General features: G+C 43.8%; 1 pseudogene and 2 gene segments (V, D, J or C); all 3 read left to right on the forward strand.

Moving 5' to 3' along the window:
• The first annotated feature begins 5,047 nt into the window (after nucleotides 1–5,047).
• On the forward strand, nucleotides 5,048–12,587 carry LOC129339965 (Ig heavy chain Mem5-like; annotated as a pseudogene).
• Nucleotides 12,588–32,918: 20,331 nt separating this feature from the next.
• LOC129339966 (Ig heavy chain V region-like) lies at nucleotides 32,919–34,607 on the forward strand. The segment is given in 3 exon segments: nucleotides 32,919–33,005; nucleotides 33,106–33,413; nucleotides 34,575–34,607. Coding segments are annotated over 3 exon segments (387 nt in total).
• A 1,256-nt stretch (nucleotides 34,608–35,863) lies between these two features.
• Nucleotides 35,864–36,442, forward strand: LOC129339967 (immunoglobulin heavy variable 3-11-like). The segment is given in 2 exon segments: nucleotides 35,864–35,953; nucleotides 36,054–36,442. Coding segments are annotated over 2 exon segments (435 nt in total).
• The last annotated feature ends 35,647 nt before the right edge of the window (nucleotides 36,443–72,089 follow it).

Here is a 72,089-nt window from a genome sequence, read left to right on the forward strand (position 1 = left end):
AAAAAAATCCTACCTGGCCCTGGTAACCAGCAACCAGCTAATCCTGTACTGCCATAGGGTGCGATGGGTGGGCCGAGCTTTCAAAGCTGACTGAGCCCTACAGAGGCGGAGCCGCCCTTTACAGGGCCAGGCCCCACCTCCCAAAGCCTGGGTGCCCAGGAATGTAAGGCTGTCTCTCCCTCCGTGCAGTGAGGCAAAAAGTGGCACGCCATCTTATTTTATTTCCCTCCCTTTCCTTCTTTCTTTCCATGTCTTTCCCTCCCTCCCTTTCCTTCTTTCTTTCCATCTTTCCCTCCCTTTTCTTTTTTTCCTTCCTTCCTTCTTTCTTTCCATGTCTTTCATGTTTTCAATAAAAATGTTAGGGTTGCTAGGTCTCACCCAGAAAATACCTGGGGACTTTGGGGGTGAAGCCTAGCAAGGATGTGACATCACTTTTGTGTTGTCACTTCCAAGTCAAAGGTCAGGTGATGGTTCTTCCCAAGCTCCACCCCTTCCAATGATGTCACTTCCCGCATACTGCAGCAAACCCCCACCCCTTCTTGTGATGTCATCTTTAGGACACTGTCACAAACCTGCCTCTTCGTCTGAAGTCACTTCAATACATCATGTCTTGCGGCTCTCATACATCTGACGTTTATTCTATGTGGCTCTTACATTAAGCAAGTTTGGCCACCCCTGGTCTGCGGAAACAACTACCTTACACAGTATAGTTCCATTTATGAATAATGAGGGCACTAAAATGAATTAACTGAGAAACATATCTATCAAGGATGTCTTGCACAAAATATAACCCACTAATGTGAATATTGTTCACCAGTTTCATCCTCTGGTCTTCCAGGAGTTCTTTGTCAAGTCCTGGGTGGGTGCCACACATGGTTATGGTGGCTTGCCAGATGGTAACCTATGGAGAATAAACTCTACAGCAATGAGCCAGAATGACGCATAGAAGGACGAGCACCAATAAGAAAGGGTTCATCCATCAATCGCTGCATTTTTCCATCCTCATTCACAATTTCTATCTGTTGTGGCAGAAGCAAACTACAAGGAAGCCAAGAGCAAAGCTCCTACTCACATCACCTTCCAAAAGCATCTTTATATTTCATAGGTCACAGGAGGAAAGACACTCATGCAAATCCCATGTGAAGTCAGTGGGAGCCAATGGGTTAAAAAAGAATCCAGGCATTCACTTCTTTTCCTAGTTCAGAGCTTCATCCTTCCTGCCAACTTAAGCCATTATTTTTCCAATTACATCATGAAACTAATTATATATTTCTTATTTTTCTCGGTGACCACTCCGAGATGTAAGCGGAGACTCTACGTGAATTTTTGAAATATTGATTGAGTTACAGCTGTGATTATGTGATGTGCTGAATTCACTGCAATGTTCTCTCTTTCCAAGGGGCTTCTCGGATATTCTGCTCATATCCTCTGATCAGGAACCATGTGAGACCTGGGGAGAATCTCAGTCTGGCCTGTAAAGTGACAGGCTACATCATCTTTTCTGAGGGCGGATCCGTCAGCCCCCTGGAAAAAATCTAGAATGTGTTGCAAGAATATATCCATACAGTGGGAGCAAGGGGTACAACCCTTCTCTCCAAAGCCGTGCAACTATTTCTTCAGACAACTCCAGGAACCAGTTCTCCCTCCAGCTGAATGCCGTGACAGCTGCTGACTCTGCTGTGTATTATTGTGCCCAAGAAGCACAATGAGGCAAGATTTATTGGTGGTACATCAAAAAAGAGGAACACAGATTTCTGGTTTTATTTAGTGTTTAGAATTATTAAGTGAAATGTTGAAGAGCAAAGACACTTAAAATGAAGCAGGCGTTCACTTTACAAACTTTTACCCATGCTCCCTTTAATGTTCATGCACAGAACCACCACATGGATCTTAATGAGTCTTCTTCCACAGTTGAAATTAGGGGAAGACAGAGTTGTAAGTAGGGTTGCAAACAAATACATAAATATATATGCTCCTGCTCAGGTGACTTTAGCAGCAATTTGGTTGCAGGTGATAGTGGGGTGGACGTTGCCCTCATTGCACCACTCCACTGAACAAAGTCTATTCCTTAAAATGTTCACCCCCCACCTTTTCTTTGGCATAAATTCGAGGTCTTCTTCCTCCAGTCTAAGGAGTCTTCCTCCACCTTAAGCCACTCTTTGTTTGGAGAAAAAAAATGCTTATGTTGGAGAAAGACTAACGGAGGATGGCTGGATGTGGTATGTCATCAACACGCATCGTTTGCTGATTTCTGCAGACCAAAGACACAAATGTTACTTCCCTGGTAATTTGGGAACAGGAGGAGCTGTTTGAACTTGTAGCTCTCCAATTGAGGCAAGGATATTCCACACCACAATCTGAGAACATTTTACAGGATCCAAGATTACCATTAGAATGGAAACCACACAAACCCAGAATAATAGATGATGTAACAGCAATATAACTGCATTGGAGGCATATCACAATTGCAAGTCTGCATCACTTTTTGTAGCACTTTGTCATATCCCTGTTCCCCGGTGCTGAGATTCATGTGACAAGGTTGTAAGAATTCTTTAACAATAACAGACACACACACACACACCCCAACACATCTGCCAGCCAGAAGTACAATTTCAAGGGTTCCCCATAGAGAAATTATGGCCATTCAAGCCATTTACATACATGATATAAATATGCCCTGGGTGCTTTATGCTGGGAACTAGTCTATCTATGGTCTTGCCTTCAAGTCTTTTGACTTCCTGATGATAGGATCAGTCAAATTCTAGGATTTGGGGGGTAGGGAGTCCATTTCTTGTTTTTTATGATTCCTTTTTAACAAGACGGGTTTGGGTAAAACAACGGAATCTGAGCGCCCGAACATATGCCTGAAGGAACTGCAAACACTTTCTTTAAAACAAAAATAATGGAGAGTGGCTGCAGCATTGGCACCATCTTACAATTAAAAATCAGATCACCGAAACTCTCCCATGTCCTCTTGGCTGCAGCCAAGAAACCCAGTCTCCCGCCAGAGGCCAATGGTTGTCCTTCCCTCTTCATAAATGAGACCGTCTCTGATTCTTAAATGTTGTGCTCTGTCCCCTCCTTTTATGTCTGTGATTTATGCAAAGATGAGCTCACTTTTGCTTCCTCTCTAAGCCCTCATATAAACTTCCTGGCTTAGGACACAGAAGGCATTTGAAATCTAGTCCAGTTTTCCGCTATGTCATCCTTTTTGCCAACACTCATTTTATTGGCTGTCTCCCCATGTATGTTGACCTTTAGATTTTAATTCTTTCCTTCATTATATTTGGCTTCCGCACAATACCTGTAAGCTACTGCGATTCCTACCACAACCATCTCTCCTTTTCTCTTTTCCTACTAGGTGTCTTTTCGCAAGTGGTTCTGACCCAATCAGATTCTGTGGTGAAAAAACCAGGAGAATCCCCTAAATTGTCCTGTGCTGGCACTGGATTTGATATTAACAACTACTATATGCAGTGGCTCCGGCAGAAGCCTGGCAAAGGAGTGGAATGGCTTATTCAGTACCTTCGTCCTGGTGACAGCTACAACTGGTATTCCTCTGCAATCCAAGGGCGATTCACAGCCTCCATGGACAGCTCTAATTTCTATCTGCAAATGAACAACCTGAAAGTGGAGGACACGGCCGTGTATTACTGTGCAAGAGGCACAGTGAAAAGCATCCCATTAAAGCCCAGGCAAAAACTCTTTCCTGTGTTAACTCTGGGGTGAAGCTACCAGAGGGGGTGCTAGAAAGTCACAAATAAGAAGCTCTGTTTAAATGTTAAATTAGAGCAAGTGAAAATCTACTAGGCATTTCCTGGATGATTCTCATGAGGGCATGACGCTCCTGAAATTTTACTACACACAATTCTGGCTAAAGTATCAGATCTCCATTTTCAGCCCTGAAACCTTGCTGCAAAACCTTACTGTGCAATGCAGTTCAGAACAACCTCACAGAGGATTGTGCAAAATGTTGCCATACATCTACTGGCAAACCCCAGAGTCTTTGGGAGTAGGCTATGATGAGCATCATGTTGCCCAATTAATGGACATCATTTCCAGGCAAAGACCCAGAAGGGACATCACTGCATCGTCTCAATGCTCTAGCAAATTCATGAATGTCCAAGGGAAACAGAGACATTTGCAGGATTCCTAGTCCGCCCTCATGAGATCCGGTCTCATGCCACAGGCCAGTGGTTGCCCCTCCCTCTTCTTAAATGACACCATTTCTGATTCTGAAGGGTTGTTGTGATCTCACATAAATACTATCCCCTCCTTTTACGTCTGTGATTTATGCAAAGACAAGCTCACTTTGGCTTCCTATTTAAACCCTCAAAATTTATTCATCTCATAGACACCTCCTGGCTCAGGACAAAGAAGGCATTTGAAATCTAGTCCAGCTTTCCGCTATGCCATCCCTATTGCCAACACTTGTTTTGTTGGCTATCTCCCCAAGTACGTTGGGCATTTATATTTTAATTCCTTCATTATATTTGGCTTCCACACAAAAGCTGTGAGCTCCTGATGTTACTACCTCAAACATTTCCCCTTTTCTCTTTTTCTACCAGGTGTCATTTCGCAGGTGGTTCTGACCCAATCAGATGCTGTTGTGAAGAAACCAGGAGAATCTCATAAACTGTCTTGTGGTGTCACTGGATTTGATATTAACAGCTACTATATGCAGTGGATCCGGCAGAAGCCCGGCAAAGGATTGGAATGGCTTGTTCAGTATGGTAATCCTAGTTCCAGCTCCAACGCTTATTCCCCTGCAATCCAAGGGCGATTCACAGCCTCCAAGGACAGCTCCAAATTCTATCTGCAAATGAACAGCCTGAAAGTGGAGGACACGGCCGTGTATTACTGTGCTAGAGAGACACAGTGAGCGGGATCTCATTGAAGCCCAGGCAAAAACCCTTCCCTGCATTAACTCTGGTGAGAAGTTGCCAGAGGGGGTGCTGGAGAATCACAAATCAGAAACTCTGTCCAAATGTCAAATTAGAACAAGTGAAAATCTACTAAGCATTTTCTGGATGATTCTCAGGAGCACATGAACTTCCTGAAATTTTACTACACAGAATTCTGGCTAAAGTATCAGATCTCCATTTTCAGCCCTGAAGCCTCACTGGCAACCTTATTGCACAATGCAGTTCAGAATAATCACACAGCGGCTTGTGAGAAATGTCTCCATACCTCTGCTGGCAACCTCCAGAGCCTTTGGGAGTAGAGCATGATGAATATCATGTTGCCCAATGCATGAACATCATTTCCAGGTAAATACCCAGAATGGACACCATTGCATTGTGTCAAAGCTCTAGCAAATTCATAAATGCCCAAGGGAAACAGAGAAATTTGTGGGGTTCCTAGACCTCCCTCAACATGGTGACTTCACTTTTTGGTCTTTGCACAGAAGGGACATCAATGCATTAGTCAACATTTTTTTCTTTCCATTTGTACCCTGTTGATCCATTGAAGGGCCGCAGAGGGGAGAGGAGCAGTGGCAAGAGACCCCTACCCATCATTAGAACTTTATCATTAGAACTCAGTAATCATAATGAAACTCTTTTTTTGCTCTAAGTTCACATGGCAAAGAATAATTTGGTTAATAAATCAGTAATCTTCTTTTGGTTTAATCTTGTGCACTGTTATTCTGTTCTAGAGTGCTTTTGGACTGTGGTCCCTTATTCACAGTTAGAGATGGGCACGATCTGGGTTATGATAAAAAAAAACCCATGATAATGGCAATCTCCCAATCGTGACCTGGTGGGTCGTTGTCTTCTATGGCAAACGATCCAGCAGTCGGGACTCTGGGGAGATCGTGATAGGACTGGGAAGCTAGACATTCAGGCGCCAACAATCTGTTCCCCTGGCAACGGAGGCAGGGGAATGCCTGAGCTCTGTTTGAAACTTGATAATATTTCCCCTAGCGAGGAAAAGCTCTTCTCAGTGTTAATTCTTTCAAACCCCCCCAAAACAGCTATCAAGTTGTTTTGCACTCCTCTCCTGAGTCCGTTCAGTGCTGAAAGAGTTAACTGAAAAGAGATATCTCTCTCCTCCTGGCTTCTCAGACCAGTGCCTGCTTTTTGCAAGAAGTTGGTATGTGATTTGATGATTCATTTGTGTTTTTCCTATTTAAAAAACCATAGGATCCACGAGGATCTGTGTGGATCCTGGTTTTGCTTTCTTCCTGTTTAAAATATGCTTTTGGAAGACTGGCTGCTTGCTTTTAAAATTGGGTGGGATGGAGGATTCTATCCCTGCTTTTTTTTTTAAAGCTGGCTGAAACTTGTTGACGGGGTGTGTGTGTGTGTCTCTCTCTATTTGGAGAGGCAGGGATGGGTTAAAAACTTTACCCCCTCTGCTCTAAGTGTGTGCGTGTGTGTGTGAGAAAGAAAACATCGCTCCCTGAGGGGAGGCGGCTAGTTGCAGGGTTAAAAACTCCCCCCCCTCTGCTCTAAGTGCATGCACGTGTGTGAGAGAGAAAACATCCCCTCACCGAGGGGAGGTGGCTCGTCGCCAGATTAAAAACTTTCCCCCCCTCTGCTCTAAGTGTGTGGGGGGGAGGGGCGCCCCTCCGATCCCAGATCCCAGATCGGAAACGGGACTTGATCGGAGTGAATCAGTGATCTGGACTCATCACCAGCATGGATCCATGAACAGCTTGATCGGTATTTTTTTTGGATCATGCCCATGTCTATTCACAGCCTATTTAATTAGCAAGGCCACCCTCCTGCATGCCATTTCTCCCTGCCGGTTCTTACACCCAGCTCCATCTCTAGTTTTTCATCTGCATTGAATACCGCCCCTCCTTCTGCCCTCGCCTCACTGAGATCTTTTCAAAAGTATGCTCCTCTCTTCCTTAACCATTGCACTCCATAATCTCAGCAATCATACCAATAGCAGTCGATCCATACTGATCTCCTGCTCCACAATTCCCCCACTGGAGAAACACTGAAGTACGTTTGTGGTCAGCAACTGACATGTTCGTTATTCAGATCCAGTCTCATGAGGGTGGGTGAGTGGCCACCAGCTGCAAAGAGGCAACGACTCCCAAAGTCCCCTCTTACCCCTCTTGAAACAGCTGCCATACTCATATCTTAGGAAACAGAAGAACTGCTGATAGGATCAGTCCTTTCAGAAGGAGGGAGATGTACTCCAGATATACTTGGTTAATCCCAGTGCTAACACCGGAATTGGACCCAATTTGTCAGGGCATGTAGCCACAACCCAGTGCCCCAGGGCTTCCCCGGCCAGCCCCCAGTGACCAATGCACCCCTTGCCTCCACCATGATTGCTGGGTCTGCTTTCTAGAGATTGAGCAACAACCCCCACTCCGACATCCAGTTTAAGCCAGAGGTCCTTGGGGAGAGCAGGGGCCTGGTGGAAATGAAACAGTAGATCATATAACTCCAGGCGGCTGCAGCCAAGAGACCCAGTCTCGTGAGAGAGGCCAATGGTTGTCCCTCCCTCTTCATAAATCACATTATCTCTGATTCTGAAGGGTTGTGATCTCACATGAAGAGCTGGCCCTTCAATGGGCGAGTAGTGCTGCCAATGTACCAAAGATCACATTCACAAATTATTAAATATACCAACCCAGCAGTTTGACAAGTGGAGAAACTATGTAAAGTAATAGAGTGTCCATTCTTTAGGGTATTGCTCTTCCCTGATAAAGATAAGGGACATATTTTACATTGTCCAAAGGGGTAGTGTCTGGTAGTTTTCTGATTGTTTACTCGAGCATTAAGATTGATCCAAGTGAAGAAAGCTCATCTCTGCTTCTTAAATGATCTTTATATTTCATAGGACACAAGGGGAAGGACACTTATGCAAATCCCTTCTGCAGTCAGTGGGAACAGAACGAGTTCAAAAGGAAGCTGAATATACACTTCTGTTCCTAGTTAAGCTTCATCTTTCCTGCAAACTTAAGCAATTCTATTCATTTACATCATGGAACGAACTATATTTTTCTTATTTTTCTTGGTGACGGCTCCAAGATGTAAGAAAAAAGATACTCTATGATAATTTTTGAAATACTGGTAAAATTGTATTTGTGGTTATGTGATATGCTGAATTCACTGCAATGTTTTCTCTTTCCAAGGGGCCTTTTCGGATGTTCAGCTGGAAACATCTGGACCAGGAACAGTGAGACCCGGGGAGAATCTCAACCTGGTCTGTAAAGTGACAGGATTCACCATCACTACTCGTTATTATTATTGGCACTGGATCCGTCAGCCTCCTGGGAAAGGTCTGGAATGGGTTGCCGGAATATACCCCTATGATGAGAGCAAGAGTTACAACCCTTCTCTCCAAAGCCGAGCAACCATTTCTTCAGACAACTCCAAGAACCAGTTCTCCTTCCAGCTGAACTCTGAGACAGCTGCTGACTCTGCAGTGTATTATTGTGCCCAAGATGCACAATGAGGCAAGATGTATGGGAGGTGCATCAAAAAAGAGGAACACACATTTCTGGTTTTAAAATGAAGCGGGCATTCACTTTACAAACTTTTACCCATGCTCACTTTAATGTTCATGCACACAACCACCACATGGATCTTAATGAGTCTTCTTCCATCGTTCAAATTAGAGGAAGACAGAGTTGTAAGTAGGGGTGCAAACAGGTATATAAATGTATATGCTCCTGCTCAGGTACCTTAAGCAACAATCACTTGGTAGCAAGCGATAATGGGGTGGATGTTGCCCTCGTTGCACCACTCCACTGAACAAAGTTTATTCATCTGTTTCTTAAAATGTCCATCCCCCAACTTTTCTTTGGTATAAATTTGAGGTCTTGTCCAGTCTAAGAAATATTCCTCCACCTTAAGAGACTTTTTGTTTGGAGGAAAACCCACTTTGGTTGGAGGAAGACTAACAGAGGAGGGTTGGATGTGCCATGTCACCAACACACATCATTTGCTGATTTCTGCAGACCAAAGACACAAATGTTATTTTCCTGGTCAGTTGGCAACAGGAGGAGCTGTTTGAATTTGTAACTCTCGTATTGAGGCAAAGATATTCCACACCACAATCTGAGAACATTTTCCAGGATCCAAGATTCCCATTAGAATGGCAACAACACTAAACCAGAATCACGTAAAAATGTAACAGCAATATAACTGCAATGGAAGCACAAGCACATCATAATTCCAAGTCTGTATCACTTTTCGTAGCACTTTATCTTATCCCTTTCCCCTGGTTCTGAAACTCATGTGACAAGGTTGTAAGAATTTTCTAAGAATAACAACCCCCTCACATACACACACACACACACACAGACTCACACACACCTGCCAGCCAGAAGTCCAATTCCAAGAGTTCCCCATAGAGAAGTTATGGTCGTTCAAGCCAATTACATACATGCTGCAAATATGTCCTGGGTGTTTTACATTGAGCACCAGGCATAAACCAGTCCAGGATTTGGGAGGGTGGGGAATCTGTTGCTTGCTTCTTATGATTCTTTTTTAACAAAACGGTATGGGTAAAACAATGGAATCTGAGAGCCAAAAATATTCCTGAAAGAACTGAAAAGCATTCTTAAAAAAAAAAATAATGGAATAATTGGCTGCAGCTTTGGTAGAACTTGTCATTGAAAGTCATATCACCCCAACTCTCTGATGTTCTCTTGGTTGCAACCAAGAGATGCAGTCTCAGGCCACAGGCCAATGGTTGTCCCTCCCTCTTCATAAATGACACCATCTCTGATTCTGAAGAGTTGTGATCTCACATAAATACTGTCCCCTCCTTTTATGTCTGTGTTTTATGCAAAGACAAGCTCACTTTGGCTTCCTATTTAAATGGTCAAAAGTTATTCATCTCACATAAGACTTCCTGGCTCAGGATGAAGAAGGCATTTGAAAGCTAGTCCAGTTCTCCGCAATGCCACCCTAATTGCCAACAATCATTTTGTTGGCGATCTCCCCCTGAATATTGGGCTTTTAGATTTTAATTCTTTCCTTTCATTCAATACCTGTGAGCTACTGCTTTTCCTACCTCAACCATTTCTCCTTTTCTCTTTTCCTACTAGTTGTCCTCTTGCAAGTGGTTCTGACCCAATCAGATCCTGTGGTGAAAAAACCAGGGGAATCTCATAAATTGTCCTGTGTTGGCACTGGATTTGATGTTAACAGCTACGTTATGCTTTGGATCCAGCAGAAGCCCGGCAAAGGTTTGGAATGGCTTGTTTAGTACTATGGTCCTGGTCACAGCTACAACGCTTATTCACCAGCCATCCAAGGGCGATTCACAGCCTCCAAGAACAGCTCTAATTTCTGCCAAGACCACGGCAATACAGCCCGGAAAACCCACAACAACAACCATAGCTCTAATTTCTATCTTCAAATGAACAGCCTGAAAGTGGAGGACAAGGCTGTATGTTGCTGTTCACAACATACAGTGTGAAGGATCCCATAAAAACCCAAGCAAAACCCAAGCAAAAACCCTTCCCTGCATTACCAGAGGGGGTGCTAGAGAGTCACAAATAAGAAGCTCTGTATAAATGTTAAATTAGAACAAGCGAAAATCTACTAAGCATTTCCTGGATGACTCTCAGGAGGGCATGAAGCTCCTGAAACTTTACTACATACATTTCTGGCTAAAGTATCAGATCTCCATTTTCAGCCCTGAAACCTCGCTGGAAACCGTACTGTGCAATGTAGTACAGAATAATCGCACAGGGTCTTGTGAGAACTGTTTCCATACCTCTGCTGGCAATTCCCAGTGCCTCTGAGAGTAAAGCGTGATGAGCATCATGTTGTGCAATACATGAACATCCTTTCCCGGTGAAGAACCAGAATGGACATCACATCGTCTCAATGCTCTAGCAATTTCATAAATGTCCAGGGGAAACAAAGAAATTTGTGGGATTCCTAGACCGCCCTCAACACAGTGATATGAACACATCATTCAACACCATTTTCTCCCCATTTGTACCCTGTTGATCCATTGGGGGGGCAACAGAGGGGAGAGGAGCAGTGGCAAGAGACCCCCCCCCCAAACCCTCTTTATCATTAGAACTTTATCATTAGAATGCACTAATCATAATGAAATTTCCTTTTTTTGCTATAGATACACATGGCAAAGAATCATTTGGTTAATAAATCTGTAATCTTTCTGTGGTTTAATCTTGTGCACTGTTATTCTGTTCTAGAGTGGCAGGATGCAGAAGAAGGTTCCTCGGGAGCAAGGAGCAGGAGACACCCCGGTCACTGGCCTGCTGGGATCTTGATTGTGAATTAATACTATCTCTTCCTCACATGGACTTTCTGGTTTGGTAGACGGAGTCCACCTGGGAGTCCACCAAAGTCCAGCTGGGATCTCTTCCATCCTTCCACTATGACAAGCTTGGCCTGGATCTCATGCATCCCTCCACTACATCAGACTTACTGCCAATACGTCTTGCGCTCTCTGTCTCCCTGTGTGTGTCAGGCTTTAGTGTTTTTATTCCATGCATAACTAAATTGTTGATACTTAGCCTGGATGCATAGCTCCTGATTCTTCTCCTAGCCTGGGAAACGAGGCAAAGCATTGCAGTCTCAATATCCATTTTAGCCCACAAGTGAAATTAAGATAAGAGTTTGGCTTTTGGACTGTTCTACTTCTGTGGTCTCTTATTCATAGCCTATTTAATTATCAAGGCCACCCCCCTGCCTCCCATGCCTCCCTACCAGTTCTTACTCCCAACTCCATCTCTGCTTTTTCCATCTGCATTGAATACCACACCCCCTCTACCTGCACCCTTTCAAGATCTTGTCAAGATTGTGCTCCTCTCAATCCCACAGTCTCAGAAATCGTACCGAGTAGAGCACGATGAATATCATGTTGCCCAATGCATGAACATCATTTCCAGACAAAGACCCAGAATGCACATCACTGCATCGTTTGAGCCTTAAGATTGATCTGAGTGAAGAATGAGCAAAGTGAAGAATGAGCAAAGCTCCTACCCACCTCTGCTTCTAAAATCATCTTTTTATTTCATAGGACACAGGGGGAAGGACACTCATGCAAATCCCTTCTGCAGTCAGTGGAAGAAGAACGAGTTCAAAAGGAAGCTGAATATTCACCTCTATTCCTAGTTGAGCTTCATCAGTCCCACCATCTTAAGCAATTCTATTAATTTACATCATGGACAGAAATATATTTTTCTTATTTTTCTTGGTTACTGCACCAAGATGTAAGCAGCTACTCTATGAGAATTTTAGAAATATTGGTTAGGTTGTATCTGTGGTTATGTGATATGCTCAATTCACTGCAATGTTTTCTCTTTCCAAGGGGCGTTCTCGGATATTCAACTCATATCCTCTGGACCAGGAACTGTGAGACCTGGGGAGAATCTCAACCTGGTCTGTAAAGTGACAGGATTCACCATCACTACTCGTTATTATTATTGGCACTGGATCCGTCAGCCTCCTGGGAAAGGTCTGGAATGGGTTGCCAGAATATACCCTTACGATGGGGGCAAGCTATACAACCCTTCTCTCCAAAGCCGTGCAACCATTTCTTCGGACAACTCCAAGAACCAGTTCTCCCTCCAGCTGAACTCTGTGACAGCTGCTGACTCTGCAGTGTATTATTGTGCCCGGGATGCACAGTGAGGCAAGATCTATGGAAGGTGCATCAAAAAAGAGGAACATCAGTTTCTGGTTTTATTTAGTGTTTAGAATTATTAAGTGAAATGTTGAACAGCAAAGACACTTAAAATGGAGCAGGAATTCCCTTTATGAACTTTTCCCCATGCCCCCTTTAACGTTCATGCCCAGAACCACCACTGGATATTAAGGAGTCTCCTTCCACAGTTGAAATTAGAAGTAGACAGAGTTGTAAGTAGGGTTGCAAATGGATATATAAATATATCTGCTCCTGCTCACGTGCCTTTAGAAGCCATTTGGTTGCAAGTGACAGTGGGGTGGGCGTTGCCCTCATTGCATCATTCCACTGAACAAAGTTTATTCCTCTATTTCTTAAAATGTTCATCCCCCACCTTATTTTGGGCATAAATTTGAGGTCTTCCTCCAGTCTAAGGAGTCTTCCTCCACCTTTAAGCCACTCTTTGTTTGGAGAAAAAAAAACACTTATGTTGGAGAAAGACTGACAGAGGATGGTTGGATGTGCCATGTCATCAACACGCATCATTTGCTGATGTCTGCAGACCAGACACAAATGTTATTTCCCTGGTCATTTGGCGACAGAAGGAGCTGTTTCAACTTGTAGCTCTCCGATTGAGGCAAGGATATTCCACACCACAACCTGAGAACATTTTACAGGATCCAAGATTTCCATTAATCTTGAGAGCCAGTTTGGTGTAGTGGTTAAGAGCTTGGGACTCTAATCTGGAGAGCCGGGTTTGAGTCCCCACTCCTCCACTTGAAGCCAGCTGGGTGACCTTGGGCGAGTCACAGTTCTCTGGAGCTCTCTCAGCCCCACCCACCTCACAGGGTTATTGTTGTGGGGTAATAATAACACTTTGTAAACCGCTCTGAGTGGGCATTAAGTTGTCCTGAAGGGCGGTATATAAATCGAATGTTTTTTTTAAAGAAATTTTTATTGGATTAGAAATATTTTAATGTCCATTACAATCAATTTCCTTTAAATATTCCAATTCTAACCCCCTCCCTTCCCCCCCTTTTGTTGACTTCCAACAGTTCTCCAACCCCTTATCTATTTTCCCCTACTCATTTCAAACTTATTTTACCTATTAAACATATACTTTCACTCTCTTCTAAGCTTATCTATTATATCACAGTGCTGTCTCATTTCCCTTTCCATTTAACTTAACAACTAAATAATACATTTCTGGCATATATTCTTCAATAATCATTTTGGTAACCTGTGCTCTATCTTACTCATTCTGATCTCCTCTATATTGAACAAACAATTTGTTCCTCATTATACATAACTTTAAGTACATTATAAACATTGCATACCTTCAATATAGGTCAATCAATTTAACCCATACTCCATATATTACTCTTTGCTTCATATATCTTATCTTCATACTATTTTAATTGTCTAGTTTCTCCATTATGCAACTCTGTCAGAAATAATCAATCACTTTAACTGTACTTTAAATATATACTTTAAGCATAAGTCAATCAATTTGACCCATATTCTGTATGTTACTGTATACTTTCCCCTCCTTTCTTATATTCATTCGTTTTGATTATATAAATTCTCCATTATACCATTATCTGCCAGCGATGAAATTAATCAGTTTCTATCCCTATAAATCTTATAATGACACCACTATTACTTCATATATATATAATAGTCAAATAAAATAATTGCTTAGAAATTTTTCAATTAACTCTCCCCCCCTCCCCCCGGTATAGTCACTTCTCTCTTCTTTTGTTATATTTCAGTAATTTTCAAACTGCCACAGTTCTCCTCCCACCTCCCATTTTTTCACCAAGTATTGTTTCAGCTTCTCCCAATCCGTGTTAAACTGTCCTGGATCAAGGTCTCTCAATCTTCTTGTCATTTTGTCCATCTCCGCCATGTACAGCAATGTATAAATCCAGTCCTCGATAGTTGGCACTTCTTGTACTTTCCACTTCTGCGCATACAAAAGTCTGGCCGCTGCTGTCATGTAAAATAACAATGTCCTGTATTGTGCTGGAATGTCCTCCATTCCCAAGTTCAGTAGCAGGAGTTCTGGGTTCTTATTAACTTGAAATTGTAAAATCTCACTTATTACTCTTATTATTTCCCCCCAGTACTGCCTAGCTACCTCACAAGTCCACCACATGTGATACAAAGATCCCTCATGTTTTTTACATTTCCAGCATTTATTAGACATATTCAAGTTCCCTAGCGCAATTTTCTTTGGTGTCAAATACCAACGATAAATCATTTTATAGACATTCTCTTTAATATTGGTGCATGTTGTGATCTTCAACGTGTTTTTCCACAAGTATTCCCACGCCTCCATTGTTATTTCTTTATTAAAGTTTATAGCCCACTTCACCATTTGCACTTTAACTGTCTCATCTACAGTGTACCATTTTAGCAACACCTTGTAGACCTTAGAGATTTCCTTTTTGTCTTCTTGTAAAATTACTTCCTCTAATTCTGAGTTCTCCATTCTTATCCCTCCCTTTGCACAGTCCGAGTTGTAAAGATCTCTAATCTGTCTGTATTGAAACCAGTCATAGTTTGATGACAACTCTTCTTGCGTCTTTATTCTTAATTTTGAAAGGTCTGTTCGTGTTATTTCCTTGTATGTTAAACATTGTTGTTCATTGTCAACGGTTCTCGGGTCTATTACTTCGTAAGGAACCACCCAAGAGGGAGTTCCTTCTTGTAGGTAATTTCTGTACTTCTTCCAAATTGTGAAGAGGCTTTTGCGGATATAATGGTGCAAAAACATAGAGTCTGCTTTTACTTTTTCATACCACAAATATGCATGCCATCCAAATATTTTTTTATATCCCTCTAAGGCCAATAATTTACAATTCTTCAAAGTCATCCAATCTTTCAACCACACCAAGCAGATTGCATCATAGTAAAGTCTTAGATTGGGCAGTTGCATTCCACCTCTCTCTTTTGCGTCCTGTAATACTTTCATTTTCACCCGAGGCTTCCTGCCTGCCCAGACAAAGTCCGATATTTTCCTCTGCCATTTTTCAAACTGTTTGGAGTCCCGGATAATTGGTATCGTCTGTAACAAAATCATCACTCTTGGCAACACATTCATCTTAACTACTGCAATTCTTCCCAGCCATGACAAATTCAATCTATTCCATTTAATCAAATCTTGCTCTATTTGAGTCCACAATTTCTCATAATTATTCTTGAACAGATCTATATTTTTTGCAGTCAGTTCAATTCCCAAATATTTCACCTTGCTTGTTACTTCACAGTCTGTTATTTCCGTTAGTAACTGTTGTTTTTGTTTAGTCATGTTTTACATAGTATCTTTGATTTCTTTTTGTTTACATAAAAACCTGCCAGATCTCCAAATTCTTAAATCGAATGTTGTTGTTGTTGTTGTTGTTGTTGTTGTTGTTGTTGTTGTTAGAATGGAAACCACAGAAACTCAGAATAGATGATGTAACAGCAATATAACTGCATTGGAGGCATATCACAATTGCAAGTCCGTATCACTTTTTGTAGCACTTTGGCATATCCCTGTTCCCCTGTGCTGAGACTCATGTGACAAGGTTGTAAGAATAGTCTAACAATAACAGACACTCCCCACACACACACCTGCCAGCCGGAAGTACAATTCCAAGGGTTCCCCATAGAGAAATTATGACTAGAGATGGGCCCAATCCCAAAAAAATTAACGATCTAGCTGATCGTGGATCGGCACCGGCAATGATCCTGAATGAACGATGCACATCAATCATCTCCCGTTCCCGATCCGTGGATCATGGATCATGGAGGCCAAAGCGGGGCATGCTGCTATTCCCAGCTATGTGGGAAGGTGGGTGCTGGCGGTGGCTGCCGGGCCTGGCGGGCACGGGGAGACAGTGATGAGCCGCCTCCCCTCACAGGGCAGGGGGGTCTGGCTGCTCACCAGCGGCACCCCCCATGTGCCCACCCGCCAAGCCAAAAAGGAGTGCACTGGTGAGAAAAGAACAGTGAGTGATGCCGGCAGCATCTATGTTTGTGTTTGGCTGTCTGTGTTTGGCCGTCAGAGCTGCCAATCAGGGTTTGCAGGGATGAGATTGGAGTGCCCGTGGCTACAGAACACCCCCTTCTCCCTCCCTCCCCTGGGTGTCTTCTCCCAACTTGTGACTGCTTTGGTGCTCTGTGCCTGGAAGGAAGTCCTGCTGATCAAGGAAAGCTGAGCTTCCATTCGAGTTTCCAGGGTGACAGAAGGAGGGCAAAGAGAGCTCAGGCATTCCCCTGGCTCCATTGCCAGGGAAATAGATTGCTGGCACCTGAGTGTCTGGTTTCCCAATCCGAGCTCAATACAGGCCCGATCTAGGCCCCTCCCGATCGCTGGATCATTGGCCATGGACAATCATGATCCGCTGATTCACGATTGCGTGATTGCCATTATCGTGGGGTTTTTTGGATCATAATACGGATCGTGCCCATCTCTACTTATGACCATACATGCTATAAATATGCCCTGGGTGTTTTATGCAGAGAACCAAGGTACCTATGGTCTTGCCTTCAAGTCTTTTGATTTCCTGATGATATGATCAGGCCAATTCTAGGATTTGGGGGGTGGAGAATCCATTTCTTGTTTCTTATTATTCCTTTTTAACAAAACTGGTTTGGATAAAACAATAGAATCTGGGAGCCCGAGCATATTCCTGAAGGAACTGCAAAAGCTTTCTTTAAAACAAAAATAATGGAGAGTGGCTGCAGCATTGGCACCATCTTACGATGAAAAATTAGATCACCGAAACTCTCCCATGTCCTCTTGGCTGCAGCCAAGAAATTCAGGGTTAAGCTACAAGTGACGGATGACACTTGAACAGCAAGTGTATTTCTCCCTGTTCACTTGCATTCCACTCAATCCACTTGCCGTTCAAGTGTCATTCGTCACTTGTAGCTTGGCCCCCAGTCTCACGCCAGAGGCCGATGGTTGTCCCTCCCTCTTTATAAATGATGCCGTCTCTGATTCTTAAATGTTGTGCTCTCACATGCGTACTGTCCCCTCCTTTTATGTCTGTGATTTATGCAAAGATGAGCTCACTTTTGCTTCCTATCTAAACCCTCATATACACTTCCTGGCTCAGGACACAGAAGGCATTTGAACTCTAGTCCAGTTTTCCGCTATGCCATCCTTTTTGCCAACACTCATTTTATTGGCTATCTCCCCATGTATGTTGACCATTAGATTTTAATTCTTCCCTTCATTATATTTGGCTTCCACACAATACCTGTAAGCTACTGCGATTCCTACCACAACCATCTCTCCTTTTCTCTTTTCCTACTAGGTGTCTTTTCGCAAGTGGTTCTAACCCAATCAGATTCTGTGGTGAAAAAACCAGGAGAATCCCCTAAATTGTCCTGTGCTGGCACTGGATTTGATATTAACAACTACTATATGCAGTGGCTCCGGCAGAAGCCTGGCAAAGGAGTGGAATGGCTTATTCAGTACCTTCGTCCTGGTGACAGCTACAACTGGTATTCCTCTGCAATCCAAGGGCGATTCACAGCCTCCATGGACAGCTCTAATTTCTATCTGCAAATGAACGACCTGAAAGTGGAGGACACGGCCGTGTATTACTGTGCAAGAGGCACAGTGAAAAGCATCCCATTAAAGCCCAGGCAAAAACTCTTTCCTGCGTTAACTCTGGGGTGAAGCTACCAGAGGGGGTGCTAGAGAGTCACAAATAAGAAGCTCTGTCTAAATGTTAAATTAGAGCAAGTGAAAATCTACTAAGCATTTCCTGGATGATTCTCATGAGGGCATGACGCTCCTGAAATTTTACTACAAACAACTCTGGCTAAAGTATCAGATCTCCATTTTCAGCCCTGAAACCTTGCTGCAAACCTTACTGTGCAATGCAGTTCAGAACAACCTCACAGGGGGTTGTGCAAAATGTTGCCATACCTCTACTGGCAAACCCCAGAGTCTTTGGGAGTAGGCTATGATGAGCATCATGTCGCCCAATGAATGGACATCATTTCCAGGCAAAGACCCAGAAGGGACATCACTGCATTGTCTCAAAACTCTAGCAAATTCATGAATGTCCAAGGGAAACAGAGACATTTGCGGGATTCCTAGTCCGCCCTCAACATGGTGACTTCACTCCCTGGTCTTTGCACAGAAGTGATGTCAGTGCATTAGTCAACATCATTTTCTCCCCATTTGTACCCTGTTGATCCACTGGGGGGCAGCAGAGGGGAGAGGAGCAGTGGCAAGAGACACCCTCAAACCCTCTGCCATAGTGTGCAAGTACACCAACACAGAAGGGGGGTATTAAGCTTCAAACGAGTACAACAACAAAACCAAAAAAGCACACCCAAGACGGAGAGAATTTCAACCATGAACAGTAGTGAAAAGTGTAAATACAATATTTCATCAAGGTTATACGTTACTATACAAAAGTTTTCAATACAACATCCTAAGGACACACAAAATCAAGGCAGTATACATATATGTCAAATGAATGCCAACACAGTCCAGAGGAAAACAAGGCAGTATTGCTGAGAAGATAGTCCGTCCAAATACAATCAATAAGCTTCCCAAGTACGCGTGATAAGATGGAGTACGCTGTGCATCAAGGGGCAAACACCCATAAAGCTGCTGCAAGGTATGGCTTGAGCTGCTGCGAGAGGAAGGCAACGAGCGTCAGCCGGCCAAAAAATTCCTTTTTCTCGTTTCAGACCTGAGGGTCCTTCTTCAGGCCACCATATATTACAAAATCAAATCAACAATTCATTTTCCAACAAGTCATATCCGTGTGTGTCAGGCAAAGCATTCCAGTCTCATTCTCAAATTTAGCCCACAAGTCAAAGCCAGGTAAGATATTGGCTTTTGTCCCCTCTTCCCCCTCTTGAAACAGCTGCCATAGTCATATCTTAGGAAACAGAGGAACTGCTGATAGGACCAGTCCTTTCAGAAGAAGGGAGACGTACTCCAGATGTGCTTGGTTAATCTTCCTGCTAACACCAGAATTGGACCCCATTTGTCAGGGTAGGTAGCCACAACCCAGTGCCCCAGGGCTTTCCAGGCCAGCCCCCAATGTCCAATGCACCCCTTGCCTGCAATGTAATTGCTGGGTCTGCTTTCTAGAGATTGACCAGCAACCCCCACCCATACATCCAGTTTCAGCCAGAGGGCCTTGGGGAGAGCAGGGGCATGGTGGAAATGAATCAACACATCAAGTTACTCCAGGTGGCTGCAGCCAAGACATCCAGTCTCATGCCACAAGCCAATGGTTGCCCCTCCCTCTTCTTAAATGACACCATTTCTGATTCTGAAGGGTTGTTGTGATCTCACATAAATACTATCCCCTCCTTTTATGTTTGTGATTTATGCAAAGACAAGCTCACTTTGGCTTCCTATTTAAACCCTCAAAATTTATTCATCTCATAGACACCTCCTGGCTCAGGACAAAGAAGGCATTTGAAATCTAGTCAGTGTTCCGCTATACCATCCCTATTGCCAACACTGGTTTTGTTGGCTATCTCCCCATGTACGTTGGGCATTTATATTTTAATTCCTTCATTATATTTGGCTTCCACACAAAAGCTGTGAGCTCCTGATGTTACTACCTCAAACATTTCCCCTTTTCTCTTTTTCTACCAGGTGTCATTTCGCAGGTGGTTCTGACCCAATCAGATGCTGTTGTGAAGAAACCAGGACAATCTCGTAAACTGTCTTGTGGTGTCACTGGATTTGATATTAACAGCTACTATATGGAGTGGATCCGGCAGAAGCCCGGCAAAGGATTGGAATGGCTTGTTCAGTATGGTAGTCCTAGTTCCAGCTACAATTCTTATTCCCCTGCAATCCAAGGGTGATTCACAGCCTCCAAAGACAGCTCCAACTTCTATCTGCAAATGAACAGCCTGAAAGTGGAGGACACGGCCGTGTATTACTGTGCTAGAGAGACACAGTGAGCGGGATCTCATTGAAGCCCAGGCAAAAACCCTTCCCTGCATTAACTCTGGTGAGAAGTTGCCAGAGGGGGTGCTGAAGAATCACAAATCAGAAACTCTGTCCAAATGTCAAATTAGAACAAGTGAAAATCTACTAAGCATTTTCTGGATGATTTTCAGGAGCACATGAACTTCCTGAAATTTTACTACACAGAATTCTGGCTAAAGTATCAGATCTCCATTTTCAGCCCTGAAGCCTCACTGGCAACCTTATTGCACAATGCAGTTCAGAATAATCACACAGGGGCTTGTGAGAAATGTCTCCATACCTCTGCTGGCAACCTCCAGAGCCTTTGGGAGTAGAGCATGATGAATATCATGTTGCCCAATGCATGAACATCATTTCCAGGTAAATACTCAGAATGGACATCACTGCATTGTGTCAAAGCTCTAGCAAATTCATAAATGCCCAAGGGAAACAGAGAAATTTGTGGGGTTCCTAGACCTCCCTCAACACGGTGACTTCACTTTTTGGTCTTTGCACAGAAGTGACATCAATGCATTAGTCAACATTTTTTTCTTTTCATTTGTACCCTGTTGATCCATTGAAGGGCCGCAGAGGGGAGAGGAGCAGTGGCAAGAGACCCCCACCCATCATTAGAACTTTATCATTAGAACTCAGTAATCATAATGAAACTTTCTTTTTTTGCTCTAAGGGCCAAGCTACAAGTGACAAATGACACTTGAACGGCAAGTGTATTTCTCTGTGTTCACTTGCCCTCCACTCAATCCACTTGCCGTTCAAGTGTCATTCGTCATGTGTAGCTTGGCCCTAAGTTCACATGGCAAAGAATCATTTGGTTAATAAATCAGTAATCTTCTTTTGGTTTAATCTTGTGCACTGTTATTCTGTTCTAGAGTGCTTTTTTGGACTGTGGTCCCTTATTCACAGTTAGAGATGGGCATGATCTGGGTTATGATAAAAAAAACCCATGATAATGGCAATCTCCCAATCGTGACCTGGTGGGTCGTTGTCTTTTACGGCAAACGATCCAGCAGTTGGGACTCTGGGGCGATCATGATAGGACTGGGAAGCTAGACATTCAGGCGCCAACAATCTGTTCCCCTGGCAACGGAGGCAGGGGAATGCCTGAGCTCTGTTTGAAACTTGATAATATTTCCCCTAGCGAGGAAAAGCTCTTCTCAGTGTTAACTCTTTCAAAAACCCCAAAAACAGCTATCAAGTTGTTTTGCACTCCTCTTCTGAGTCCGTTCAGTGCTGAAAGAGTTAACTGAAAAGAGATATCTCTCTCCTCCTGGCTTCTCAGACCAGTGCCTGCTTTTTGCAAGAAGTTGGTATGTGATTTGATGATTCATTTGTGTTTTTCTTATTTAAAAAACCATAGGATCCACGAGGATCTGTGTGGATCCTGGTTTTGCTTTCTTCCTGTTTAAAATATGCTTTTGGAAGACTGGCTGCTTGCTTTTAAAATTGGGTGGGATGTAGGATTCTATCCCTGCTTTTTTTTTTAAGCTGGCTGAAACTTGTTGACGGGGTCTCTCTCTCTCTCTCTCTCTCTCTCCCTCTCTCTCTCTCTCTCTATTTGGAGAGGCAGGGATGGGTTAAAAACTTTTTCCCCCTCTGCTCTAAGTGCGTGTGTGTGTGAGAGACATAGAGAAAACATCGCTCCCTGAGGGGAGGCGGCTAGTTGCCGGGTTAAAAACTCCCCCCCCCTCTGCTCTAAGTGCATGCATGTGTGTGAGAGAGAAAACATCCCCTCACTAAGTGGAGGTGGCTCGTTGCCAGATTAAAAACTTTCCCCCCTCTGCTCTAAGTGTGTGGGGGGGGAGGGGCGCCCCTCCGATCCCAGATCCCAGATCCCAGATCGGAAACGGGACTTGATCGGAGTGAATCAGTGATCTGGACTCTTCACCAGCGTGGATCCATGAACAGCTTGATCGGTATTTTTTTTTTGGATCGTGCCCATGTCTATTCACAGCCTATTTAATTAGCAAGGCCACCCCCCTTCATGCCATTTCTCCCTGCCAGTTCTTACACCCAGCTCCATCTCTGCTTTTTCATCTGTATTGAATACCGCCCCTCCTTCTGCCCTCACCCCACTGAGATCTTTTCAAAAGTATGCTCCTCTCTTCCTTAACCGTTGCAGTCCATAATCTCAGGAATCATACCAACAGCAGTCGATCCATACTGATCTCCTGCTCCACAATTCCCCCACTGGAGAAACACTGAAGTATGTTTGTGGTCAGCAACTGACAAGTTTGTTATTCAGATCCAGTCTCCTGAGAGTGGGTGAGTGGCCCACCCACCAGCTGCAAAGAGGCAACGACTCCCAAAGTCCCCTCTTACCCCTCTTGAAACAGTTGCCATACTCATATCTTAGGAAACAGAAGAACTGCTGATAGGATCAGCCCTTTCAGAAGGAGGGAGATGTACTCCAGGTGTGCTTGGTTAATCCCACTGCTAACACCGGAATTGGACCCAATTTGTCGGGGCATGTAGCCACAACCCAGTGCCCCAGGGCTTCCCCGGCCAGCCCCCAGTGATCAATGCACCCCTTGCCTCCACCGTGATTGCTGGGTCTGCTTTCTAGAGACTGAGCAACAACCCCCACTCTGACATCCAGTTTCAGCCAGAGGTCCTTGGGGAGAGCAGGGGCCTGATGGAAATGAAACAGTAGATCATATAACTCCAGGAGGCTGCAGCCCAGAGATCCAGTCTCATGAGAGAGGCCAATGGTTGTCCCTCCCTCTTCGTAAATCACATCATCTCTGATTCTGAAGGGTTGTGATCTCACATGAAGAGCTGGCCCTTCAATGGGCGAGTAGTGCTGCCAATGTACCAAAGATCACATTCACAAATTATTAAATATACCAACCCAGCTCTATACCAAGTGGAGCAACTATGTAAAGTAATAGAGTGTCCATTCTTTAGGGTATTGCTCTTCTCTGATAAAGATAAGGGACATATTTTACACTGTCCACAGGGGTAGTGTCTGGTAGTTTTCTGATTGTTTACTCGAGCTTTAAGATTGATCCAAGTGAAGAAAGCTCATCTCTCCTTCTTAAATGATCTTTATATTTCATAGGACACAGGGGGAAGAACACTTATGCAAATCCCTTCTGCAGTCAGTGGGAACAGAACGAGTTCAAAAGGAAGCTGAATATACACTTCTGTTCCTAGTTGAGCTTCATCTTTCCTGCCAACTTAAGCAATTCTATTCATTTACATCATGGAACGAACTATATTTTTCTTATTTTTCTTGGTGACGGCTCCAAGATGTAAGAAAAAAGATACTCTATGAGAATTTTTGAAATACTGGTAAAATTGTATTTGTGGTTATGTGATATGCTGAATTCACTGCAATGTTTTCTCTTTCCAAGGGGCCTTTTCGGATGTTCAGCTGGTATCATCTGGACCAGGAACGGTGAGACCTGGGGAGAATCTCAACCTGGTCTGTAAAGTGACAGGATTAACCATCAATACTCAGCATTATTATTGGGATTGGATCCGTCAGCCTCCTGGGAAAGGTCTGGAATGGGTTTCCAGAATATACCCTTATGGTGGGAACAAGTGGTACAACCCTTCTCTCCAAAGCCGTGCAATCATTTCTTCGGACAACTCCAAGAACCAGTTCTCCCTCCAGCTGAACTCTGTGACAGCTGCAGACTCTGCTCTGTATTATTGTGCCCAAGAAGCACAGTGAGGCAAGATGTATGGGAGGTGCATCAAAAAAGAGGAACACACATTTTTAGTTTTAAAATGAAGCAGGCGTTCACTTTACAAACTTTTACCCATGCTCCCTTTAATGTTCATGCACACAACCACCACATGGATCTTAATGAGTCTTCTTCCATAGTTCAAATTAGAGGAAGACAGAGTTGTAAGTAGGGGTGCAAACAGGTATATAAATGTATATGCTCCTGCTCAGGTACCTTAAGCAACAATCACTTGGTAGCAAGCGATAATGGGGTGGATGTTGCCCTCGTTGCACCACTCCACTGAACAAAGTTTATTCATCTGTTTCTTAAAATGTCCATCCCCCAACTTTTCTTTGGTATAAATTTGAGGTCTTGTCCAGTCTAAGAAATATTCCTCCACCTTAAGAGACTTTTTGTTTGGAGGAAAAACCACTATGGTCGGAGGAAGACTAACAGAGGAGGGTTGGATGTGCCATGTCACCAACACGCATCATTTGCTGATTTCTGCAGACCAAAGACACAAATGTTATTTTCCTGGTCAGTTGGCAACAGGAGGAGCTGTTTGAATTTGTAACTCTCGTATTGAGGCAAAGATATTCCACACCACAATCTGAGAACATTTTACAGGATCCAAGATTCCCATTAGAATGATAACAACACTAAACCAGAATCACGTAAAAATGTAACAGCAATATAACTGCAATGGAAGCACAAGCACATCATAATTCCAAGTCTGTATCACTTTTCGTAGCACTTTATCTTATCCCTTTCCCCTGGTTCTGAAACTTATGTGAAAAGTTTGTAAGAATTTTCTAAGAATAACAACCCCCTCACACACACACACACACACAGACTCACACACACCTGCCAGCCAGAAGTCCAATTCCAAGGGTTCCCCATAGAGAAGTTATGGTCGTTCAAGCCAATTACATACATGCTGCAAATATGTCCTGGGTGTTTTACATTGAGCACCAGGCATAAACCAGTCCAGGATTTGGGAAGGTGGGGAATCTGTTGCTTGCTTCTTATGATTCTTTTTTAACAAAACGGTAGGGGTAAAACAATGGAATCTGAGAGCCAAAATATTCCTGAAAGAACTGAAAAGCATTCTTAAAAAAATAATAATAATAATGGAAAAATTGGCTGCAGCTTTGGTACCACTTGTCATTGAAACTCTCTGATGTCCTCTTGGTTGTAGCTCAGAGCTCCAGTCTCATGCCGCAGGCCAATGGTTGTCCCTCCCTCTTCATAAATAACCCCATCTCTGATTCTGAAGGGTTGTTGTGACCTCACATAAATACTGTCTCCTCCTTTTATGTCTGTGATTTATGCAAAGACAAGCTTACTTTGGCTTCCTATTTAAACCCTCAAAAGTTATTCATCTCACATAGACTTCATGGCTCAGGACGACGAAGGCATTTGAAAGCTAGTCCAGTTCTCCGCAATGCTGTCCTTATTGCCAACACTCATTTTGTTGGCTATCTCCCCATGTATGTTGGGCTTTTATACATTTTAATCCCTTCATTATATTTGGCTTCCACACAAAACCTGTGAGCTCCTGCTGTCCCTGTCTTAACCGTTCCTTCTTTTCTCTTTTCCTACTAGTTGTCCTCTTGCAAGTGGTTCTGACCCAATCAGATCCTGTGGTGAAAAAAACAGGGGAATCTCATAAATTGTCCTGTGTTGGCACTGGATTTGATGTTAACAGCTACGTTATGCTTTGGATCCAGCAGAAGCCCGGCAAAGGATTGGAATGGCTTGTTCAGTCAGTACTCAGTACCTTTGTCCTGGCGACAGCTACAACGCTTATTCACCAGCAATCCAAGGGCGATTCACAGCCTCCAAGGACAGCTCTAATTTCTATCTGCAAATGAACAGCCGGAAAGTGGATGACAAGGCTGTATATTACTGTTCACAACATACAGTGTGAAGGATCCCATAAAAGCCCAGGCAAAAACCCTTCCCTGCATTAACTTAGGTGAGAGGCTACCAGAAGGGGTGCCGGAGAATCACAAATCAGAAGCTTCTAAATGTTAAATTAGAACAAGTGAAAATCTACTAAGCATTTCCTAGATGATTCTCAGGAGGGCATGAAGCTCCTGAAATTTTACTACGCACAACTCTGGCTAAAGTATCAGATCTCCATTTTCAGCCCTGAAACCTCGCTAGAAATCTTACTGTGCAATGTAGTGTAGAATAACCACACAGGGTCTTGTGAGAAATGTTTCCATACCTCTGCTGGCAATTCCCAGAGCCTCTGAGAGTAGGGCATGATGAGCATCATATTGTGCAATACATGAATATCCTTTCCAGGTGAAGAACCAGAATGGACATCACATTGTGTCAATGCTCTAGCAATTTCATAAATGTCCAAGGGAAACAGAGAAATTTGTGGGATTCCTAGACTGCCCTCAACACGGTGATATGAACACATCATTCAACACCGTTTTCTCCCCATTTGTACCCTGTTGATCCATTGGGGGGGCAGCAGAGGGGAGAGGAGCAGTGGCAAGAGACCCCCCCCCCCAAACCCTCTTTATCATTAGAATGCACTAATCATCATGAAATTTCCTTTTTTTGCTATAGATACGCATGGCAAAGAATCATTTGGTTAATAAATCTGTAATCTTTCTGTGCTTTAATCTTGTGCACTGTTATTCTGTTCTTGAGTGTCAGGATACAGAAGAAGGTTCCTTGGGAGCAAGGAGCAGGAGACACCCCGGTCACTGGCCAGCTGGGATCTTGATCCAGAATTAATACTATCTCTTCCTCACACGGACTTTCTGGTTTGGGAGACGGAGTCCACCTCTTCTATCCTTCAACTGTGGGCCAAGCTACACATGACGAATGACACTTGAACGGCAAGTGGATTGAGTGGAGGGCAAGTGAACAGGGAGAAATACACTTGCCGTTCAAGTGTCATTTGTCATGTGTAGCTTGGCCCTATGTCAAGCTTAGCCTGGATCTCATGCATCCCTCCACTACATCAGACTTACTGCCAATACGTCTTGCGCTCTCTGTCTCCCTGTGTGTGTCAGGCTTTAGTGTTTTTATACCATGCATCACTCAATTGTTGGTACTTAGTCTGGATGCATAGCTCCTGATTCTTCTCCTAGCCTGGGAAATGAGGCAAAGCATTGCAGTCTCATTCTCAATTTTAGCCCACAAGTCCAAGCCAGGTAAGAGTTTGGCTTTTGGGCTGTTCTACTTCTGTGGTCTCTTATTCACAGCCTATTTAATTAGCAAGGCCACCCCACTGCCTGCCATTTCTCCCTGCCAGTTCTTACTCCCACCTCCACCTCTGCTTTTTCCATCTGCATTGAATACCACCACCCCTTTGCTCTCACTCCTTCAAGAACTTGTCAAGATTGTGCTCCTCTCAGTCCCACAGTCTCAGAAATCGTACCGATAGCAGTCGATCCATACTGATCTGCTGCCCCACAAATCCCCCAATGAAGAAACACTGAAGTACGTTTGTGGTCAGGAACTGACACGTTTGTGTTTCAGATCCAGGCTCATGAGGATGGGTGAGTGGCCCACCAGCTTCCCCCTCTTGAAACAGCTGCCATACTCATACCTTAGGAAACAGAAAAAATGCTGATAGGATCAGTCCTTTCAGAAGGAGGGAGATGTACTCCAGATGTGCTTGGTTAATCTCACTGTTAACATCAGAATTGGACCCCATTTGTCAGGGTAGGTAGCCACAACCCAATGCCCCAGGGCTTTCCAGGCCAGCCCCCAATGACCAATGCACCCCTTGCCTCCACTGTAATTGCTGGGTCTGCTTTCTAGAGATTGAGCAACCACCCCCACCCCTACATCCAGTTTCAGCCAGAGGGCCTTGGGGAGAGGAGGGGCATGGTGGAAATGAATCAACACATCAAGTTACTCCAGGTGGCTGCAGCCAAGACATCCAGTCTCATGCCACAGGCCAATGGTTGTCCCTCCCTCTTCATAAATGACAGCATCTCTGATTCTGAAGGGTTGTTGTGATCTCACATAAATACCGTCCCCTCCCTTTATGCCTGTGATTTATGCAAAGACAAGCTCACTTTGGCTTCCTATTTAAACCCTCAAAAGCTATTCATCTCATATACGCTTCCTGGCTCTGGACGAAGAAGGCATTTGAAATCTAGTCCAGCTTTCCGCTATGCCGTCCTTATTGCCAACACTCATTTTGTTGGCTATCTCCCCATGTATGTTGGGCTTTTATACATTTCAATCCCTTCATTATATTGGGCTTCCACACAAAACCTGTGAGCTACTGCTGTTCCTGTCTTAACCGTTCCTCCTTTTCTCTTTTCCTAACAGGTGTCCTCTCACAAGTGGTCCTAACCCAATCAGAGTCTGTGGTGAAAAAACCAGGAGAATCCCATAAACTGTCTTGTGCTGTCACTGGATTTAATGTTAACAGCTACTATATGGAGTGGATCCGGCAGAAGCCTGGCAAAGGATTGGAATGGCTTGTTCAGTACCTTCGTCCTGGTGACAGCTACAATGCTTATTCCCCTGCAATCCAAGGGCGATTCACAGCCTCCAAGGACAGCTCTAATTTTTATCTGCAAATGAACAACCTGAAAGTGGAGGACACGGCTGTGTATTACTGTGCAAGGCACACAGTGAAAAGGATCCCATTACAGTCCAGGCAAAAACCCTTCCCTGCGTTACTTTTGGTGAGAAGTTACCAGAGGGGGTGCTAGAGAATCACAAATCAGAAGTTCTACCTAAATGTTAGATCAGGGCAAGAAAAAATAAATTAAACAGTTCCTGGGTATTTCTTAAGTGGGCATGAAGATCTAGAAACTTTACTACACACAACCCTCGCAAACATATTAGATCTTCATTGAAGGCCCTGAAACCTCAATGGAAATCTTACTGTGCAATGCTGTTCAGAACAAACTCACAGAGGCTTGTGAGAAAGGTTGCCATACCTCTGCTGGCAACCTCCAGAGCCTTTGGGAGTAGGGCATGATGAGCATCATGTTGCCCAATGAATGGACATCCTTTCCAGGTAAAGAAGACCCAGAATGGACATCATTGCATTGTGTCAATGCTCTAGCAAATTCATAAATGTCCAAGGCAAACGGAGAAATTTGTGGGATTCATAGACCGCCCTCAACAAAGTGACTTCACTTCTTGGTCTTTGCACAGAAGCGATACCAATGCATCATTCAATGTTATTTTTTCCTCATTTGTACCCTATTGATATATTGGGGTGCAGCAGAGGGGAGAGGAGCAGTGGCAAGAGACCCCCCCCCAAACCCTCCACAGTAGTGTGCAAGTGGCAACTTTATCATTAGAACTCACCAACCATAATGAAACTTTTTTTGCTATAAATGCACAAGGCAAAGAATCTGTTGGTTAACAAATCAGTAATCTTCCTGTGGTTTAATCTTGCGCACTGTTATTCTGTTCTAGAGGGGCCGGATGCAGAAGGGTTCCTCAGGAGCAAGGAGCAGAAGACACCCCGGTCACTGGCCAGCTGGGATCATGATCCTGAATTAATACTGTCCCCTCCTGTTATGTTTGTGATTCATGTAAAGATAAGCACATGTGTTTCCTATATAAATCCTCAAAGTCTCACACAGACTTCCTGGTTCAGGAGACGGAGTCCACTATGTCAGAGCCAAGCTACAAGTGATGCTGTACACAGGTTGGACACTTGTCAGCTTCCCTCAAGTGTAGGCATCCTGATCTTGCAGCTGTAATGGAGAGCCAAGCTGTAAAACTAGGATGCCTACATTTCCCATCAAAACTTGAGGGAAGCTGACAAGTGTCCAACCTGTGTACAGCGTCACTTGTAGCTTGGCTCTCAGACTTATTGCCAATATGTCTTGCATTGTCTGTCTCCCAGTGTATGTCAGGCTTTAGTATTTTTATTCCACGTTTAACTACATTTTTGATACTTAGCCTGGATGCCTAGCTCTTGATTCTTCTCATAGCCTGGGAAACGAGGCATAGCATTACAGTCTCATTCTCAATTTTAGCCCACAAGTGAAATCCAGATAAGAGATTGGCTTTTGGACTGTTCTGTTTCTGTGGTCTCTTATTCACAGCCTATTTAATTAGCAAGGCCACCCCCCTGCCTGCCATTTCTCCCTGCCAGTTCTTACTCCCAACTCCATCTCTGCTTTTTCATCTGCATTGAATACCACCCCTCCTTCTGCCCTCACCCCACTGAGATCTTGTCAAGATTGTGCTCCTCTCTTCCTTAACTATTTCAGCCCACAGTCTCAGAAACAGTACCAATAAGCAGTCGATCTATACTGATCTGCTGCCCCACAAATCCCCCACTGGAGAAACACTGAAGTGCGTTTGTGGTCAGCAACTGACAAGTTTGTTTTTCAGATCCAGTCTCATGAGGGTGGATGAATGGCCCACCAGCTGCAAAGAGGCAACAATTCCCACTGTCCCTTCTTCCCCCTCTTGAAACAGCTGCCATAGTCATATCTTAGGAAACAGAAGAACTGCTGATAGGATCAGTCCTTTCAGAAGAAGGGAGACGTACTCCAGATGTGCTTAGTTAATCTCCCTGCTAACACCAGAATTGGAGCTCATTTGTCAGGGCATGTAGCCACAACCCAGTGCCCCAGGGCTTTCCAGGCCAGCCCCCAGTGACCAATGCATCCCATACCTCCACTGTGATTGCGGGGGATGCTCTCTGGAAAGTGAACAACCACCACCACTACATGTAGGGCTCTGGGGAGAGCAGGGACATGGTGGGATTGAATCAGCACAGCAAGTTGCTCCAGGCACCTGCAGCCAAGAGATCCAGTCTCAGGCCACAGGCCAATGGTTCTCTCTCTCTCTTCATAAATGACACCATCTCTGATTCTGAAGGGGTTGATCTCACATGCATACTGTCCGCCCTTTTATGTCTGTGATTTATGCAAAAAAAAAGCACGCTTTAGCTTCCTATTTAAAACCTCAAAAGCTATTCATCTCACATAGACTTCCTGGCAGAGGGCACAGAGGCAGGCGAAAATCTAGTCCAGTTTTCCACCATGACGTCCTTATTGCCTACAATCATTTTGTTTGCAGTTTCCTCATGTATGTTGGACTTTTTACATTTTAATTCCTTTCTTCATTACATTTAGCTTCCATGTGATAACCATCGTCTGCCTCTGTTCCTATCTTAACCATTCTTCCTTTTCTCTTTTACTACCAGGTGTCCGCTCACAAGTGGTTGTGACCCAATCTGATTCTGTCATGAAAACACCAGGAGAATCTCACAAACTGTCCTGTGCTGGCACTGGATTCAATGTTAATAGCTACTGGATGCACTGGATCCGGCAGAAGCCTGGCCATGGACTGGAATGGCTTGTTTCTTATTATACCTCTAGCAGCACCAACTATTATTCCCCTGCCATCCAAGGGCGATTCACAGCTTCCAAGGACAGCTCTAAGTTCTACCTGCAAATGAACAGCCTGAAAGTGGAGAACACAGCCGTGTATTACTGTGCAAGACACACAGTGTGAAGGATCCCTTTAAAGCCCAGGCAAAAACCCTTCTCTGCATTTACTTTGGTGAGAAACACAAATCAGAAACCCAGCCAATAGGGTCTGCTTGTGGGCTAAAGGCTTTTCACTGTGCCTGCCACCTCTTTTCCTGACCAGTAATGTGAGAATAGCCACTTGCCATTGGAATTTGGCAGGTTACCTTCAAATAGGTTCCCTGTCTTACACTCTAAGAGCCAAGCTACAAGTGACGCCTGACACAGGTTGGACACTTGTCAGCTTCCCTCAAGTTTTGATGGGAAATGTAGGCGTCCTGGTCTTGGAGCTGTAATGGAGGGCCAAGCTGTAAAACCAGGACGCCTACATTTCCCACCAACACTTGAGGTAAGCTGACTAGTGTCCAACCTGTGTAAGGTGTCACCTGTAGCTTGGCTCTAAGTCTCAACTGACAAGTTTGTGTTTTAAACCCAGCTGAGAAACCTCCCACTGCAAAGATGCAGCAATTCCCAAAGTCCTCTCTTCCCGCTCTTGAAAGAGTTGCCATACACTGTTGATAGGATCAGTCCTTTCAGAAGAGGGTACATCCAAAAAGAGGAAGACAAATTTCTAGTTTTGTTTACCATTTATATCTTAAGTGTTAGAGGACGAAGCCACTTATAACTGAGCAGGCGTTCCTTCGCAAATACGTTCCCATGCTCCCTTTAATGTTCAGTTCATGCACAAAACCATCTCAAACGCATAAAAAACTTAAGGGTTCTGCTGCCACAGCTGGAAGGAGTGGAAGAAATGAGTATGTGTGTGTAGCAGACTCCAAACAAAGTAATAAACTTTGCTCAGTAGAGTTGTACGATAAGGGTAAGATTCGTCCGACGATCACCTGCTACCAAGTTCCTGCCCTTCTACTCTGATGGTTAGGAGTGCTTCCTAAAGAGTGAATGACCACCCCCAGCTCAGACGTCCACCTTAATCCAGATGACCCTGGAGAGAGCAGGGGTGGATGAAAATGAATCAGCAGAGCACATTGATCCAGTAAACTGCAGCCAAGAGATCCAGTCTCACGCCACAGGCCAATGGTTGTCCCTCCCTCTTCATCAATGACACAATCTCTGATCCTGAAGGGCTGTGATCGCACATGAATGCTGTTCCCTCCTTTTATGCCCATGATTTATGCAAAGTTAAGCGTACTTCTGCTTCCTATTTAAACTCTCAAAGGTGCTTCATCACACCCAACTTTCAGGAGGACACCGAGGCCAATTGAAATCTAGTCCAGATTCCCGCTATGCCATCCTTCCTGCCAACACTCATTTTGTTGGCTGTCTCCCCATGTATGTTGGGCTTTTGGATTTTAATTTAGCTTCCATGTGATAGCTCTCGTCTACCTCTGTTCCTATCTCCACCATTTCTGCTTTTTTCTTGTCCTACTAGGTGTCCTCTCACAGGTCGTCCTGACCCAATCAGATCCTGTCGTGAAAAAACCAGGAGAATCCCATAAACTGTCCTGTGCTGTCACTGGGTTTGATATTAACAGCTACTATATGAGCTGGATCCGACAGAAGCCTGGAAAAGGATTGGAATGGCTTGTCCGGTATTATCGTCCTGGTGACAGCTCCAATGCTTATTCCCCTGCAATCCAAGGGCGATTCACGGCCTCCAAGGACAGCTCCAACTTCTATCTGCAAATGAACAGCCTGAAAGTGGAGGACACGGCTGTGTATTACTGTGCAAGAGACACAGTGAGCAGGATCTCATTGAAGCCCAGGCAAAAACCCTTCCCTGCATTAACTCTGGTGAGAAGTTACCAGAGGGGGTGCTAGAGAGCCACAACTCTGAGTCCCTTGTGGATGATGAAGTAGGACAGGTGGAAATATATTAAACACTTCCTGGCCATTTCTCAAGGGACCATGAAGAGAGAGTCAATTAACAACACTCAACTCTGGCAAATGTATTAGATCTTCAGTTTCAACCCTGAAACATCACAGGGATCTTACTGTACTGTACAGTTCATAAAAATGCCACAGGGGCTCATCTGATGGGATTGACAGTCATCTACTGGCTGCCCCTGGGAGCTTTGGAGGGCAGGACATGTTGAGCATTACATCGCTCAATATACCAATGTCACATCCAGCCAAAGACCCTGAAGGAACATCACTGCATCATGTCAATACACTAAGAATTTCAGAAATCTCTAAGATAATCAGAGACATTTGTGGGATTCCTAGATGCTGCCCAGCATGTTGACATCACTTCCAGGTTGTTGCATAGAAGTGATATCAGTACATCACACAACATCATTTTCTTCCCCATTTATGGCCATCTCCATGTCTTACCAGCCTCCAGAACGTTGCACAAAACACCCAGAAGATAGCGTCTTCTCATGCAAAATCGCGCCAGGAAGACGGGATGTCGCACAAAATGCCCGGATGATAGCATCTTCGTGGTGCGATTTTGCACAAGAAGACGCTATCTTCCAGGTGTTTTGCGCAATGTTCTGGAGGCTGGTAAGATGTGTGGAAATGGCCTATTTCCTTTTGATCCATCGAGGATCAGCTGAGGGGAGAGTAGTGGCAGGAAATCCTTCTCCAGAAGCTGGAAAATAGCAACCCTATCATTAGAAGTCATTCATCATAAACATGGCATCATACACATGACAAATAATCAGTTGGTTAATACATTTCGGTTCTTTCTGAGGTTTAATATGGTTCATGCTGGATCTGTGCTACAGTAGCAGGATGCTGGCAGAGCGTTCCTCAGAAGCAAAGGGCAGGAGGCACATAGGTCATTGGCCGGCTGTTTTTGGCAACATGCTGTGCCAGGCATTGGCATGCCGTGCCATGCCATGCCATGCCATGGAACACCTCCCCACCCACGTTCGCTGCTCCCCTCCTCACCTCTAGCAGCACATGTTTGAGGTTTATGCGGATGCATAAACAAGAAGACTCGTCACATGTTGGTCAATATGAAGCAGCTACACCAGTAATGCATTCCAAGAGAGGAAAGAGGCTTAAGTAGTCCTAGAAGGAAGATTGCTCACCTGTTCCAAGAGTTACTTCTGGGCATTCATAGAATCATAGAGTTGAACGGTACCTCAAAGGTCATCTAGTCCACGCCTTTGCACAATGCAGGAAATGCAAACTAATCCTGCAAGTACTTAGAGATACCAGGGCCCAGCAAGGAGGTAAAGAGTAAAAACAAGCTGGCCACTTCTTCTGCACGGACCTGTGTGATCACAAGCCAGTAATCTGCAATGATACTGATAGGACTTGGGAGGGGGGTTTCCCACTAGCCCCATTCAGAATGAAACATGAGGCCTGTGTGGGCAGAAGTGGGCCAAGTTCCTGTGACAGCCCAGCCAGTAGGATTTCCCTGTGGGTGAAAGGTTTTTCACTGTGGCTGCCACCTCTCTACCAGCCTCAGGGCAAGCAATGTGGGAATGGCAAACTGCCACTGGAATTGGGCGGGTTCCCTTCAAGCAGGATTGGTCTGGGAAGGAGAGTTACCTGTTCCCCATTGTCCGACATGGTTAAGAGAGACTTTACGTAGGTCTCAAGTGACAAGTTTGCATTCCAAATCTAGTCCCATGAAGGTGCTGAGCAGCTGAGCAGCCACAAAAAAGGAAATAATTCTCAAAGGTCCCCTCTTCCAAGAGTTGCCATACACATAGCTTAGGAAACAGAATCAGTGCTGGTAGGATCAGTCCTTTCGGAAGAAGGGAGATATGCTCCTGGTGGACTTGGTTAATCCCATTGTAAACACTAGACTTTCCAGGGCAGATAGTCCTGATCCACTGCCCCTTGGCTTCCCAGGCCATTCCCAAGTGACCAAGGACCCCTTGCCTCCACCGTGATTGCTGGGGCTGCTCTCTAGAGAGTGATCTACCACCCCCATCCCACACATCCAGTTTCAGCCAGAGACCCTAGGGTAGAACAGGGGCAGGAGGAGAAGGAATAAGCAGAGCGAGTCACTCCAAGTGACTGCCTGCAGCCAAGAGATCCGGTCTCATGCCACAGGCCAGTGGTTGCCCCTCCTTCTTCTTAAATGACACCATTTCTGATTCTGAAGGGTTGTTGTGATCTCACATGCATACTGTCCCCTCCTTTTATGTCTGTGATTTATGCAAAGACAAGCTCACTTCGGCTTCCTATTTAAACCCCTCAAAGCTATTCATCTCACAAAGATATCCTGGCACAGGACATTACAGGCATTTGAAATCTAGTCCTTCTTTCCGCCATGCCGTCCTTGCTGCCAACACTCATTTTGTTGGCTGTCTCTCCATGTATGTTGGGCTTTTAGATTTTTAATTCCTTTCATTATTATATTTGGGACCCAACAATACCTGCAAACTCAACAATTGCTTCCTTTTCTTTTTCTAACAGGTGTTCTCTCACAGGTGGTTCTGACCCAGTCAGATCCTGTGGTGAAAAAACCAGGGGAATCCCATAAATTGTCCTGTGCTGTCACAGGATTTGATGTTAATAGCTACTGGATGAGCTGGATCCGGCAGAAGCCAGGCAAAGGATTGGAATGGATGGTTAGCTATTACAGTACTGGTTCTGGATACAGTTCTTATTCCCCTGCAATCCAAGGCCGATTCACAGCCTCCAAGGACAGCTCCAGTTTCTATCTGCAAATGAACGACCTGAAGGTGGAAGACACAGCTGTGTATTACTGTGCAAGGCATACAGTGAAAAGGATCTCATTAAAGTTCAAGCAAAAACCTTTCCCTGCATTGACTGTGGTGAGAAGTTATCAGAGGGGGTGCTAGAGAACCACAAATCAGAAGCCCCTTGTGGGTGTTAAAGCAGGATACGTGGAAATATATTAACCACTTCCTTTTTTCTCAAGGGGGCATGAAGATTTGGAAACGTTATAATGCACAGCTCTGGCCAATGTATTAGATCTTCATTGATGGCCCTGAAATCTCACAGGAACGTTACTGTACAATGATTCAGAAAGATCTCACAGGGGTTCATGGGACAAGTTTGCCAGACCTCTGCTGGCAACCCCCAGAGTACTTGTAGGTAGGGCATGATGAGCATGACATGCAATGCATGAGCATCATTTTCAGACCCAGAAGGGCCATCACTGCATTGCGTCAATGCTCTAGGAAATCCATAATCTCTAAGGTAGGGTCATAGCAAAGTGTTGGAAATCTGCAGAATTTTTTTATGATTACATCATCGGTACTCTGAGTTATGGAAAATAGCTATGGCAGAAAAATTAACATAAGGTAATGCTAAAATGTCAGATTTTTATGAATCACGGCATGAACGTATTTCACATACGAATCTGAAAGTTATTCAACATCAACATTTGAGCCCTTCCTCAAATTATGGGAAAGGAATCAGCTGTGAAGCATATAACGAAATACTTTAGAAAGAAAATCTCCTGTGCCATTAATGTTTTCCTATCTTAGATACATCTGGAAAGATAAATTTGAAAAGTGTATTGAATATTATTCCCTCTCTCAAATAACTCGATTCATCATTGTCTACTTTGTTTATTTTCGATGTGGTGACATGGTGACATGATACTTTTTGGTTTTGTAAAGAAGTCTTATCAGTCCTTCAATCAACATGTTTTTCTGCCCGGAAGAAATACCTGAAATTGAAGAATGGACAAGGAAATTGTTGTACATGGCTGAAATGGACAAACTAACAAGAAATGTGAAGGAGCAATATCCAGAAGCATTTTTGGAAGATTGGAAAAAGTTGAAAAAATACATGGAAAAGAAATGGAATGTTAAGGGACAATTATGGTCTTTTGAGGGGTTGTAAAGAAATAATTAAGATCTTTACTAATAATAAGAAAAGAACAACTTTAGTATAGAAATAAGGTATTATTAATAACGGGGGGTTGGAGTGCTGTTGGAAGTCATTATTGAAAAGGGGGGAGGGGTGGGGGAATATATACAGGGAAATTGAAATGGAATGTATTTGTACTTGAATTTGATTATATATTGACCCATCCAATAAAAACCTATTAATTAAAAAAAACATATTTTTCTCCCCCATTTGTCCCCTGTTGCTCCATTGAGGGGCAGCAGAGGGGAGAGGAGCTGACGAGAAGAAGCAATTCTCAAATTCCCCTCTTCCCCGTCTTGAAAGAGCTGCCATACACATATCTTAGGAAACAGAAGCACTACTGTTAGGATCAGCCCTGCCAGAAGATAGTAGATGTGCTCCAGATGTGCTTGGTTAATCCCACTGTTAGCACCAGAATTGGAGCCCATTTCTCAGGGCAGGTAGTCATGAGCCAGTGCCCCAGGTCTTCCCAGGCCAGACCCCAGGGACCAATGCACCCTTTGCCTCCACTGTGATTGCCGGAGCTGCTTTCTAGAGATTGAGCAACCACCTCCACCCCACACATCCAGTTTCAGCCAGAGGGCCCTGGGGAGGACAGGGGCGGTGGGGGGGGGGAGAGATGAAGCAGCAGAGCAAGTAGCTCCAGGATGCTGCAGCCCAGAGATCCAGTCTCATGCCACAGGCCAGTGGTTGTCAGAAACTTTATTGGCATTGGAGATTTTTTTGAATCTCCCAAATAGTATAGCAGAAGGGAGCACATTAAAACAGGCCAACATAAATGCCCTTTGAATACAGGGATTGATTAAACAGGAAAAATACTCTGCCGGTGCATCATTAAATGGAAATGGAATCCCCCAGTGGTTGTCCCTCTCTCGTCATAAATGATATGATCTGACTCAGAAAGGTTGTGCTCGCACATGAATACCGCCCCTCCTTTTATGTCTGTGATTTATGCAAAAACAAGCACGCTTCAGCTTCCTATTTAAACTCTCAAAGGCTCTCCTTCTCACCCAGACCTCCTAGCTCAAGAGACAGAGTCCAGTTGAGATCCTCTCTGTCTTTCCACTATGCCATCCTTGTTGCCTGCGTTCATTCTCTTGGCTGTCTCTCCATGTATGTTGGGCTTTTAGATTCAAAGTTCTTTATTCGTTCTATAGGGGTCCCATACAATAGCAGTGAGACCCTGCTGTTGCTATCTCAACTATTCCTTCCTTGTTTTTCCCTACCAGGTGTCCTCTCACAGGTGGTTCTGACCCAATCAGATCCTGTGGTGAAAAAACCAGGAGAATCCCATAAATTGTCCTGTGCTGGCACTGGATTTGATATTAACAGCTCCTATATGCAGTGGGTCCGGCAGAAGCCCGGCAAAGGATTGGAATGGCTTATTCAGTACTATGGTCCGGGTTCTGGCAGCAATCATTATTCCCCTGCAATCCAAGGGCGATTCACAGCCTCCAAGGACAGCTCCAACTTCTATCTGCAAATGAACAGCCTGACTATGGAGGACACAGCCGTGTATTACTGTGCAAGATACACAGTGAGACAGATCCCATTAAAGCACCGACAAAAATCCTTCCCCGCATCAAATTTGTTGAGAAGTTACCAAAGGGGGTGCTAGAGAATCACAAATCAGAAGCTTGGTCTAAATTTTAAATTAGGACAAGTGAAAATCTATTAAGCATTCCCTGGCTGTTTCTTAGGTGAGCATAAAGATCTAGAAACTTTACCACACACAAGTTTGCAAATGTATTAGATCTTCATTGTCAGCCCAGAACCCGCACTGGAACCTTACTGTACAGTATGCTTCACAAAAATGTCACAGGGGCTCATCATGACCCAGGGTTTCCAGGCCTTTGCCAGCAACCCCCTTGAACATTTGTGGGCAGGACGTGGTAAGCATCACATCATTGAATGCACCAACATCACTTCTAGGCAATGACCCAGATGGAACATCACTGCATCATCTAAGAATTCCATTAATCACTATGATAAAAATAGAGAGGTGTGGGATTCCTAGACCATGTTCAACATGGTGACATCACTTGGTGGTCAATGCACAGTGGTAGGAGATCCCACCAGCAGCAGTAGGTAAGTGGCAATCCAGTCTTCAGAACTGAACAATCATATAGAAAATCTCTGTTGTTGCAGACATGACAAAGAAATGATTGGTTAATAAATGTGTAAATCTCTAGTTTAGCCTTGAGCACTACTATTCTGTTCTACAGCTGCAAGATGCAGAAGAATGGTTCCTCGGGAGCAAGGAGCAGGAGTAGGGTTGCCAGGAGATCAAACTTGGGGGGGGGGGATAGTGGGGTCAGCAGTCAGACCGTATCCTCACTCTAGAAGTGTGGTTTATGGATATGGAATATGATGAACTCCTTCCTCAATGTGTCATAAGCTGAAAAACACGGCCCAGCCAGGCAGAACGGACACCAGCTTCCTGCCTGGAGACTGGAAAGCGACCAGAATGTGAGTCACAAATGAGTTGATTTATTAGCTGCCCCCATGCCCTGGAGATACCTATCACTTCAACAACAGGGGGCTCCTCCGAGTAAATGCTACACCATAGAAGGAAAAACCTCAAAGGTCTGCAGTAATAATTATATGTAAATTTTGTGAATTTTTATAGGGTTTTTTTGTAATTTTTATAAAGTTCGGGGCCAAAGTGCTAAAATGCTGATAAATAATTCATAATAAATATACCATTCAATAATTCAACAAATATCCAATAAGTAATTAAATAAAGATACATGCAATCCTGATCAAAAAGTCCAACAGGTATAGTTTCTACAATCAGATGTTGTTGTATACACTTGAGATGTTGTATGTAATGTCTCTTGTCCTATGGTTCTATTGTACAGATGTATTATGCATTTGATGGAGAAGGATAAACAAACCTGAAGCAAGCCCTCTGCTCAACCGTATTTCCAACAGCCTTTTTATATCCACATGTCACTGAGGGGAAGGACTCATGCAAATCCCTCCAGGACGCTCTGTGGGGCTAGGAGACCTCCTCTTCAAAAAGAAGCCCCTCTCATCTGGGATCCTCACTTTCTCCCCAGAGCAGAGCTTCATCCTGTCAGCCAAACGGAGCCACTGCTTCACTCACACCATGAAATTCATTGTATTTTTCTTGTTTTCCTTGGTGACCGTTCCAAGATGTAAGCCTGTATTCTATGAAAGTATCAGCAACATTGCTTTAGTTATAACTCTGGTTAAATGTTGTTCTTAATTCATGGCAATCTTCTCTTTTTCCAAGGGGTCTTTTTGGACATTCAGCTGGTATCATCTGGACCAGGAATGGTGAGACCCGGGGAGAATCTCAGCCTGGTCTGTAAAGTGACAGGATTCTCCATCACTACTCTGTATTATTTTTGTCACTGGATCCGTCAGCCTCCTGGGAAAGGTCTGGAATGGGTTGCCAGAATATACCCTTATGGTGGGAACAAGAATTACAACCCCTCTCTCCAAAGCCGAGTGACAGTTTCTTCAGACAACTCCAAGAACGGGTTCTCCCTCCAGCTAAACTCCCTGACAGCTGCCGATTCTGCTGTGTATTATTGTGCCCGAACAGACACAGTAAGACAAGGTGAATGGCAGCTGAATCAAAAAGACGAACGGCCACTTATGGTTCAATTCAATGTTTTCAAGTCTTACAGGGAGCGTTGGAGAACAAAATTGAGCCATTTAAAAGGACTAAAATAAATGCAAGATTGAGCTCAGCATTCCCTCTTAATCAATTCCCAATGCCCCTTCACTATCCATGCTCAATACACCTACAACATAGGGCCAAGCTACAAGTAAGGAATGACACTTCAACAGCAAGTGAACAGACTCACATGCATTCCTCCCTGTTCACTTGTGTTCCACTTCCGCTCTATTTGATCAGTGGAGTGCAAGTGGAGCACAAGTGAACAGGGAGGAATGCATGTGAGTCTGTTCACTTGCCATTCAAGTGTCATTCGTCACTTGTAGCTTGGCCCATAGATTCCTACAAGACTCTGCTTTCTATATTTCTACGCTCCCATTCCGTCCTACACTTTAAGTAAGGCACAGAATCTTATTGGTTGGGGGGGTTGTTGCCCAGCCTATGTTGAATGCCCATCAGAGAGTTTTACATGGGGCTTCCTACCTTATCCATGCAGGCATTTTCCACATGTTGCTGAACCCCCTCCCTAGGGGCAATACGGGACCAACTGGTGACTTCAGAGAACAAATTTTCGGGTGTCCTTTGAGTGGGTTTTTTCGGAGTCTGTTTTTTGCTGCTCGTTGCCACAGGAGGGATGGGATGAATAGGACAGGTATTTGGGACTGCTTAGGCCATAACTAGGGATCATTTCCCCTAGTTTTCCCCTGGACTTTTTCAGCATAACTCTTTTATGAGATAGAACATTAATTTGGTGGACCCTACCAAGGTCCATCTAGTTTAGCATTCTATGTCCAAGAGTGACACAGTGGGCATCCTTTACAACCTGGATACCACTCCTAAAAGTAGAAGGTGTATTTTTGCTTATACTCATGAGCATATACTGAAAAACATCTCTTGGGTACATTTAGTTAAACAACTAGCCCTTATCCACAGCTACCTTTACCCACAGCATCTTTTTTTTTTAATGTAGATGCAGCATTTGCAAATTAACTCAGGAGTAAATACCTTCTTACTAATTAATGAAGCATAGTCCAAATGCACATGACGGGAAACAAAGGATAGAGGTGCTTATGGCAAGGAAAGACAGTAACCCTAAAACTGACATTTCATTGATTTCAGAACTTTCACTAGGGGTGTGCAACTAAAAAAAATGGGTTTCCCACTTTGGAATTTCCATCCCCTTCTGGTAAGGGGGAGGAGGAGATTCTCTATCCACTTGCTTCAGCTCCTCCACTACCTGTCAGCTGAAGCAAGGGAACAAACTTAAAGAACCCCTGTGCTGCTTGCAAGTGGTGTAGGGGTGCTTTAAACTTTACCCCCACCCTTGCTCCAGCTGACTGGCAGAGCCCACCAGTCAACTGGAGCAAGGGCACACACTTAAAGCGCTTTAATCTTAAACCCCATGCCCTTGTTTCAGCTGACTGGTGGGGTAGCCTCCTCCCCCCGCCAGTAAGCTGAAGCAAGGGCATGGGGTTTAAATGCGCCCAAAGCTTTCCAAAGTGACCTGGATCACTTCGGAAAGCTTTGACTCGGGATTTCTGAATCAGTCCCGCGATGCTGGGGTCAATTCGAGTATCCTGAATCTTTATGAATCAGGTACAATTTGGGTAGCACTTGGACAGAAAATGACCTTTTGGTGTCATGTTCTTTTCTTCTTTGCAGCCTTCAGAGGTAGCATTCTTCTTATTAAAAATAGAGGAGGCAATTACATTCTAGATACACATGTGCATCAGCTTTTCTATTTAATCTGTTTTTCTTCCTAGGAGCCTGCTCAGTGTTTCGGCTGGTAGAATCTGGAGGGGATGTTAAAAAGCCCGGAATGTCCCTCCACATCTCTTGGCAAGCCTCTGAGTTCGACCTTGGCAGCACTTCTTTGAGCTGGCTGTGGCACACCCCTGAGAAAAGACTCAAATGGAGTGCATGGAAAAGCACAAAACTGGTGATGGAAAAGCACAAAACTATGCCACTTTGGTAAAAGGGTGCTTCACCATCTTCAGGAACAACCTTTCAAGCACACTAGTCCTACAAATGAATAGCTTGAAACCTGAACACTGCCCGTTATTATTGTGGGAGATACACAGTGAGAGGAAGTGGCTCTAAAACCATATACAACTTCTCCTTTGCTCCTGGCAGCTCTTCCTCTTGACAGAACTGCAACAGATTGAAGAAAAAAATTAAGAAAAGCCCAAAGCTTTGGTGTTAAGCTGGTTTAACTTAGTTTCTTCTATTTTATTAAAGCAATGTAACATTAAGTTCATATTAGGAAACACTGTAGTGGAAGCAGATCTATCACATTTACTTTCCTTTGGATGGGACAGCCCTGGATTTGTACGGGGTCTTTGTCATATTGCTTAATTTATCACTATACAAATAGAGCACATGGGAAGCAAACAGACACTCGGCAGGCAGCAACACCCCAAAGGCCCTCTATTTCAGCCCTTCAAGTTGTACCCCCAGCTTCAACAAATGCAGCTGGAAAACTCTCCGCTGTCTTCAGTTGGTGATTCCACACACGTTGGATAATGCACTTCCAATCCTCTTTATAGATCATTTGGAACGGATTTATTTGTGCGCGGAACAAAAAATATACCTTAAACGATTGATAAAGTGCATTGAAAGTGCATTATCGAACGTGTGCGGAATCAGCCAGTGTGTCCCTTCCCAATTAAAACCTGCTTCTCCCAGTCATGAAAGGCCCATTAAGATTCTTTTGTCCGATCCTTGACTACAACCAGGGGACTTCTTAGGCAAGACTTTAGTAATTTCATTCACAGTCAGCAGGAAGACAAATGAAATGCACAACACTGATCTATGTAGTTTTCACATATTACTCTGTTCATTTTTTATTGATCTAATATCATTTTTTCCTTTATTATATCTAACTTGGTATCATGTCTAATATGCTATTCTCATTCAGGTTTTGTTATTCTTCATCCTAATGTAATGATCATTAGATGTCTTTTCCTTTACATTGTATCGATCTGCACAGTGTGTTTATTAGACGTGTCTTTGTACGGAATGTTATTAATTTATTCTATGAAGTCTGCTTCAAATCTCAGTGAGAAAGGTGGACTATAAATTCAACAGACAAACCTTTGAGCACTGGCCTGTACTTCCATTTGCATAGATGATGGGGGAGGGAACGAAGTGGCCAATTCTCACTCACACCACTAGATGGAAGCAATTACCTTCCACACTATTGTTCCACTCATGAATCATGATAAAGTAGGGTGGTGGTGCCAAAATAAATAAACTTAGGAATGTATCCATCAAAACTGGCTTAGTTTAATTTTTGTTTTAGTTTATTCAGTGTTTAACCCGCCCTCCCCACAAGTGGGCTCAGGACGGGGTACAACAGTGTACCCCACTTGCACTGAATGTGGCCTGCCAAATTCAATACAGTCCCTCAGCCTCATCATTTGGTCTGCCAGTACCTTGTTGTCAAGCTCCAGGTGGGCTGTGGTGGTAGGTCACAAGATGGATGAAATAGCCAACAAGGAATAGACCCAACAGCCATGAACCACAGTAGCTCATAAAAGAGCAAGCATCAGAAGGAAAAGTTGTATCCATCTATCACTGCCGTTTTCTATACTCATTCACATTTTTTTTAATCCTTATCCAAGGATAACTAAACCAGAAGTAAATCTGCTACTCAAGCCTGCTTCTGAAAGTATCTTCACATTTCATAGGCCACATGTTTGCTCTTCCAGCCAGCCAGAAGTACAATTTAGAGGATTCTCAGGATAGAAGGAATAGTTGATCAAACCTTTTATTCTTTTGTTATTGTAGTTTAATGATTACCTTCTAATGGTAATCATGGATCCTCTTTTATGCCAATAACCAGGAGGCTATCCCTGTCCTTGTTTCCAAGTCTTTGATTGACTGATCAGACCACCAGTGTATCTCGAGGCTGTTCCCCCCACCCACCCACCCACCAGACAGTTTAAGCTAGAGAGCCCTGGGGAGAACAAGGGAATGGAGGAAACAAATTGATAGACCGCATCTCTCCAGATGATTCCAGTCAATAGATCCATTCTCACATCATAGGCAAACTGTTGTCCTTTCTTATTCATTAATTCTGCTATCTATGGCTGATTCCACACATGTTGGATAATGCACTTTCAATGCACTTTATCAATCATTTGAGGTGGATTTTTTGTTCCACTCACAAAAAAATCCATTCCAAATTATCTATAAAGAGGATTGGAAGTGCATTATCCAACGTGTGCAGAATCACTCACTGATTCACATAAATACTATCTCTTCCTTTTACGTCTGCAATTTATGCAAAGACAAGCATGCTTTTACTTCCTATTTAAACTCCCAAAGGCTCTTCACCTCACACAGACTTCCTGGCCCAGGACACAGAGGCCTTTTGAAACCTAGTCCGTCTTTCCGCTATGCCATCGTTTTTACCAACACTCCTCATATTGGCTGTCTCCCCATGTATGTTGACTTTTTAGATTTTAATTCCTTCCTTCATCATATTTGGGTTGCACACAACATCTGGGAGCTGCTGCTGTCCCCGTCTCAACTTTTTCACCTTTTTTCTTTTCCTACCAGGTGTCCTTTCACAAGTGGTTCTGACTCAATCAGAACCTGTGACGAAAAAAACAGGAGATTCCCATAAACTGACGTGTGCCGTCACAGGGTTTAATCCTACCAGCTACTGGATGGACTGGATCCGGCAGAAGCCTGGCAAAGGATTTGAATGGCTTGTTCATTCTGATCGCTCTGGCAAGTACTTTTATTCCACTGCAATCCAAGGACAATTCACAGCCTCTAAGGACAGTTCCAGCTTCTGCTTACAAATAAACAGCCTGAAAGCAGAAGACACAGCTGTGTATTACTGCGTAAGAGACACAATGAGAAGGATCCTAGCAGAGCTCAGGCAAAAACCCATTCCTACGTTAACTTTGCAGAAAAGGCTCCAGATTTGGGGGGAGGGGGTGCCAGAGAGCTGGAAATATGAAACACGGAAGATAAAATAGGCTTAGTAGAAATGAATGACACATCCCATGAAGATGTCTCCGATGGTGTACAGTTATGCCATTGGTTTTGACCTATAAAGCCCTAAACGGACTGGGACCAGCATACCTAAGGGACCGTCTCTCCCCATATGTGTCCCAGAGAACACTTTGTTCAACCAGAAAACATCTACTGGTGGTCCCTGGCCCTAGGGAGGCTCGGCTGGCCTCTACCAGGGCCAGGGCCTTTTCGGTCCTGGCCCCAACCTGGTGGAACTCTCTGTCTGAGGACACTCAGGCCTGACAGGATCTTGTATCATTTAAACGGGCCTGTAAGACAGAGATGTACCACCAGGCATATGGTGGAGACTGATTTTAGCTCATCATTGCTGAGCCTTCCACCGGTCTCCCTCTACAAGGGGTATGGAGAATCCACTCACGCTGGTTGCCCCGAAAGGGGTACAGTATTTTATCTGTTGCTGTTATTATGATTGATTTTAAGTTGTATTTTAATCAATGTTGTACCTCGCCCTGAGCCCGCTTGTGGGGACGGCGGGTTAAAAATAAAATAAATAATAAATAATAATAATAACCCTGATAAACATATGCATTATCTCCTTTCATTTACTTGTTTTAAGTGCTTCTGCATCTTTTGCATATTGTACTTACCTCTCATTTGTTAGATTTAGGTAATCAGGTCATGCTTTTGTGGCTGGATTACTCCAATGTGTTCAACATTGGGCTGCTCTTGAAGCAACTTACAGACTGCTTCCCACTTAAACTAGTCCACCTGGCACTAACCTATGATTTCTCCATTGTAGCTCCTATTCTGTGGAGCACTCCATGGTTCTTGGCTGAAAAAGCTTTGATCAAAGATCAATACTGTCCATAGATAGATCCACAGTCGACTAAGAAAGTTGATAGGAAAGGTTAAGCAAGCAAAATTACGTTCTGATATAGTTCTGAGAAGTTCTCAAAGAAGATACATGCTTTGTCTAGGCACCAGGAAGGCAGTAAATCATAACAGTTACATTTCAGCACACACAGCTGCAGTGGCAAGACCACAGTGTTACAGGGAGACATTTCCAGGAAAGATAAGATGTTTCACTCTCTCTCAGGCCTCTGAAAGGAACTCCGAACAGAGCAGCAGCAATGCAACATCAAGGCACAGCAAAATAATATCAAGGCATAGCAAATTAATGGCATGAATAGGTAAAAAGATGGTTCTCTCTCTTTACCAAGGTCCAGGTTTATCAGGAGAGCATCTATGGAATTTAGAAATTAGGGGCATTCATGTGTGAGTTTTCCACCCACTCTTTAAAAGATTCATCAAAGTACTTCCATCGCACTAGATAGAAGAGTTTATTGTTTTACTTTTGAGTCCAGAATTTCTTCCACTTCATGATGCCAAGTGCATCATGAATGCTGCCAACCTGGCAGTGTTTATTTCACAATAGTCAGTACATATCACCCCCATCCCCAAATCTCAATTGAGTCATTTCCTCCTTCATCATTAATGGGAAAAAATGCTGCCCTGCTCTACATGCAACCTACCAAGCCCACCAGCATCATCTTCTGGTCTGCTGGGACCAGAGGTCCAGGTGAGCTACCACCTATGGCCGTGGTGGACCTGGATGTAGAGGTTCAGGGGAGCTACCACACATGGACGTGGTAGAACAGAAGGTGTTTTAGATAGCCTAGAAGAAATAAAGATATCAGCAATAAATCAGAATGACTCCTAAAGGACTGGATGTCAGAAGGAACACAGTCTTTTTTTATCCTCAGTCACAGTTGTGAACCATTTGGTGGAGAAGGATAAACAAGCCTGAAGCAAAACCTTTTATATCCACATGTCACTGAGGGGAAGGACTCATGCAAATCTCTCCAGGGTGCTCTATGGGGATAGGAGACCTCCTCTTCAAAAAGAAGCCCCTCTCATTTGGGATCCTCACTTTCTCCCCAGAGCAGAGCTTCATCCTGTCAACCAAACAGAGCCACTGCTTCAATCACACCATGAAATTCATTGTATTTTTCTTGTTTTCCTTGTTGACCATTCCAAGATGTAAGCCTATATTCTATGAAAATATCACTAGCATTGCTTTAGTTATATCTCGAGTTAAATGTTGTTCTTAATCCATGACAATGTAATCTTTTTCCAAGGAGCCCTTTCGGACATTCAGCTGGTATCATCTGGACCAGGAATGGTGAGACCCGGGGAGAATCTTAGCCTGGTCTGTAAAGTGACAGGTTTCTCCATCAATACTCGGTATTATCTTTGGCACTGGATCCGTCAGCCTCCTGGGAAAGGTCTGGAATGGGTTGGAAGAATATACCCCTATGATGGGAGCAAGAAGTACAACCCCTCTCTCCAAAGCCGAGTGACAGTTTCTTCAGACAACTCCAAGAACGAGTTCTCCCTCCAGCTGAACTCCCTGACAGCTGCCGATTCTGCTGTGTATTATTGTGCCCGAACAGACACAGTAAGACAAGGTGAATTGCAGCTGAATCAAAAAGAGGAACGGCCACTTATGGTTCAATTCAATGTTTTCAAGTCTTATAGGGAGCATTGGAGAACAAAAATGAGCCTTTTAAAAGCACTAAAATAAATGCAAGATTGAACTCAGCATTCCCCCTTAATCAGTTCCCAATTCCCCTTCACTATCCATGCTCAATACCCCTACAACATAGGGCCAAGCTACAAGTAACGAATGACACTTGAACAGCAAGTGAACAGATTCATTTGTATTCCTCCCTGTTCACTTGCACTCCACTTGTGCTCCACTTGATCAGCAGATGAATAGGGAGGAATACACGTGAGTCTGTTCACTTGCTGTTCAAGTGTCATTCGTCACTTGTAGCTTGGCTCATAGACAGATGCCTAAAATACTCTGCTTTCTATATTTCTATGCTCCCATTCCATCCTACACTTTAAGTAAGGCACAGAATCTTATTGGTTGGGGGGGGGGGGTTGTTGCCCAGCCTATGTTGAATGCCCATCAGATAGTTTTACATGGGGTTTCCTACCTTATCCATGCAGACATTTTCCACATGTTGCTGAACCCCCTCCCTAGGGGCAATACAGGACCAACTGGTGACTTCAGAGAACAAATTTCCGGTGTCCTTTGAGTGGTGTATTGTCGAAGGCTTTCACGGCCGGAGAACGATGGTTGTTGGGGGTTTTCCGGGCTGTATTGCCGTGGTCTTGGCATTGTAGTTCCTGACGTTTCGCCAGCAGCTGTGGCTGGCATCTTCAGAGGTGTAGCACCAAAAGACAGAGATCTCTCTGACTGAGAGATCTCTGTCTTTTGGTGCTACACCTCTGAAGATGCCAGCCACAGCTGCTGGCGAAACGTCAGGAACTACAATGCCAAGACCACGGCAATACAGCCCGGAAAACCCCCAACAACCATCCTTTGAGTGGGTTTTTTCGGAGTCTGTTTTTTGCTGCTCGTTGTCACAGGAGGGATGGGATGAATAGGACAGGTATTTGGGACTGCTTAGGCCATAACTAGGGATAGTTTTCCCTAGTTTTCTCCTAGACTTTTTCAGCATTACTCTTCCATGAGACAGAACATGAATTTGCTGGAGCCTACCAAGGTCCATCTAGTTTAGCATTCTATGTCCAAGAGTGACACAAATCCAGTGGGCATCCTGTGACTCAGTGACATTGACACTGAGAGCAGAACCACAAGTGACAAAAGGCACAGGTTGGACACTTGTCAGCTTCCCTCAAGTTTTGATGGGAAATGTAGGCAGCTTGGCGGAATGTTGGACAAGTGACAGTTGAAAAGTCCATTGGACAGCAGTCAGAGAGCCAAGCTGCAAGACCAGGATGCCTAAATTTCCCATCAAAACTTGAGGGAAGCTGACAAGCGTCCAATCTGTGCCTTTTGTCACTTGTAGTTCCACTCTGAGAGATCTCTGTCTTTCAATGATACACCTCTGAAGATGCCAGTCACAGCTGCTGGCGAAACATCAGGAACTACAATGCCAAGACCACGGCAATACAGCCCGGAAAATCCACAACCACCAATGTTTTCCAGCCGTGAAAGCCTTCGACAATATATTGGGATAACCTTGTTTGCAGGGAAATAATCAAAGGGACGGGGTGCTTATTGGTATGAGGGAGAGGTGGTCTTTATTCTTTTTAGAGAGAGAGAAGAGAAAGAGAGAAAGAAAGAGAGACAGAAAGGAGTAAGAGCAGGGGAGGATTCCTCACCAAAGCTGGCTAGGCCTACACAGAAATCATACTGTAATCATTTGTACAACTAAAACTATCAAACTTGCTGTTAAACTCTTATTAAACCTATCAAAGGATCCTCAGGTGCCCCTGCACAACCAATCATGAATGTACAAGTAATTCTGATGAAAAAACACACATTAGAAAATCGCACAGAGAAAAACTTTTTGCGAAAAGTCTGGTTGAAGAAACCAGTAAGTGAAACTGAAGCTATGACACTCAGGGCCAAGCTACACAGGACGAATGACACTTGAACGGCAAGTGGATTGAGTGGAGGGCAAGTGAACAGGGAGAAATACACTTGCTGTTCAAGTGTCATTCGTCATGTGTAGCTTGGCCCTGAGCCATCCTTGCAGCAGTAATTTTGGGAACAATGGGAAGATCTGCATCGGGGGATCCCAAGGTGTCACACAGCACAAAGTCCAGATTACATTAATGGTCAATGATTGTCTACCGCGTGAGATCGTACAGGGAGAGGTGCCTTTGCCCTCTGGACTTGTGGGGCTTGATTTCACTAGTCCTGCTTCACACCATGCCCTTCCCAGTTTCTTTTTCTTCAGAAGTGTCACTGCTGTGAGATTATTGCTGTGTTCCACATACATTCAGGCTCGGAGGGTGTGTGTGTGTGCGTGTGTGTGCGTGCGCATGCGCGCGCACGCACGCAAGTAAAAATGGAGGGAGCTGGAAACAACTCTGCCAGCCAACATTGTCTCCTGGTCTGCTAGGACCTCATCATAGAGGTCCAAGAGCGGAACTACAAGTGACAAAAGGCACAGGTTGGACACTTGTCAGTTCCCATCAACTGACAAGGCTTGCAGCTTGGCTCTCCGACTGCTGTCCAATGGACTTTTCAACTGTCACTTGTCCAACATTCCGCCAAGCTGCCTACATTTCCCGCCAAAACTTGAGGGAAGCTGACAAGTGTCCAACCTGTGCCTTTTGTCACTTGTAGCAACAGGAAAATTTTAAAAAAAATGGCTGTCCTATTTCTTTTTACGGCAATGGTGCTGGGGAAATTAATGCATTTTCCAATTTATTTATTTTTTGCATGAACTGCTTTCTGTTCGAGGGAGTGTGCTTACAAGTTTTCTAATGTACAAAGAATGTAAAATGTAAAAATGATGTTAAATAACAGTAATAAAAATGAGGCAACCAATCTCCCCAAAAGAAAAGAAAATCTCATCTCTCCTATGGGCTGCATTTGGCCAGCTGGGGCACTCCTACTGAATACCTGCCTTCTGAAACCCACATCAGCTATTAGCCAGAATTGCTTATAAAAAACTTGGCATTTACCACAATGAAAACATCCCCCCTTTGGCAGATGCAAAGACTAAGGAAGCTAGAGGTGCTCTCCGGCTTTTAACTCTGCTTCCCATGGCTTCTTTATATCCACTTATCGCTGGGGGAAGCAAATCCCTCCAGGACGCTCTATGGGGCTGTGAGATTGCTTCTACAAAAAGAAGTCCCTCTCGTTTAGGAACATCTCTCTCTCCCCAGCTCAGAGCTTCATCCATTCAGCCAAAGTGAACTACACTTTCATTAACATCATGAAATTCATTGTATTTTTCTTGTTTTCCTTGCTAACCATTCCAAAAGGTAAGCATCCGTTCTATGAAAATTTCAGCAATGTTGCTTTAGTTTTATCTCAGGTTAAATGTTCATCTTAATTCATTTTAAATTCTCTCTTTCCAAGAGGCCTTTTCAGACATTCAGCTGGTGTCATCTGGACCAGGACTGGTGAGACCTGGGGAGAACCTCAGGCTGCTCTGCAAAGTATCAGGGGCTTCCATCTCTAGTTCTAGCTATCAGTGGCATTGGGTCCGCCAGCCTCCTGGGAAAGGTCTGGAATGGGTTGCAGAAATATACGCCTATGATGGGAGAACATGGTACAACCCCTCTCTCCAAAGCCGAGCAACCATTTCTTCAGACAACTCCAAGAACGAATTATATCTCCAGCTGAAAGCTCTAACATCTGCCGACTCTGCACTTTATTATTGTGCCCGAGACCCACAGTGAGGCAAAGTCCACTGGAGGTGCATCAAAAAGGGGAACAAACATTTATAGTTCCATTCGATGTTTTCAAGTCTTAAAGGAGGCATTGGAGAACAAATTTAAACCACGTAAAAATGCTAAAAAAAATGAAAAATCCAGTCAAGTGTTCCCTCATTATCAATTCCCCAGTATCCGTCCGTATCCATGCATAATACTCCCATATCATTAAAAAAGAAACCCCCAAAATGTCCTGCTGCCACAGTTGAAATGAATGGAAGATTGGGATACGACAAGCTGCCAACTGAGCTGTATCCCATCTGAGAAATGGACCTATCAGTCTTTATTTATATGACCCCATTTCGATTCCTCAACCAAGTTTTATCCTTGACAAATTAATTCATGGCTTTTGGGGCCATGGATGATGTCATCCCATCCCCTTCTGCAATTCAAATGAGGCACAAAACCTTATTGGTTGGGGTGGGTTGTTCCTCAGCCTATGAGAGAATGGCAATGGCAGAGTCTTTAAACAGGGCTTCCCACATGCAAGTGTTTTCCACAAGTTACTGACCTTCCTTCCCTAGGGGCAATAAGGAACTGGGTGGTAATTATGGAGCACAGCAGGAACTTTTGGGGTGTGCTCTAGTTGTCTTTTTAGGGGTCCTTTTTGTCAGCTTTGTGCTGTCCCAGAAGGGGTTGGATAACTAGGTCAGGTATTTGGGACTAGTTAGGCCATAACTGGGGATAGATTTTTCTAGTTTTCTCTGGAGGTTACCAGCATCACCAATGTCATAACATTTCCAGTTGAAAATGTGGAAGTGAATGTCTTGCCTCCTTTCCCACCTCACAATGCTCTAAAAATTCCATCATGGAATTCTTAGCCTGTTCGGGGGGGAAAGGGGGGGTAGGCTGTGACAATAGAGACACCATTTCTCTCTCTCTCACACACACACACACACACACACACACACACACACACCCATTTTCCCTGCTGCTGCTCAAATTATTAGCAGTGGGCATTTGAGTTCAACAGTGAGAGATTGCCCTCTGCCATCTGGCACCTGGCAACCCTAACAAATGACAGGAATAAGTCAGATTGCAATTGATACATAGGGTGAATTGGTGAGTTCTCTGTGGCATTTTTATCTAAGTAAGTAAGTAATTTATTATTACAGCACTTGGCCAGTACGTTAACCATAAAATTTAAGTGCACATTTTACAACCATTTGAAGCATGAAGCATATAAGTATATACAATTTAAAAACATAATTTCCTAATATCTATCAAAATTTGTAAAAACCAGGAAGTCAGCATAGTTCTAAGCAAGCAACTGAAATGGAGGCCTAGGCTCTAATGGGCTTGGCATTTTTATCTGTTTTCTTTGGCACACTTTACTTCCTTGACCAACTGCAGTAGGCTACCTGGCTCTCTCACTGTTCTTTCACCTGCTTTTCCACTCAACACTGTTCTCTGTTGCATACCTGCATTATTATGCTTACCTTTTTATTTTTATTCGTATTATTCCTATTATTCCTATTATATCAGTAACCATTAACATGGGGGGGCACCAATAAACAGTGCGTAAATGTTTTCTAAATTATGATGAAAGATGTAAAAATGATGTTACAGAATAGTAACAAAAATGAGGCAAACCAAAAATGATGATAAGGGGCAAATCCACACACCCTTGGTGCAACCTGGCATTGTGCTAAATGTTCGCTAAACACCTGGAAGTATAGTGTCTTTCTAGCGCGATTCAGAAATCGCGCTAGAAAGACGCTATACTTCCGGGTGTTTAGCAAACATTTAGCGCAACACCAGGACACTCTGAGGGTGTGTGGATTCAGCCAAGGTCAGGACACAGCATCCAGGGGCGGCGCAAGGGTTTACCTCGCTCATGGCCGGCTGGCCGGGCGCCCCCATGCGCACGTGCGCACGCTGGCCTGCATGATGACGCCACGCATGACGTCATCATGGGAGCGCACGCGCCGCCACCGGCCCGATTGCTGTGGTGGGCGGCCTCCGAGCTCTCCCGCTCGGTTGCCTGTGCCGCCACAGATGCCTGCCCGCGGTGGCTGCGCCTGGCCAGGGGTTTGTGCTGGGGGCAGCAGCAGCGCGGGGTGGGAGGGATAGGAGGCTGGTCCTTTGTGGCGTGTGCTCCCGCCCGCCACGCCTCCTCCGGCACTCCCTCCGGCACCCCGTGCCTGCGGCCACCGCCTACCTGGCCTCAATAGGCGCGCCGGCCCTGACAGCATCACAAAAAGGAGAAATGTGGTTGGGAATTGATTCAACGAAAGGGAAATAAGTGATCATTTCTCACTTTGAACCCTAGAGGGCAGAAATTATATGTCTGCTCAAGAATTATGGTGAAATTTGTGGCACTCAATCTGCTAGTTCTAATGAATTTTAAACCTGGTGATTTAGTATTGCATTGTTAGTAAAAGGTTAAAAAAAGGTAAAGGTGGTCCCCTGTGCAAGCACTGAGTCATTACCGACCCATTGGGGGGGATAGTGCATCCCGACGTTTTCTTGGCATACTTTTTAAGGGGCGGTTTGCCAATGGCCATTTCCACACACGTTGAATAATGCACTTTTTTTTTTTATATATATTTTTTTATTTTTCAATATCTAACATACAAAACTACTACATACATACATACCCTACAAAACAGTAACTACAAAAGACTACAATAGCACAAGGGATGGGAAAGAAAGGAGAAAAAAGAGAAGGGGAAGGGGGTGGGTGGAGAAAAAGGGGAAGGTAATCTACAAACACTAAACACTACGTTTCAATGCTTTCCTTTCATACTGCCACAGTAAAAAAAATAGCTTAATAAGATAGTGACGGAGTGGTTGATCATACAAATTACAAATTACGGCTCAAATTAAATCTTTTTCCCTCCCCTGGGCCTCGGGCGCAATTCCCTCTGCGCAGCTACCGCCGGAGCGCTCATTGCCTCCCCCCTCCCTTCAGGCTTCGGATCCTCTTCTTTTTGCTTGGTATCTGGTCCAAATTCTGGATTTATATCCACAAAATCCCTTAGCTGATCTTCCGAATTAATCTTGTAAGCTTTATCTTTATAACTAAACCCGATTCCTTCCAGGAGTAGCCATTTGTACTTTATATCCCGTTCCCTCAAAAGAGCTGCCAACATCTTGTACTTAAATCTTTTCTTCCGCACTAGAAATGGAACGTCCTACAATATCTTGACTTTGTTTCCCAGAAAGTCCAATTCTGCTTTGTATGAATTATATAGGATACTGTCCCGGACCCTCCTAGATGAAAACTCGATAACAATCTCGCGAGGCAGCTGCCGCTTCGTTGCACTTTCAATGCACTTTAGCAATCCTTTAGAAGTGGATTTTATGTTTCACACATGAAAACCCAGTTCCAAATGATCATTAAAGAGCATTGAAAGTGCATTATCCAATGCGTGTGGAAGCAGCCACTGTCTTCCCCAGTCATCTACATTTTACCCCCAGGAAACTGTTAGTAGTGAACTTTTATTTCCTTTTTGTCACTGTAGCTTAGTGGTTAAGTGGCTGGTCTATGAATCAGCACTCTGCTGGCTCAACTACCACGACAGCCATGACCTCAGCAGGTTACCTTGGCTCAGTCACTTGTCTCAGCCCCAGCTCCCCAGCTGTATCGTGGGGATAATAACAACACTGATTGTGTTCATTGTTCTAACTGGGCACTTCTCTGCCGAAAATGGAGGTATGTAAAAACCCTGTTATTGTTATTATTATCTAATTTTATTTTAGTATTTCACCTGTTTTTGCATCTTTTACATAGGGGGTCTTATCAAAGTCTGAACTCATCTCTCAGCTATCCCAAACAAGCTACCCATCAAATCATGTCTTCCTTTATACAACATATGAAAAAAAAAACGCTGCCCTGCTCTACATGCACCCCACCAAGTGGGACATGCCCTGCTATCATCATGTTCTGGTCTGCTTGGACCTCTCTCCTGATGTGCAGGTGAGCTTCTACTCATGGACATGGTAGGTTGCAAGGTGGATGAGATAGCCTACAAGGAAAAAAGCAACAGCAACAAAACAGAATGACTTATAAAGGACAGGGAATCAAAGAGAACACAGTTTTCTATCCTCAGAGCCAAGCTACAAGTGGCGCCTGACACAGATTGGACACTTGTCAGCTTCCCTCAAGTTTTGATGGGAAATGTAGGCATCCTGGTCTTGCAGCTTGGCTCTCCGACTGCTGTCCAATGGACTTTTCAACCGTCACTTGTCCAACATTCTGCCAAGTTGCCTACATTTCCCATCAAAACTTGAGGGAAGCTGACAAGTGTCCAACCTAGTGTCAGGCATCACTTGTAGTTTGGCTCTCAGTCACAGTTGTGAGCTATTTGGCAGAAAACCATAAGGTAGCCTGAAGCAAACTTTCTGCACAACCATATTTCCAACTACCTCTTTATATTCACGTGCCAATAGGAGGAAGGACTCATGCAAATCCCTCCAGGACACTCTATGGGGCAGGAAGACCTTCTCTTCAAAAGTCCCTCTCATTTAACATCCTCACTTTCTGCTCAGAGCAGAGCTTCAACCATTAAGCCAAAGTGAACCTCTGCTTCACTAACATCATGAAATTCATTATATTTTTCTTGTTTTCCTTGGTGACCATTCCAAAAAGTATGCATCTGTTCTGTGAAAATTTCAGAAATGTTGTCTTATTTATAATCTCTGCTTAAATGTTTTTCCAGAATTCATTGCTTTGTTCTCTCTTTCCAAGGGGCCTTTTCAGACTTCCAGCTGGTATCATCTGGACCAGGAATAACGAGACCTGGGGAGAATCTCAAGCTGCTCTGCAAAGTGACAGGAGTTTCCATCTCTAGTTCTAGCTATGAGTGGCACTGGATCCGTCAGCCTCCTGGGAAGGGTCTGGAATGGGTTGGAGAAATCTACGCTCATGATGGGAGAACATGGTACAACCCTTCACTTCAAAGTCGTGCAATCGTTTCTGCTGACACCTCCACAAACCAGTTCTCCCTCCAGCTGAACGCTCTGACAGCTGCCGACTCTGCCGTGTATTTCTGTGCCCGAGAACCCACAGTGAGAAAAGGCCAACTGGAGTCATATCAAAAAGAGGAACGCACTTTTCTAGTTTCATTTAGTGTTTCAAGTCTTAAGTACAGTGTTGGAGAGGGAAAGTCTAAGGAATTCAAAATGGCAAAACTGAATGCATGGCTGAGCCAAGCATTCCCTCATCACCTGTTGCCACGTTCTTTTCATTATCCCTGCACAAAAACACTAAATCATAATATGCCCCCAAAGTCTAAAATGTTATCTGTCACAATTCATATAAGTGAAAGAAGTGGCAATGAGTTGGCAACCTTACTCTCTTAATTACAGAAACCTGTTCTTAGCTACAACTGCTAGTAAAAAGATACAGACTCCAAAGTTTTTGAAACAGATTAAATAGCTTATTTATTGAATCGCACTACAAAGGCATAAAGACTAAAAACATGAAACATAAAGAAGAGTTAAAAGTCAAGGATAGCCAAAAACCAAAAAGGTACATATGCTTACGCAAAGTATGCAAAGAATAAAAAATCAAACTGATAATGTTTGCTTTTCTTTGGTACTTCATTAGAAGCCACACTGGGCAGTGGATAGAATAGCCATAAACCCTGATGTAGTTCCAAAGCAAGCATGAAAGTTTGCAAAATAATTCAATCCTCTTCAAAATAAAAGGAAAAGGCAAAACTTTACTGCCAGCAATAGGAAATGCAGCCATTGCTCCCGAAAATAATCAACTTCTTCCTGGTTATAAACCACATTTCGATGGAAACATCTTCAGATATGGACTGATCACAGTTCTGATGGCTGCATGTGTTTCTTCAATTCGCAGTTAAAGTTAAAGTGACTGTGCGCTAGTTCCCAGTTTGTACATTCAAGTCAGCAACAGCATGCTGATACAAAAGTTCTTCAGACTTTATGAAATTGTGCCACTCCATCTCTCAGAAAAAGCCTTCATCCCATCTGACATTAGCTGTAGTTTAGAAGGGATGAAGGCTTTTGCTTAGAGATTGAGTGGCACAATGCATCATAATATGCCCCCGAGTTCTAACTAGAGATGGGCACGAACCAAAATTCATCATGAACCAGGCCGTTTGGTCAGAGCTCATTTCTGACAAACCACCATGAACTTTAGGCTGGTTTGTTTGGTTCGTTTTTGGTTCGTCACTGTAGACAGCCTGTGCCAATCAATCAGTTTCCTAGGCAACAGGAGATGGACTTCGTGCAGACCTTCTACTGACCTGGAAGTGGCCTTCTGCTGGCCCAGAATTGACCTTTTGCTGACCTGGATGTAACATATGCATGAACCAAACAAACTGGTTCATAAACCGGGGCAGGTTCATGAAAGTTCGTGGTTTGTGAAATGCAATGAACCACGAACTGCATGGTTCAGAGTTTTTTCCAGTTCATACCCATCTTTAATTCTAACGTGTAGCTGTCACAGTTCATATAAGTGGAAGAAGTGGCAATGAGTTGTAAATCGGGTTCCTTTCATCACAGAAACCTGCTCTTAGCAATGACTGCTAGTAGGAAGACAAAGACTCCAAAGTTCTACTAAAAGGGATTAAATAGTTTATTGAAGCATAATGAATAACATTACAAAAACATAACATGGCGGCAAAGATACAAGAAAACAAAGAAGAATAAAACAAAGAAAATATATATGGTTAAGCAAATTATCCAAGAAGAGGAAAACAAACAGATAATGTCTGTATTTGTAGCTCAGTAAAAACCATACTGGGAAGTGGAGAGAGGAACCATAAACCCTGATGCATTGACAAAATGAGTGTGGAAGTTTGCAAAATAATCGGAGCCACTTCAAAATAAAAGAAAAAAGCAAAACCTTAACTGCCAACAACAAACAACTCCCAGAAAAGCAAGGAGAGTTTAGGGAAGGCCATAGAGACAACTTTCCAAAACAACGATTTTCTCCAGGGAACTGATCCCTGTGACCTGAGAACAGTTGCAATTCAGGGAGATCTTCAGCCACCCCCTGGAGGTTGGCAACCCTAAGCACAGCCCTGTTCAGATTGGCATAATGGACCCACAAAGACCTACCCTGGGAGACCTCTGGAAACCTGGAGAACAGAATAGCATCCTTCAGGCAGATCAATTGCAAGGGGAAAGGGCCTGGAACTCCAGGACAGGCCCCGCTTGGAAGTCCCCAAAGGCCAAGATAACAGGGCTCAGGAATCTGGCCAAAAAGACTTGAACAATGGAAAAGCAAAAACTGCCCAGAAACAGGGCAATGAAGCAGACTTCTTCAGGCTAGCAAAGCAGCATCAAATACTGCACAGAATTCCTGCAGTGTCCTACACAGAGGTTGGAAAGTAAAGCAACGAACAGATTGTAGACATTTCTTCTTTTGTTATTGTTGTTATCATAGATCCCCAGGTTTAGAATATGAGTGATTGGCAAACACACTCTGGAATGAGACAGCACATAGATCCTCAAGTCAAGTTTTATTATTACGATCCAAAATCAGAATTTAAGCCAACATGTACAGTAATATAAAATGAACACATTGACTACATATCTAAACATGTCTAGAGAATTAAATGATATAGTCAAATGGATAAAACGGATAAAATGATAAAAAATTCCTTAAATGAAGTTGTGATATTCTGTCTGATTAGACTAGCCAGGGTGCAAAATCTTGCTACCTTGGCCGTAGTTTCATTACAGCAATCAGCTAAAAGGAGAGTGGAATAAAATTGATTAGATTTGCCAGGATACGCGGCAATAATTGCAGAGACATACTTTATTTGGATCGCCTGATGATATTGTCAATGTAAAAGAACATGCACAATTGTCTCCACCCATCTGGACTGACGGGCAAAGATGATGAAGGCCCATCTAGTTTAGCATTCTGTGTACAAGAGTGGCAAGTGTACAGTGGGCATCCTTTACAATTTGTGTACGGTTCTGGCCATCAGAGATATACTACTCCTAAAGGGGGGAGGTTTATGTGTGTCTATCTTCATGAACACTTAGGGAAAGACAGAAAAGCATAGGATCATAGAGTTGGAAGGGGTCTTACAGACCATCTAGTCCAACTCTGTGCCAATGCCGGAACAGCCTAAAGCATCCCCGACATATCTTGGATAGTTAAAGGACCAGCTTTTATTATGTTATGACAATGAATTACTCTGGCTCCTGGGGCAAGGAATTAAATAAATGAACTGAAAATTGTTGTAGTGTTTTCAGTAAATGAAATATGTGTGGTGTGATGAAGTGCTTGATGCAACAAGGGGGAAATAAAGTGACTTTTTCTTATGTTCATAAATGCAGAGGAGTTAGCCGTGATAGTCTGTGGTAGCAAAATCAAAATCTCTGTATCATGCATCTGACGAAGAGAACTTGATTCTCGAAAGCTTATGCTACAATAAAATTGGTTAGTCTTAAAGGTGCTACTGGACTCTTTTTGATTTTTCTTATGTTGGCCACTAGGGGTCTTACAAAGAAAAAGGGACTACGGTGTAAAGTTTCTAAAGAGAGGGAAACGCCGTGTAAATGGGCTCAGGTAAATATGAATGGGAGCCAATTTACACAGCATTTTCCTCCCTTTGGCCACTAGAGGGCAGCAATTACATTTCTGTTCAAGAATGATGGCAGTAGATTGAGTGATTAACAGAGCCATTCTAAACACTTTCAACCCCTTGATGTATATTTACATTGTTAATGATAACTTTTTTATTTTTTAAAAAAAATCATATAACTTTTGCACCCTGGCTAGTCTAATCAGACAGAATATCTGCTCAAAGATTCTTCCAACAGCCTCTTTGTATTTCAGATGTCAGAGGGGGGAGGGCTCATGCAAACCTCATTTACCGTTTGTGACAGCGCAGCTACCTCAAAAGGGACACAGGCTTGGTCTTTTCTACACCCACTTCCCGGGGTCTTCCTTCGCAACAAATCCGGCAATCTCTTCAATGACATTATGAAATTTATGCTAAGGTTCTTGTTTTTCTTGGTGACTGCCCCCAAATGTAAGAATGCGTTATCCTGGAATTTCAGAAATATTTTCATTTAACCTGTGGTTCAAGATATTCTCCTTTCATTAAAATATTATCTTTTTCCAAGGGGCCTTTTCAGACATTCAGCTGACATCATCTGATTCGGGAACTGTGAGATCTGGACAGAATCTCAACCTCATCTGTAAAGTGACAGGCTATGCCGTCTCTGCTCAGAATTATGCTGGTTGGGCCTGGATCCGCCAGCCTGCTGGGAAAGAACTGGAATGGGTTGGAGATGTATACCCTTATGATGGGAGCAAGTACTACACCTCTTCTCTCCAAAGCCGAGCAACCATTTCTGCTGACACCTCCACAAACCAGTTCTCCCTCCAGCTGAATTCCCTGACAGCTGCCGACTCTGCGGTATATTTTTGTGCCAGACACACACAGTCAGACAAAGTCCCTTGGAGCTGCATCAAAAAGAGGAACACAGAGACTGAATGGATGAATAAATTGTACGTTTATGTGTCAACGGCTAAATTAACCTCTTATATACATAACAGGACAATTTTAGAATTTCAGGAAAAATGGAAAAGGCTTTTTTTAACTATGTGGCTAAAAGATAAGGTTTTTTTTTCAAACGCTGAACATAAAATGTCGAGTATAATGTATTTTAACATAAATAAGTGGGGAGATAGAGAAGAGAAATAATACATAGTTTTAACATTCTGTTATATGTCTATTCTCTAACATTACTTTCTGTTATATTATTATGTAGTTTTAATATTTTGTTACATATTCTGTTACCGATATTATGTTTACTGTTTAAAGCCACTTTCTGTTATATATTCTGTTTTTGATATTCCATCTACAGTTCAATGTTATTTTCTGTTTTAATAAAAAAAAAAAATTAAAAAAAAGAGGAACACACATTTATAGTTCCATTTACTTTTTAGAAGTCCTAACTGCGTTGTTGGAGAACAAAGTTAAGCCACTTAAAATCACCAACATCATTGGAGAATTGGCAATATATTTCCTGGCAATCATGTCCCACTTCATTATTCAAGCACACATCCGTATCACACATACACATAACTCTTAAGGGTGTTACTGGAACTGCTCTTTTTGAATGGGGAATTAGCTTAGCAGTCCAGAACTAAATTTAGCGTGGATCTAACCATCTATACCAAGGTCCCTTCTCCAGACAGTCATGTAATAAAGAGGCAGACTAAATCGCAATACAACGTGTCTTTACTAGTAATGTGGCGTATGCCTGAACTTACACACACATACAAGGTTACATACAAGAACTAGGAAACATAGAGGTAGGGAAATAGAGACGGTCGCATGAGCAGGTACCCCACGATGAAGGTGGGTATACTTACAATCCTGAAGCGGAGCAGAGATATAGCAACGAGGTGGTCCAATGCCAGTACCAGAGACACGAGTAGAGGGACAGCAAGGTGGTCGGGATAGGAATGACGCGCCAGCTGGGATCAGGAGAGGAATGACGGGCTTATATACCCCAAAATGTACCCTGGGGCTGGTGCTGTACCTTGTGGTTCTCACGGATTAAAACAAAGTTTTTAATGGCTTTCTGAATGCCTTAGATGGGGCACTTTAGGATTCTGATTGTATTACAGTGACAGCTTAAGAAGAGGGGACAGAGGAGGGAGGGGAAGATCCGGGCGTGTTGAATGGATGTTCCAGCAAGCTGGGCTTGTCCTGATGTCATCAGTTCTGGAATGCGGAGGCTTCTTTAAGATGTGTTCACTAAGTGCTTGGGCTGGCCGGCACTTAGCTTCCATTCCGGGTGGCTATTGAGATATGCAGAGCTGGGCGAGGCTCTCTCGCTGCAGACGTGGTCTGCTCACTTCTCCAAAATGGCTTCCCAAAGCAGGCTGCTTCTCTGGGTCTTCTGGCTGCCTAAGAACATGGCTGCCGGCTGGGCATGGCTGGGGCTTGCTAGCAGGCTGCCTGGTAGTGAGGGCAGGCTCGGTGACCGGCCCACGGGAGACTCCAGGTGGGAACTGGCCAGGGGGTGCCTGGTAAGGCTCGCTGGAGGTCTCCCCGGCTGGCACCTGGCTGCTAACAGCGCGGCTTGGGCCCAGGTGAGGCAGGCTTCCATGGAGGCAGGGAAACAGCACGTAAAACACAGTCCATAGCAGGGAACAAGCACAGCCCATGAGAGATGGCGAGGCAGGCAGGAGGCACACATGTAGTGGAGTCCACACACACAGGAAGGTCCAGATATAGGCCTGGGCAAGGCTGCCCAGAAGGAGAGTCCTTAGCGTAGTTGTCCAGACATGGATTCAGGAAGCTTACACAGTCTATTGCAACAGCAGGATAACTAGCAAGCAGGCAGGAAACTGACACGTGTACTAGAGTGCACACATGCAAGGCAGTCTCTGGAGTAGTTATGAAGCAGCAGTACAGGAAACTCAAACACAGTTCATGGCAGGCCTTAGAGCAGGAGAGGGGGCCTACTTGGCAACAATTGTTCTGCTGCCATAGTAAAAACAAAGCAAAAAGGAAGAAGGATCTACCAACAGATATATTTGTTTCTTTGACTTTAGCAGCAGCCTGGTAGCAGGAGATTAGACATGGGCCCAAACAGGAAAAAAAAACCGAACATGGTGTTTGTTGTTCATTGCCACCCACGAACAATGAACATTGACGAACATGACCTGTTCACAGACATGTTTGCTGTCCGTTGTTCATGGGGGCCAGCAGGCTCTCCTCCAGCCATCAAGATCCATCAAGTCTCCTCATGTTTGCATGTTTTTTTTTCTGGATCATAGCCTAAGTTTCCCCTAACTCAACTTGCATTTCATATCTCATTTATCAAACCCTAAGGTCTCAAAAAAGAAGAAGAAGAAGCTATATGCTGCATTGGGCTCCTGCCAGGCATATATATTTCAGCAGGGGGACAGAGTGGCTCACAATTAGGATTGCTTGGCTGAGGCAGGAGTGCAGGTGGGGACATGGCGGGGGGGGGGGGGGCGGGGACAACATCAGTGACATCATTACATTGTTTGGGGGTAAAACCCAGAAATGACAAAGGGGAAATGAAACACACAAAAAAAACTCAAATACTCTGGTCATGACAGGCCAATGGGTTTAATATAAATAGTGGCAGCATATATGGAGAATGTAAACACAGCACTCCTTTTTATAGTGAATATAAAGAAGTTTGCTATCTGTCTGGTAGGGCCTACGGGAAGAGAAGAGAGAGGACCCCATGTGGATTTGGGTCAGGACTCTCTACTTGCTAAATAGAGGTTATACAGCTGCCATGTTGTGACTCCCCTTAACTGCCTGGAATCCTCCCCCCAACCTGTGAAGGGAGGTTTAAGGTGAGTGGAAGGGTGTGTAAGGCAGTCACCCTGCTTTTCCATTCTCAGTTGTAATTACTATCTTTTGGTGCAGAAGCCAAAGGAACAAACAGGCTATGATGAGCCGAATTTCACAAATCTATGCGAGTGACCTGATTCGGGTTTTTTCCTCACCTTCCCGTGTCTCTTTTACCCCTGACGAACTCGTGGTTGTGGCTCTGCTCTGTACTCATGTCAGCAAAAAATCGGTTTACATTGGCGAGTGTCCGCGGACCATATCATTGAGTCACCATTGCAAATTGGAGATTCTGTGTCTTGGACAAGTGCAGAAGAAACCTGTGCCAGCACGGACATGGGATCAAGCACAGTCTGGCAATGCTGGTGAGTGTACAGGAAAGCAATGGGGAGATACGTATAAGTCCATTCACATGTCGTTTGCATGTCATTTGTATCATGTAGTTTGGCCCTATTCAACCCTGTTTCTAACAGCCTCTTTATATTTCAGGTGTCAGCAGGGGAAGGGCTCATGCAAATCTCTCCAGCATGCTCTATGGGGCTCTAAGACCTCCTCTTCAAAAAGAAGCCCATCTCATTTAGGATCATCACCTTCTCCCCAGTTTGGAGCTTTGTACGTTCAGCCAACCTGACCTCTGCTTCACCGACATCATGAAATTCATTATATATTTCTTGTTTTGCTTGGTGACCGTTCCAAGATGTAAGCTTGTATTGTATGAAAATATCAGAAATGTTGCTTTAGTTATATCTCTGGTTAAATATTGTTCTTAATTCGCTGCAATGTTGTCTCTTTCCAAGGGGCCTTTTCCGATGTTCAGCTGGTACCATCTGGACCAGGAATGGTGAGAATCAAGGAGAATCTCAGCCTGGTCTGTAAAGTGACAGGTGCCTCCATATCTCCTCATGGCTATCTTTGGGACTGGCTCCGTCGGCCTCCTGGGAAAGGTCTGGAATGGGTTGCAGAAATATACCCCTATGATGGCAGAAAGTGGTACAACCCCTCCCTCCAAAGCCGAGCCACCATTTCTTCAGACACCTCCAAGAGCCAATTATCCCTGCAACTGAATTCCCTGAACGTGGCTGACTCTGCTGTGTATTATTGTGCTCGAAGAAACACAATAATACAAGGTCAGTTGTAGCTGAATCAAAAAGAGGAACAATGTTTTACACTTCCATTCACTGTTTCCAAGTCTTCAAAGTAGTGTAAGGGAACAAATTTAATCTATTTAATAATGCTAAAATAAATGCAAAGTCAAGTCAAGCCTTTCCTTGTAGTCAATTCCCAGGACCCTTTCAAGATCCATGCCTAATTGCTCCCGCATCATTTACAAAACAGGATCGATGTCTTGGCTGCTTCACTGATAATAAACGGAAGAAGGCGCTGCAAGTGGGTGGCTGAGTTATGTCCCTTCTAAGAAAAGAACTCTTCAGCCTTGATTTAGGTCCCAATTTCTCCTCCTTGCCCCAAATTTTACCCTTCGCACATTCACGTATGACTGCTGGGACCACTGATGACTTTCACAGAATCACAGAATTATAGAGTTGGTGTTGGAAGAGGAGGACTCAGCGCTGTCCCATTCCTCAGGTTTCAGAGGGGGAAAACCCAAAGAGTTAGAAAGATAGAGAGGTGAGGGCACTCTGTTTCCTGCTCTGACTGTCCTTTGATATGTAGATTGCTATTCTCAGGATTTCCTCCTCCTGATTTCCTCCCTCTCACTTCTTCTCTTCCTGGCACTGGTCCAGGCAACATCTCTCTCCTTTCCTCCCTCCATCTTGGAAGCATGGATGCAGGACTTGTCCTGGCATCAATGCCCATCCTTAAACTAGATAGGTAACTAAGGATCTGTCTCTCCTCCTTTCCTATCAGAGTATGGAGTTCCAACAATAAAGAACTCTTATTTCTTTTCTAAACAGAAAACAAGTGTATGCTTTGTTATTTTCTCTCCTGCATGCTCACCAGCCAGCAGAACCAGCTCACAGCCACCTATAGTCACGCTTCCTATGCCCAACAATAGACTCTGCTAATGGCCCAAACATGGAATCCTTTAATTAGGTCTCTTGGGTCATCGTACAATTTATTTATCAGTTGGAAGGGACTTCCAAGGTCATCTAATCCAATCCCCTGCACAATGCAGGAAATTCACAACTACTTGGCCCAGTCCCTTCTACAATTATTCTCTGGGGCTACTCGTTGCCCAGCCTATGGGGAATAGCCATGGGGGGGTGGGTCTTAAATGGGGCTTCCTGTCTTCTCTTTGCAAGCAGTCATTGTGCTCTTGGTTTTGGGGGGATCTTACTTTAGGGCTGACATGGCGGACTTCTTTCTGTGTTTTGCCACTGAGCAACATCTTCTGCATGGGTCATCAACTCACATGCAATGCTCTTGAGAAGTGGGGCTTTTTTCCTGTTTCCCCAAAGCATCATAGAAAAAAAGGAAAAAGAGACTTCATGCTTTTTAAAAAGAAAACTGAGGATTCAGAAAACCTACTGTACCTATTGTTACAGTGATATATCAATATAGCAATGTTCTAGTGCCTTTTCAAAATTGCAAACCAGCTCTTTATCCAGCTCCGAGAAGAATCTTGTTCTCCTTGATCATGAATAGGAAAAAAAAATCGTTGTGTTTATATCCCGCACAATGTGTGGCCTATTTAGCTGAACACAGCACACGAATAACATTTCCTGGACTATTCTGAGTGTCTTATAGAGGACTAGCAAACAGGAGGTTTTTGGGACTCTGGAAGGGGCTCCTGTATGTGATTCTAGGCAGCTTTTGGCTTGGTGGCTGGTAAGAGATGTAAGTGGATAAAGGAACCGGTAATGAATCCAGGCGGGTCATAAAGGAATTGTGATAAATGGGAAATGGTCTCCTTATCTGAATGATCTTTCCATCTTCAAACACAACTTCTAAGCACTTGGCAAAAAGGCCCAAGGAGCAAACTGCCCACCCAACCTGCTTCCAACAACCGGCTTATATTGCATCTGCTGTTGGAGGATGGAGTTATGCAAATTCCCCAAGCAAGCTGTGGGATCTGTGAGAACTCCTCAAAAGGAAGCCCCTCATTTGCCATCCTCACTTTCTCCACAGGTCAGAGCTTCAAACCTCCAGTTCTTCAGTTCCATCATGCCAATTATCCTTCTCTTGTTTTCCTTGCTGACCGTTCCAAGATGTAAGCTTATACTCTGTAAGAATTTCAGAAATAGAGGTTTGATTAAAGCCCTTGAACTATAGTATGTACTCCATTCATTGCAACGTTCTCTCTTTCCCAGGGGCCTTCTCAGACACTCAGTTGATTTTATCTGGACCAGGAATGGTGAAACCCGGAGAAAGTCTCAGAGCCAAGCTACACATGACGAATGACACTTGAATGGCAAGTGGATTGAGTGGAGGGCAAGTGAACAGGGAGAAATACACTTGCCGTTCAAGTGTCATTCGTCACTTGTAGCTTGGCCCTCAGTCTGCTCTGTAAAGTGACAGGAGTCTCCATCTCTAGTTCTAGCTATGCTTGGCAGTGGCTCCGTCAGCCTCCTGGGAAAGGTCTGGAATGGCTTGCAAGAACCTACCCATACAATGGGGACAAGAGCTACAAACCTTCTCTCCAAAGCCGTGCAACTGTTTTTTCAGACAGATCTGCAAACCAGGTCTCCCTCCAGCTGAACTCTGTGACAGCTGCCGACTCTGCCGTGTATTTCTGTGCCCGAACATCACAGTGAGAAAAGGCCAGTTGGAGCTGCATCAAAAAGCCATTTTCTCCAGGGAAATGGATATCTGTCAACTGGAGACCAGTTTTAATTCCAGGAGATCTCTGGCTACCACCTGGAGGTGGGCAACCCTACCAGAACAAGTGATGTAACTTACAATCATCTCCCACCCCCACCACCAACTTTGTTATTTATTCAGCTTCCCTGTGACTCATTTCACAGTTTTAACAAATCAGAATTTGTATCTTGCATATGGAACTGTGCTCATCCCTTAAAAGAGGATTGAAATCTCAATCCCAGTCTGTCCTACCTTCAAACAGCTCTGGGTATGCCGTCTTGGGGCACAAATATAAAATATAATAAATGTAACCACATATTTCTAAGCAGGCCTGTATGGCCCGAATGGATGCAACCCCCAACCAAGTATTTCATTCCACCAGCACCTCTTCATGGAGGTTAAATAGGGAGGAGAAATAGGTGGTTGGATGAGACTCAGATGGGACCATCCCACCAGTCTGTGAGCTGTGGAGGAAAATGAACCTCCAAAGCTGACTGATTAAATTCTTGTGCTCTCGTGGGACCCTAACCTGGAGAACCAGGTTTGATTCCCCGCTCCTCCACTTGAAACCAGCTGGGTGACCTTGGGTCAGTCACAGCTTCTAGGAGCTCTCTCAGCCCCACCCACCTCACAGGGTGTTTTGTTGTGGGGATAATAATGACATACTTTGTAAATCACTCTGAGTGGGTGTTAAGTCATCTTTAAGGGTGGTATATAAATTGAATGTTGTTGTTGTTGTTGTTGTTGTTATACCTCTCTTTTCTGAGCATCACTCTTTATTTAGGCAGTGGTTTCTCTTTCTTACCTCAAATTTATCCCTTAACCTTGCAATTTATACCATATTTCAATATTATTTTTTTCATCAACTATATACAAATGGTTAATGGAAATGATGTTAAATGATAGTAATGAAAATAAGACAAACAGTAGATAGGGACAAAGATAAGATACCAAAATCCAAACCAAGCAATTCCCATTCCCCTCCGCCCTGTGGGTGACATTTGGTGCCTGCCTGCCATAAAGGACACAAAAGTCAGCTCAAATCCAGATTGGCTCATAAACAACAACAACAACAACATTTGATTTATATACTGCCCTTCAGGGCAATTTCATACCCACTCACAGACAAGTTTACAAAGTGTGTTGTTATTATCCTCAGGACAATCACCCTGTGAGGTGGGTGGGGCTGCGAGAGTACTTGTGACTGATCCATGGTCACCCAGCTGGCTTCAAGCAGAGGAGTGGGGAATCAAACAGGGCTCTCCAGATTAAAGTCCTACTGCTTTTAACCACTGCACCAAACCGGCTCTCACCTAACCTCAGAGGGAAAGGTCTCCCTTAAACCTTCTCTCTGAGTTTCCATTCTCAGTCATAATCATTTTTTTTCTTGTTTTGGCAAGGAAGTGAAAGTAACAACTGGACTGCTCAGCCCTGCTTCTAACACTCTCTTTATATTTCAGAGGTCAGAATTCTTGCAACTCCTTCCAAGACATTCTGTGGGGCTGGGACACCACCTCTTCAAAAAAAAATCCCTCTCATTTAGGAGAGATTTATCCTTTCCGCTAAACCGAGCCAATGCCTCACTGATATCATGAAATTAATTATATTTTTCTTGTCTTCCATGGTGAGGCCTGTTCCAAGATGTATACATATATTTTGTGTACTTGTGGGAAGCCCTGCTACCTAGTGCGGCTTGCACTTAAAATAATCTAATAGTTTACAAAGTAGGGAAATCATCTTTAAAACACTAGATAAACTATGGGGACAATTGATGCATTTTTTGCATGGAAAAATAATGTAAAATGACAGTAATAGAAATGAGGAAAGCCTAATCCAATAAAAAGGATAAACTACAACACCCTTTGTTGCCTTTGTGAACATCTCATCCCTATGCACCTATAGGGAGTAGAAAGGAAAGAACGTACAGTGGACTCTCGGGTGTAAGATTACTGCACATCACCATGAATGGACTTTGTTGACTGTCTATTTAACTATATTTATTATGGACTGTAGATATTTTGTAGTACTTTTAGATTTATTGTATAGAATAGTATTTATACTGTATTCATATGTAATAGCACTTAGCCCTTTGTACTCATCAATTTATAAATTCTCTACATCTTACTAGAAGTTATTACGGAACTTTACTTTTGCTCCTGGTTGTGGGTTCCACCTTTGGTTTAGTAATAAAAATGAAGGACACCTAATCAAATAACAAGGATAAAATACAAAACACTCTGCCTAAAGAAACGCAAATCTCCTTCCTCCTTTGGCTGCACTTGACTTGGTGGGGCATTCTGAATATATACCTTAAGGAGCCCACATCAACTATTAGTTTATAAAAGAGCTGGCGTTTTCCACAATAACAAGTTCTCTCCATTTGGCAGATGCAAAGACTAAGGAAGCTAGAAGTGCACTCCTGTTTTTAACTCTGCTTCCAAGTGCTTCTTTATACCCACATCGCTGGGGGAAGGACTCATGCAAATCCCTCTGGGACGCTCTATGGGGCTGGGAGACCTCCTCTTCAAAAAGAAGTCCCTCTCCCTTAGGAACATCTCTCTCCCCCCAGCTCAGAGCTCCATCCCTTCAGCCAAACTGAGCTACGCTTTCGTGAACATCATGAAATTTGTTATATTTTTCTTGTTTTCCTTGGTGACCATTCCAAAAAGTAAGCGTATATTCCATGAAAATTTCAGAAATGTTGCTTTAGTTTTATCACTGGTTCAATGTTGTTCTAAATTCATTGCAATATTCTCTCTTTCCAAGGGGCCTTTTCAGATGTTCAGCTGGTATCATCTGGACCAGGAACGGTGAGACCTGGGGAGACTCTCAGCCTGGTCTGTAAAGTGACAGGATTCTCCATCAATACTCAGTATTATACTTGGGACTGGATCCGTCAGCCTCCTGGGAAAGGTCTGGAATGGGTTGCAGGAATATACCCTTATGATGCGAGCAAGTACTATGCCTCTTCTCTCCAAAGCCGTGCCACCATTTCTTCAGACACCTCGAAGAACCAGATCTCGCTCCAGCTGAACTCCCTGACAGCTGCCGACTCTGCCGTGTATTTCTATGCCCGATCAGCACAGTGAGAAAAGGCCAGTTGGAGCTGCATCAAAAAGAGGAACACACATTTATAGTTTTATTTAATGTTTAAAAGCCTTACATGCAGTGCTGGAAAAAAAACAGTTTAAGACAACAAAATCTCCAAAAACGAAAGCACTGTTGAGTCAAGCGTCCCTCAGAACCTAGTGCCACAGTCGTGCGCAAAACTGCTATATCATCTGCATAAAACCCTTCAGGATTCTGCAGCCACAGTAGATAAGAGTGGGAAAGGGCAGAGAGTCATCAATCTGGTACTCTTAATCATCAAAACCTGTTCAGATGGGTGAGCACACAGCTGGCCGGGAGACACAGACTCCAGAAGTTCTTCTGATATAAATTAAATGATCTATCCAAGCACTATTACTAACAGCACAAAAGCATAACAAACCAAGAATATGACTCATAGAGAAATGGTAAAGAACAAGGACAGAGGAATGCCAAAAAAGATATCGATCATACAAATCATAGAAGAAGACTAATCAATCTGATAATGCATGAGTTTATTCCAAGGCATGTGTTCTTGCCCTCAGTAGAACATACCAATAGCAATAGCAA

The sequence above is a fragment of the Eublepharis macularius genome, chromosome 12 (genome assembly GCF_028583425.1).
Source record: "Eublepharis macularius isolate TG4126 chromosome 12, MPM_Emac_v1.0, whole genome shotgun sequence".
Classification (NCBI taxonomy): domain Eukaryota; kingdom Metazoa; phylum Chordata; class Lepidosauria; order Squamata; family Eublepharidae; genus Eublepharis; species Eublepharis macularius.